This window comes from Solea solea, chromosome 16 (genome assembly GCF_958295425.1).
Source record: "Solea solea chromosome 16, fSolSol10.1, whole genome shotgun sequence".
In the NCBI taxonomy this organism is placed as follows: Eukaryota; Metazoa; Chordata; class Actinopteri; order Pleuronectiformes; family Soleidae; genus Solea; species Solea solea.
This window is the reverse complement of record NC_081149.1, coordinates 24,012,957-24,083,084: the sequence shown is the minus strand read 5'-3', so window position 1 is coordinate 24,083,084 and position 70,128 is coordinate 24,012,957. Positions and strand designations below refer to the sequence as shown.

The following is a 70,128-nucleotide window of genomic DNA, read 5'->3' as shown; positions in this document are numbered from 1 at the left end:
CTGTCCTGCATGACTGCCTGCGCCTCCCTGCTGCTGAACGCAGCGTGCTCCCTGTACGCTGCGTGCGGATACGCGTACTCAGCTTTGCCGACGGGGTACGCGCCGCCGGGTCCCATCCCGTTCAGGTTGTAGTGGTGATGGTACGCGTACGGGTTCATGTGCTGGGCCGCATACGGCTGCTGTGCCGCGTAAAAATCCTGCGCGCCGTGGAGCGCGCTCTGGCCGCTGTAGAAGCCCATGTCTGTGGATGAGGACTCCGGCAGGGTCGGGGAATCCTTGGTAGCCGCCGAGATGGAGGAGTTCATAGCCACGGGGAGCGCGGGCTTCTTGTCCTCGAAGACAGGTGAGGGCTGCCCGTTCATTTTCTCGACTTCTTTCTTTCTTTCTTTCTTTCTTTCTTTCTTTCTTTCCGTCTGTCTGTCTTCCTGTCTGTCTGTCTTTGATGTTTCGTTGATTCGCCTGGAGCTTGCTCTTCAGAGATCCTCACGCAGTGGTGGAGCTGCTGGCTTTCCCAAACTCCCTTGACGCAGCAGCAGCAGCAGCAGCCAGGCTGTCCACGGTGGCGGCGCCCAACCCAACTAGAGCTCCTAATTACAGGGTGCGCCGAGCTGAGCCAAGCCGGGCAGGACTGAGGGGAGTGGATGTCTCCTTCTCATTGGTTCGCCCGCTCTCTCCCTGCCTCTGCCCTGAGGCCAAGACAGCGCTGACTGTCGCCTGTCTGGCTCCCTCTGCTCCCCACACTAACCTCCATGTAAAGCCTCTCCTCATGAACCAGATCGCTCCAACACTTGGAACTCTTGGCAAAGCCATAAAGTGGTCCTGCTAACATCGACTTGGACATAAGTGTTATGTGGAATCCTTTAAATAACTTCCGGGAATCTTCCCCCAAAACAGAGATTTACCCATGAAGCCGCAGAGCTGCGCATAATGGTGTTGTGATAAGCAGTGTTTACGCATCAGCTTTGCGCCCATTCAAATGCAGATGCCAGAGCCAAGTGTTATAGTCAACCCATGTTGAGAGTTATTTACAGTGAATTAAGGATTGTTGGGGCCTCAGGCTTCTCCCACCATGCACCAGGCAAAAGAGGCAGAACCCACTGGAGAGAGACCACAGATAAAGAAAACACTCACTGATGCCCACGGAGGCAAAACTTCCTTGAAGTTTGTTGTTCTGCAGCTTTAGTTTCTGTGAAAACTGTATACGATCTGCTGTTAAAGGTACAGTGTGTTGTTGCAGATGAATATATCATCTCACCACACCCTCACAAGTGTATAGGAGAACCTAATGGTAGCCTTAAAGTTATTATTAAAACTCAAATAGTGTTCAGTTGTTGGTTCAACTTGGTGGCCTCGATAGAGAAGACAGTTCAAAACAGTTCAAACATTCAGGTGACAGTACACGCAACAACAAAAAGCATCTAATAAATACATCATTGTTCCTTTTCGGCCAAATGGAAATAGTTTCACTTAAATCTTTTCACACTGGACATTTAGCCTTTAAAGGCACAGTACGAAATGCTGCGTTCCATTTACCTCGGAAGTCACGGAAGCTGTGTGGGATCATGGGAATTGTTTCCTTCACATTAATATTGCCCACATTGAGTTGGGCAATAGATCTTAAGTGCAGAAATGTCACATGTCTTATCTTTAAACTTATTTTATTATAAACAAGTGCCCATTATTCAAATCTATTGTCAAATGAGTTCACACAATGCTGATTAAGCCTGTCAGGTTCACAGGACTCTCTCTGTTTCTCACTACGGTAGTGTTTACATCTTGTGTCACCTGTCATCCTTCGCACACTGCACACAGGAAGTGATTTGTTTTATGTCAAGGCCAACGGAGGCAGCAGCAACATAGTGGCTGGTAAAGTGAGACGACTGTAAACAGGTCGGAGTGCGACTGAAAACACAGTCTGACAGGATAAACGCCCCTGCACCGTCTGCCTGTGGTGTATACACACAAGTCTGATAATGTTGCTTGAGAGAGATGAAAGATGCGGCATAAAAATAATGCAACATTGTTCCTTTTCACCAAGACTAAACAAAGGCAGAGCAAAAAATCACCACATGCTCGTACCACAGCTTTAACTTTGCATCATAGATTTAGCAGAAAACATCATTAGGTAATGTCGTGGTTAAGCCGTCCGTTCTTGCTCCATAGTTTTCAAACATTTTCACCTCCAGCTGATACTATTAACCTTTTTCTTAATTATCAGTTAATCAATTAGTAGAAAAATTTATTTTATTTCCCAAATCTTATAATCAAGTTGCCCTTGAGTGTCTTATTTTTATTTTACTACAAACCAGTTGACTGTTATTGGGTAACTTGTTCCTCTTTTAAATAAAGAAAAAAAAAACCTTTTAAAAGGTCCAGTGTGTAACATTAAGGAGGGTTTTATTTGCATTTTTTTTTAATATACAATATTACCCATGAGTATATTTGTGTTTACTAGCTTAGGATAAAAAGGTTCTTAATATTTTTAAGAGTTTTAGGCTAGGGACTTATGAAGGCTGCCATCTTCTGTCATGTTCCTACAGAAGTGTGAAATCTTACTATGCAAACAAAATAACATCCTTTCTGGCGTCTGAAGGCCACCACAGTGATTCTCACACGCTTTTAAGATGCTGAAACCAGAGGAATTGTTTTTACAATCATTCTGATTGATAGTCAAAAAAGATTTGCAACCAATCTATAAATGTGTTAAAGATTCTTTAAAAAGCAGCTGTTGTTGTGATGTCGCTTTGGATAAAAGCGTCTGCTAAATGACATGTAATGTCCCACCAGACTCAGCATATGTAGACTTTTCCTTTTTAATCAGTTACTTCAGTTTAAATAAGTTTAATTACTTTAAATCCATTGGACACGCCCTGTAAGTGCAGATGTATCTCTGGTTGGTAATCAAAGATCTAGCATGTGAGCATCTACAGGTAACCGAGTACAAGAGAAACTAAACTTTTTAACTGAGCTGCTTCATGGATGGCTTGAGGCACAGGTTAGGAACAGAGAAGAATTAAAAAACTTGTTTTCAATTCCAGGATCCTTAAATCACAACACTCGCAGATTTAATTTTTTTTTATTAGCGTTTGTTTTTCTCTCTTGTCATATACAGTAAACCCTTGAGTCCTTGCAAAATTAAGTTCCCAAAAATGTACAGCTTGGTTTTCTTCAGTGAAACCCACCCTTCTCAATTCCCAGAACAAGAGTTCTCTCTGCAGTCACACCTCGAGCATCAAAAAGCACTTTGTGTGACTGACCAAGCTCTCGGTGGCAAGATTTATTCTGTTCTTTACTCGTTACAAAAGAGAAAAAGAATGAAAGACAGAGTGAGGGGGCAGTGTGACTATAATCAGGCCTTGGATGATGCTTGGCAACTGTTATGTACAAACAGGAAGTGGGAGGAAAAAAAGAGGGGGAGGGGTGTATGGGAGTCCCCCCGTGTGGTGATGAGTGCCCTCTGCTCATTGTGGCATGGTCCCGAGTGGATAGAGAGCAAATTCCCTGTATGGTCCACAAATCCCAGAATGCCTTATGATTTGGGTGAGACCACAAAGGTCGCCGGAAGGTTGGGATGAGGAGGGGAGGGGAGGGAAGGGGAGGGGTGTGTGGTCGCCTATGTGTGTGCGGGGGAGTCTAGTCTGTCTGTTGATTGATTGATTACTTCACAGCCGCTGAAAACCAGAGACTTTCAAACATTCACATTCAGGCCTGTTGGCACGTTGAACAGAACAATTAAAGAATCAGGTGAGGGACAAATCAACCAAGTGACAGCGGTTCTTCTTTCTTTTCTTCTTTTTTTTTTTTTTACAATATCATGTATGTATAAGTACTGTATATGTATTCTTTATTGTTATTTTACAAGATTCCCTGATGGCCAGTGCAGAAACAGGTGGGGGGGGGGAGGGGAGGGGAAGGTAGTGGTGGTGAAGGGGTTGCTTGTCCAGTTTTACATACAACAGAAACCAGTGGTGGGAGAAGAGAAGAAGGGGCGCAGTGCCAGGATTTGTCCATGGGGGGAGCACTTTGTGCCAGATCAACCCCCAGTCAGATGGGAAGGAGGCGACAGTGACAGGAGGAAGGGAGAGTGGAGGGCTGAGGGAGGAGTGGGAGGAGCTTCGTGTGTTGTCCACCCTGTCACTTTGTTGTCCTGTTGGTTTGTTAGTTCGGTTGGTCAGCTGGTTTATTTGCTTGCTGGATTGTTGAGTGTTTGTAATCTCCACGTTCTCCTACACGCCCACTGTGTCTCCCAGGTTTGAAGTGAAAGATAGACGGAGGTCAGACTGGCCCTCGTCACACTGAACAGGAGGACAGGCGGTTTCACTCTTTCTGCAGGAGAAAGACGGAAGACGGGTTGAAAACTCATCCCCACAGAATTTCTGCTTCCCTAACTCCATCAAGGAGCGTACGTTTTAGGTTTGAACAGCATAGCTCAAAAATACTCTGTAGGTTATGACCCAAGGGAGAAGATTTTGGTGATGATTTACATCAATTTCACTATAAAACAAATGCCAATTGACAAAATATGGGAGTCCAGCCCATCGCATTTACACACACGCACGATCAGTTCTGTGTCCGGCTTACCTTATGTTAGCTTCTTGGCTTTGTTGTAGAGCGAGTCTACCACTTTGCTCATGTTCTGAATGGTCTCCAGAGCTGCCTCGTATGTCTTGTCCACCACTGGCTCCTCAAAAACAATCAGCACGCCTTCACCTTGGTCCAAAATACCTGTCAGTGTGGATAAAGCAAGACAAGGTGAAGGGAAAGCCAAGAGAAGGAGGGTGCAACTTTATCCAATTCATATCATAGACGTCAGAACACAGCATTTGAAGTCTAATGGCACAAAGCAACTACAACTAAACTTCTAAATATAAGTGACATTTCAAGCTAAGTGGAATGCAGTTACTATAGAGCAGAAGAGAAAATGAGATTGTGCAATATATGAAATAACCTGACAGACGGAATATATGTGATCTTTACAATACCCTCGGGTGCTTTGCACAAGTATGGACATTATTCCAGACATGCTGCATTACGACGTCTTCAACTTTCTGACAAACTTGCCCTCACTCTATTCCAGGGAACACTTACACGTCACAATAAAAGCACATCAAATAAACAACATCTTTAATTTAATTAGCATTGGAGTTTGTAATGATGCTGAAGCTGACGCCCACATTTGCTTCCCAGTTGGCAGAAACTTATCTTACAAGGATCGTGCCCCTAACATTGTCAAATAGAATGTCATAGTGTGTCTGAAAATACAGCAACACTTTACATTATAGTCCAATGTGATTGCACGTCCATGAATTGTTTTGGTTCTGGGTGTTGCATGATGGGATTTTGTGGCGTCAGCTACCGGAGCTCTATATTAAATACTATTATTTACAACGAAGAACCCTAACTCTTCATGTAGTGTTTATATGTGCAGTAAAGCTGGCATATTGGTCATATTGAACTGCAGATTACACACCGTGAAACTTCTCATCCAGGATCATCTGTGATAATTTCCTCTCCACGTCTCCCTGCAAGTCAGACACAAGTAAAGTACTGTACTTTACTGCAGAAACTTTTAGGAATGACTAAAACCAGCAGCTCATGTATGATTAAAAAAAAAAGAAAAAAGAAACATGAAATGAAAAGGGCAAAATCTTACCTTAGAAAGTTTAATGAGGGAGGAAATGTGTGCTATCTGTGGGGAAAAAAGACGGACAAGCACAATAATCAAGCCCATAAGTATAATACCAGTATTCTGAGTGTGCACTTATAATTACTGATCCCCATATTTTGAGTAAAGTTTTGTACCAAGTTGATTACAAACAGGTGGGAGGAAGTTTACCTGGACCCTGGAGAAAGGTTCAATGACCCTGATGAGATTCTTCTCCAGCAGGTTGTCATACAGCTTGGTCAGATGGGTGCTGATGATGGGGTCATCCCTCAGCTCAGCTTTGTACTCTGTAAGTGCCTTGAAGATGGTGAAAACAGAACATTACAAGTTAAATTCTGTGCTGCTAAACAACTATATTTTGGCCACAGTCAACAATGTGAGCATAAGGCATCAAATTCCAGACACAAACCTTTTCAAAGTCCGCGAGTGACCGGTTCTTGCTGGCTAGTGCTACACATTTCAGTGAGTCTGTCTGTAGAAGAGAAAAAGGGTTATACCGTATGGCAGTGGATGAACACTTTCATCAAAAGAATCTGAATTTATCAAAACTACCCTTTTATTGTGAGCTCTAGCTCTCAACTCCTATTGCTACAGATTCAATGCTTACACATCATTTCCACATAGCTCACTAGCCAGAAGGGTAATCCATTTCTATGGCAACATCTATGTTCTCCAGGGTGTTAAGAACGCCTTCCCTCCAGTATTTTTGTTTTTTTCAACAACAAAAAAAAAAATCACAAAACAAAAATCTGAGGAAATGAATCATAACAATAAAAAAATAAGAGCAGGCTTCTCATTTCATGCCAGTTTCTTGTCTAAGTGTTTCAAACTTTAACGGTAAAACCCTTAAATACACATTGAATCATTGTACACTTTCTAAAAGACTGAGGCTAAAGTTTAATGCCCACAACAAATTGATGGATTTAATGCCAGAGAAGAGCTGCTCATCCATTCTGACAGAGTCCAGGATCAATTGGGGGAATACTACACAGTGGATGTGGTTGTAATAAACTCTTTTTTTTACACTGTAACATCAATAGTGAGGCTCCTCTGCCTTTAAAGATATGCCAGGTAATTGTAATTATAAGCTTCTTGGAAACACATGTTTATATTTGTCTCACAGTGAAGCAAATAAACTGTTTGCTTGAAATAAGCTAAAACACCTTTTGTTTCATGATTGTCCTATGAAATGACAACAATGTGGACATAATCCAAGATATTCTAACTGGACAACCACAGCCACAAAAAAGTTCAATTTAAAATTCAAATGTAAATTTAAGGAAATGAAGGGTAATAATACCTGTCTTCCAGCATACCGGAGAGCTAACTTTCCACTGATGAGAGCCTGTACATCCTCTGGCCTGAAAAAAAAACAGTTAAAGGGTCATTCATAATGAAATCTTATTTTACCTCAAACTGGCACATTTTTAGAAAGTTTTAAACATCACTATCATTACATTCTGAGAATAAAATGATCATACTGGCAGTGCTGTAGTCATCATACAGATTGTCATGTTTGTGTATACACTCCACTTACGCATTGAGCATGATTTTGCAGAGCAGCATGTATTTTAGGGCTGTAATGGCTCGGGGGCTGTCAATAGAATCGTAGCCCTCAAAGGCCTCATAGAAGTAGGAGTATGCCGTCTTCCAGTCTTTCTCCTCTGCTGCGTGAATGATCCCTGAGGACACAACCAAACACACACACACACGGTAAATGCCAGGCAACATAAATGTCCATTTAATGTAAAATATTTATATTGTACCTGACTGCATGTCTAAAGCTGCTTGTAGTTTGGGCGGGCAGTAGATGGCATTGGCGGTCGTCCTGGCAGAGGTAAGAGCAGCGCGGGCCTTGGGAAGGTTGCTAAGTGCGTGGTATGTCTTACTCTCCAACAGCTGAACCTCAACCAGCAAGGCCTTGTCGTCCATCTTCTTCAGCTCCTGAAGCAATTGGGTACCTAAGAGGGAGAAGGAAGAAAGCAGTTAACATAATAACTTCAGTATGTTTACTGATCTCTCAGTCCTAAAATTCCCATTAGAAAATTTTTTGTAAAAAGAAAAACTACTTCAAGAGATTGAACACTCACCAAGTTGTAGTGCCTCCTGGTAGCACTTTGTGTCAAAATACAACGAAATGAGACGAGCCTGAGGGGAAAGGAAAACAACAAACATATCAGAACCCATAACTTCAACTTGTTTGGACTTGACTTGTTGGCACTGAGAGTATATACAGTAGTCCTAACTTAAAAGTTTGAACCGATTTCAAAGTTGGAAGCCTGGAAACCTATTTACCACAAACTAGAAGGGCTGCAAACTATTACAAAAACCCCTAATAACAGTGAATGTTATAGTTATTCAGTAAATGTTGAGTTGACCATTTGAAGACTGATAGGCTGGAATAAAACCCACAAAAGTGGGAATGTTTGAATTACATTACTGGTTTAACACATAGTCCATGTATAAAAAAAATTGAAGTAGTCCTCCGGTTTCCCACTTCCTACTTGATTTATAAGAGTGAACATTTTTTGAGGAGTTAATGATCTTAATCACTAGTCTGAGGTCTTCTTCAATAGCCCATTATGTCAATTTTGTAAATTATGTTCCCATTCAGAGGAAGATATATGTACGGCACGTGAGTGGACGCCAGTGTGATTGACAGATGGTATCATTTGATACACAATCATACGAGTACACAGTCTCACCTCAAGTGCCTGTCTGAGGAAGGTCCTCTTCTCAGTCTTGGCCCACTCTATGCACTCCAGACAAAGCTCAACCTCCTGACCTGTGGCAGCCTCCATGTCCAGGAAGAGGTCAAGCAGGGAGCGGACCAGCCGAGCTGCCTTGGCCTTGGAGATGGAGTTGAGGAAGGGGCGTACATACTTTAGCAGACCCCCAAGCTCTGAGAAGAGGACAGGAGAAGAAATATTTAATTAATTTAAAAAAAGACTTGTGGTTATTCTGCCACCATGGTTGGTGAAAGCAAAAATCCAGTTTTAGCATGTAGGATTATCAAAGAGTAGTCAAAAGAGGGTCAAGCCTTAATAACCGACACACTCATAACTTTAATCTAAAAGACACCAAGTTTCACCAGCTGCTCTCCATACTTCATCGGTTGTTTTTTCTCTGATAGCCAATCACCATACATCTACTTTCATTGCTTCAGAAATTAACAGCTTAGTTAAAATTATAAACATATAGGGGGAGTGAAATAGAAACTTGATCTAGCACTAACAGCAGGAATGCAGCTGCTGAGGTTTGACACCATCAACCATGAAAACGGTGCAGAATTATCTATCACACCATCACATAAACAGGACAACTGTTGAAAGTGAAACTGAACATGTGCAGCAGGTTTGCTACCAAGAGAAGTATTCAGTTCATGTCATTTCAGACACAAGGTCCATGTCAATAATTTAGATGAAAATAATAACAAAGTAAGATGAACAGTGCAAGTTTACATTGCTGATTGTTTTTTTTTAGACATCTCTTCCTGTTTCCATAAACAAGAAAAACCTTAATTAAGGCAATTATGATCACAAAGACACCTTTGTTAATTGAACATGTTTGTCATTACATAACACTTTTTAAAGTGCATTACAAAAAAAGCTAGCTCAGTCGCTGAACAATACATACTTGGAGTCAGGAGTCGTGATTGGAGTAAAAGCTGCGTAGCTTCAGTCGAGTTTAACAATTACATTTATATAATCAGTATGACAAAAAGCTTTATGTGTGATTTGAGCACATGAACATGTTCTTACCTGCAGCCTGTCCTGTCTTGGCCAGCAGAGCACCCAACTCCAAGATGCTCTGCTCTTTAACACGCACCGCCTCCTCATCACTGTCCTGGATGTCCCGCTTCACTACAGCAAACACACGGGAACGTAAGCTAGTTTGTGCTGACATTAAAAACGCTGATGATACACGCATCCCTTCCGTCTCTGATTCAAGATTCAAGATTCAAGATTCAGACAACTAGCATTACGTCAAATTGTATCACTAACATGCTAGGTAGGATGGCAGGTAGCCAAACTAGCCGTGTAATATATGAAGTGTCAAATTAAACAACAGAAGACAATGACAGCTCCATGTCTATGGATGACTAAAATCAAACACTGTCAAATGATACGTGGGCATGAGCTAACTGCCATGACAAAGAAAGTAACATTAGAGAGCCTATTTAGTGTCACATTAATTTCCTTCTCGCCCTGACTTGTAACAACACGAATACTACATGCTAATAATATTGGCTGCGTGCGAACGTTAACTAGCCAGCTATCAGTCAAGTTCGTGTTAAATGAATGAGCCTGTGAAGCTAACGTTAGCGTGGCTGTCAAGCTAGCCAGTATGATGCTAACCGGCTAGCCACTGCTGCTGACTCACTGTGCAAGCAACGGGGAAAAAGGAGTCGGCCAGCACTGAGCTAGCTAACATAGCTTAGCTGCTAACGGGCTAAAAGCAAAGGTTGCTAACTCAACTGCTCCACGTTTGGGGATGTAAAGCATACATCTCTGGGCCGGTGAGAAATAGTATTCTTTAAATGATCACATTATGTCGACTATATTTACCTATTGAATGAAGGATGTCGATAGAGGCATCCCTGTCTGTTCCAAGAAGAGACTGTGCTCTCTGAAACTCAGCCACTGCCGCGGCTGCCATCTTTCCTCTACCAGCCTCCGTTCCACTCTGGCCGGCTGTTTTCCGGTCAGATTGTTCACATGTTCGGGATAATGCCGACCCCTACAGGTAAATGCGGGTATATGCTTCACAAAGCCTACTACAACAACGACAGCCGATGAAATAAGGCGAACACTACTGTGGGTAACGAGTTTACAGTAACAGATTACTTTTTGTGGTAAGGGTTAGGGTTAGACCACATGCTGTTCTTGCTTGGTTTAGCCGCTGCAGATAAAGGGCGCCTATGACTTTGATGATCTCAGATTGAGACAGAATGTGTGAGTGGCTGTCATTCACATCTGTGTGAAACGCTCACAGCAATATTTTCTCACATCCAACCCTGGGAAAAAAAATTGTACAGCTAAAAAATATACCCACGTTTTCATGGAATCAAAGGGGATCATGTTGAGTTAAAATTAAGTTGGTTCTAGTGACATGTGTTCTGCATTTAAAAACCTAATTATAAAGCATTGCCATCAAAGCTACTCTAAAAATCATTAACAACAAAAATCTAAATCAGCACAACCAAAATAATCTACATTTGAAGTGTAATTTATTTGCACTTCTGTATACAAGCTTTTTTATGTTTCATTGATGAATACGATTGATAATAAACCACATAAACACATTGAATATTTAAAAAATATAGTCTTTATTGCACAAAACAAAACATACAGAGTACAAAATACTCAAAATGAAATCTCACGAGCGGAGTCACTCATGATAGCTGTGTGTGCGTTCACAGGACGATGGACAAATAGTCACAAACCTGAAAACAGAGGAAGTAGATCTGTGAAGACAGTGAAGACATATGGCAACACCAGTACTGCAACTGAAAATGTGCGGAATGCAATTTTATTCATTTATGTCTGAGTGGTACGAAATTAAAAATACACTTTCATTTTTTATTTCAAAATTAGTTCAGTTTGTACAGTGGCTAATATGCAACTTCACCCCTAGATGTCACTAAATCCTACAAACTGGTGCTGTAATTGGGTTCCATCACGTGCCTCCAGAATTTTCTCGAGTCCCCCTCCTGTTTAAAATGACCAGGTTGTGGGTCACGTTAACTCTCCTCCATGTTTGTACTACCTTTAGGTTATATTGTCCACCACCCCGTGAAATCCCCAGGTGACTTGGCAGACTTTGCTGTACCTTGCAGCTGATCATCAGGTTTGAAGAGCTGTCAGTGTTTGCCGCTACAGAGAAAACAGGGTTGTGGAGACAGTCTTCCATGTGCTCCGACACCCGGGACTCTAGCAGATGGCGCAGGACGTCTGGAGTTATGTTACGTTTCTAAACAGAAGATGTACAACAGTGGTGGATTTAAGCTGGGACCATAAATTAGGTGAATGTTATTCTTTCAACACAGTTTACAGACTCTAAGCCGAGTCACTGCATGGTCTTTTATTCTCAACACAAGGCAAGCAAAAATCACGATAGCACATTTTGACTAAGTCATGTCTTTATCATCCGTTTCTGGGATAATCATGCAAGATGGTTTTGAAATATTGGCATGTGTATCATGTGACAAGAATGTGAGTGATAAAAGTCTGTCAGTTAAAGCTCCATGTTTTTTGAAATGATTAGTTATAGGTAGTAGGAATGTCACTTTTTATCCCAAGCTCTGACATCTGTTCAAACCTGGGGAGGAAAAGTTCTAACTTGTGACCTTAAAAAACATGTTCGAGTTCAAAATATATAGCCTACAAGCAAACCAGACCATCTTAAAAAATCCCCCTGGGGTCCAGCAGAGGGTGCTGTGAGTGCAGCTTGGCCTTAGTCATTCAAACTTGCTAGATGGCAATAAATGCATCAGCACATATGTTGTAGTAATAGGAGAGTTGTTTAAAAGAGATAAACAAAATATTAGACTGATATTAAGTATCAAGGTTATGATACTGGCAACCCTTACCATTTACTCAGGATGCACAATATTACACCTTCTGCCAATATCCGATATATATTGGGAGTGCTTGGGCCGATAACTGATACCAATACATAAATGTTTTTTCCCTGTGCCCAACTGCAGAGGTTGTTTTGTCTCTTCTCTAGTGAAATTAACACATTATTTTGCCTGTTCATCCTGCAGCAGATAGATATAGATATACATTTTCTTCATTGAGCAAAATAAATAATCGTTACCAAAAATAATAGTTGTAGAGGGCGCCAAAATAGAAGTCAAGGAGGTAGAGGCCTATTTAGCCTACTGTTGTACTCATGAGTCATATTGGCAGATCTGTGTCTGCCAATATCCGATAATCTATTTTAAAGCCAATATCGTGCATCACTACTGTTTACAGCTATATTTGACTCCATGTCAGCAAATAACAGTTCCTGTTTGTAATGTGATTTTAGCTTAACAGTTACACAACAAAGACATATAAACACACACATAAGTATATACATATTCAAACTACAATTAACATTCAGCAAACCAAATATCAGTCAGTGTCTGATAATGTAATATCAGATGTACATACTCAGCATTATGGCACCTTCACTGTTCCTTTTTATGTACAAAGAAAACTATTTTTTAATCATAAGATGATAGTGTACAAAAACATACCTTAGTGTTGATGTACACTCCACAGGGACAGGAGATAAAATGGCTGTTGATATTTAAATTGTTCCTAAAAAAGACATGAAACACACGTTGAGTCATAAACACTTTTACAACCTTTTAGTTCAGACTTATACATTTGTTTCTTCAACTTAAATAATGTGTACTTAATTCATATATACAAACTTGATAAACTACCTTTGTCAATACATTTTGGAGGAAAATATTTGACTCACGCGCAACACATGGGGCAAATAATATGCATCTCTTCCATCCCTTCCACAACAGACGAGATGTACTGCTGTTCAAACAGCAGGTTTCTCTCATACTCATCAATAATAGACATTTCTAAAGAAAGGGAGAACAATGACATCAAGCTCAAAACACACTTGATCAGTCATCTCGTCAATTCAATTACTAATATATTGACCCCAAATATCAATATTTTAATTAACAATACAGAACTTTAAGCAGATTTCCCAGTGAATCAGACTGTGATACTGGTGGAGCGGGATTAGCACACCTGCACTTTACGATTTATGGGAAGAAACAAATGCATGGTTAAGATTTTTTAAATATATAATTGCAGAATTCTTGCCATCTTGTGATATCATCATCATCCTATGCTATTTCCCAACCCAAATATAATCTTTACAGTTATGTGACCCATGTGGAAAAGCTGAATGATCTCAGTAAAATATCTATTTGCAATTTAAGAATGTGAACCTAACAGTTTTGTATTTAGTACTAAACATGAATGTCTATACTCCAATATGAGTATGGAAGAATTCTTATCCTTGCAGTAAACTTTTACATTTGACATAAAATGTCACGGTGGCATAGTGGCTAGCACTGTTGCCTTGCAGCAAAAAGACCCAGTCCGAAGCTACCCGCAGCCCTCAGGTGGAGGATAAAGCGGTAAACAATTAATTAATTAGTGTTTGAACTGACAGAAATGGAAAAGACAGACATGATTTAGATTACAGAAACATGTTACCTTGAGACATGAGCTCTTGTTGGATTTCTTCAAGGACTGCCAGCTCATCATATTCTTTCATAACACTGAACATCTGTTTTTTCAGAAAAAGAGGAGGACATACAATAAGATGGAACCTCAACCTACAAATGATGACAAGTGTATGTCACTGGAACATTCGTGGACTGTTTGTGTCTAAGCTACTTGAATTGTACTAAAACATTAGACATTTATACAGCGGTGTTGGAGACTGGAGAGAGAGACCGACCTCTGTAAAGCCCTCCGGCCCCCATAGAGAGGGCAGTCCCCGCCTCTCTGACTGAAGGGCGCTCCACTCTTCCTCCATCACCTCCTGGACGATCATAGAGGCCCCGGAGCCGCTGAGCTGCGGACTCTCTCCCGTCTGACGGTACCTCTCCAGCAGCCTGGACCGGCTGTTTTTCAACCTGTCCACGCAGCGCTGGTGAGGCACGTACACAGACACGGGAGAAAGACAGATCACAAACAGCTCAGTGCTAAATATACACAAATGCTTCGGTGGCCCCGACAGGCTCGCTAGCTACTGGGCATGATTACGTTTCATGTCTCACCTTTCGATACGTTTCTTTCCATGGTGGTGTCGTTCCTTTATAAAGTGAACGGTGTTTGTTTATTGCGTCCATTGGTGACACTGCTAACAATTCAAAAGTCGCCTATACACAAATACACGAACCCAAACCCAGGCTAAAGTTGGGAGAAGTTGACAGAACCACAACATTTCATCTTATAACAGCGCGCCCCGGAAGTTAATAAGCACTAACGTGAATTGCATGATGGGTTGTGTAGTTCTTTTTCATTGACCTGCGTAAAAACGTGACAAAGTTAATTTAAACATCAAAGACAGTCATAAATATGTAATGGGCACCAATACAGGTGCAGTTCAGGGTTGTATGAGGTACTGACACTTTATCGATACTGACTTCAGTGACCGTAAACTATCTGGGATCCGTTTGTTTTGTAATTAAACTACAAAGATTTTGTGACTTTTGTGTGGTGCCTCCATATAAGGCAGCTGGTTGAATCTATCTGATGTCCTCTAATTGTAGTAACATGCTGCAAAATCAGGAAGATTAAAGCTGTGATGTTTTGCTTTTAATGACTAATACAGCACATTTATGTCTAAATGTAAACACTGACTGTAAATATGTACTATCATATTGTACTATCAACACCTCACCGATTGTCCATCTCTTCTGAAGATACACACACACAAAAATCACATTACTGACTGTCATCTTTCATTAATTCTATTCTCATCTGAAGAATGTTCCACTTGTAGGTGCACATGTCACACTTAATAGACAGAATATGAAGGAGAATACCATATTTTTATATGAAAAAATACCTTTGTGTGAAAATGTGTAAAATTCCTCTATAAATTAGTCATTGTCCATCTTGATTATCTTCATTATTCTGCTGTCATTGTTCAAAGGTCTAGTGCTGTAGATTTTCAAATGAAAACAGTGAGACAGGACACATTATTCTAAACTTGTCATTAGATTTCATGTTTCTATATGAAAGAAATGTGAGAGTGAACTATGTGTGCTTCTGGATTAAAACATGTCATGAACCCAAGGCTTTGTTGATTATTTGAATTAATTATTCAATTGACTCTGCATGCAGTGATTCCACCATGGCTACTACCTTAACTATCAAATTCTTAAAGTCTTAAGTCCTTCGTTATTTTTGCTATTTTATTTTATTGTGTACCTCAAGCCGGGAGTCTCTGCAAAAATTTCATTATAACCTCATAATGACAATAAAACTTCTTGAAATCTTGAAATTCTGAATCAAATTCAATAAAATAAAATAAAAACATTGAATTTGAAGGCTGTGAACATACAGTATATATGAAGTATACAGACATTCCGCGGCACACTTAATTAAGTTGATATAAATCAATGTTTTGTAAATATATTGATAAAGTTGAACAGGATCAAGTTTCCCATCTCTATTTTCATGTTGCACATTGGTGTTCGTGCTATCGCGGTCCGTGTCACACATTTTCATTATTGTATCGTTCCGACAGTTTTCGCCTCGTACGGTGAACATTCCTCGCTGTTTTGACGCATAACTATGTGCACATATTTACAACAAGACTGTGTGCTACAGCGAGCAACGTTAATAACCGTCTATTTATCATCGAAAGACCATGAAACAAAAGTACTTCTACCGTTACTTCCTGTGAGGTCCGATACAACTTCCGCTACGTAATACCAGCTGTTGTGGCCAAGATGGCGCATAGCCCGACAGAGTTGGAGAGTTCCCTGGACGCCGACCAAGCTGGGGAACAAGTCAGAGGGATTTTGAGGCGCTGCAGAGGACGACCCAGACTCACAGACTCTGACCGGGCTCAGAGACGCCTCGAATCCCGAAAGAAGTACGACGTGCGGAGGGTTTACCTAGGAGAGTCACATAAGCTGTGGAGTGAGCTCCGCAGACGGACCAGCCTGAGTGATGCGGGATTGGCAGAGTATCTGATCCTGCTCAACTCTACATATGGAGACAAATACCAGCAGAAATACAGCGGGTAGGCAGTGGCCACTGTATTATTACATACTCTACTGTACATTATAATGGAACACGTAAATGACAGGATGTGAGGTCCTCTCATAGTCCATTTTGAGTTTTCTGGTGGAGCTAAATGTGCACACGTTTGTGTGTTTTCTGCATTAATTTATAGTTGAAATGTCAACGTTTCTTATCTTATTCTCACCGGTGTCAGCGTGGAGTATATGGAACATTATGCTGCATTGCTTTCTTTGTCTTTTCCCCCTCCTATGCCTATTGTACACATATTTGCCATGATATGGGCAGTCTCCTGTAATGTTATTATTATTAGGGATGACCTTATTTGACATTCAGTATCTGTGTCAGTGCAACATTGGTCAACATCACTGGATTTAATGTTTGAAAGAGTTATAAATGAAAGATCCATTAACCTTAATGTGAGTGAGGGTCTCATATGTCTGAAAAAATGGTGGACAATTAAATTTTTTTAAATGACTGGTTATGCATCAGTGTATCAGACTGATAGCGATCTAAAATTTGTAGTCCTGCATTTGTAGTCAGGGCCTTGAGACTCTGGAAGGTCCAACCCAAGGAGATGGGGTCAGCACACTCAGGGATGCCTTTAAGTCCCTTTTGAATTTATACCTGTATTGGAACGTTTGCCCTAATTTTTATGATTTATCATATCCCTGCCCCCTTCCGCCATATTTATTTTACAAATACTTTTAACCCATTTCTATGAAAACTGATTATTTTATTTACTCAGCTGATTTTAGGACCTGTGTGTTTTATCTGTAGTGCTCTATAAATTACATTTGTCACCATTATTATTGTTGTGACCATCAATGTCATTTGCAATTTTTTCACCAAACTGTATTGTTTTATTGCACTCACATGTTTCCAAATGATATAACTGTGCATTACAGGAAGAAGATTGCTCCTGAGGTCTCAGTGAAACAGAAAAAGGGTGAGTGGAACCATAAACCGATGGCGATATTTCCCAAAAGCATTCACATGTGGCATTTTATAGCTGGCTGTCTGTTAAATCTCTTTTAAGTACTTAAATTGTTAAATTTTTAACAGCCAGACAATATCTGTTGCTCAAAATTAAAAAAGTAAGTAAGCAGTAAGGTGCTTTATATCTATTATATTGTTACACTGAGGGTCAACTATTAATACGATATATAATAATTTGTCTTGTCTCCCAGGCAGGAGGGAGCGAGTGTCAAACCTCCAGAGCCTGGTTTGTTGGTACCAGGATCACTGCCACTCCTGTCCCCACGAGCCACAGCTCAAAGCTCTAGAGCCCCAGCCCAATTTCTCCACTGCTGCTCTCTGGCAATGTGAATCAAACCACTCGTTTGTGCAGTACCTTTTCTCACCTCCAAGGGAGGCAAGTGATTCAGAGCAGGAGGAGGAGGAGGAGGAGGAGGACGAGGGTGTCAACAGCGATGACAATGCTGAAAAGACAGAATTGGTTGCAGCTAAAGGCACAGAGAGCAGGAGGAGAAGAAAAGAGACTCACAAACAATTCAAAGGTGCAGATTAAAAACTTCATAACTTGAACTGACTTATTCTTTGCTTTTGTTATTAATCTCATGTGACATTTAATGTACACCAGCTGCTCGTAATTGACATATTAGTTTCATCATTTGCTTTTCTGTAGATGTGGATGAAAACGTGGATGTTCCTGAGGAACAACAAACAACCACAAGCCCAATCAAAGAAGATGCGGCTCTAAACCTCCAGTCCAGTTCAGAGGCTCCTTCCAGGGATGTTCCACTTATAGGGCAGGCTGTGTGGGAGATGGAGATGGAGATGGAGCAACAACAAGGCTCCCCCTCTTCAGCATTTCACTCCATTCCCTCAGAAGGAGAGGCTGAGGATCTGGGACAAGACAGTGATGCTGGGGAAGAGGAAGAAATAAGGACTACACCAGATAATTATGATTGTGTTACCATGACAACAGCCTTAGCTGACAAACAGGAGAAGACAGATGAGGACCCGGTGCTGTCACAGACCTTGAGTGGCTCTGTGGAGCTGAGTGCTCAGACAGTCCCAGCATCCGTGCAGGAGCAGAGTGAGCTGTTTGACCCCCAGACTGTGCAGACGGTAGTGAGCAACTGTGAGATACCTGAGCAGAGGGCGGCTTTGGAAGGCTCACAGGTCGGTGAAATGAGTATCTTGATTTAAAGCTGTAGTTTGTAACTTTTGGTGATATATGTTGTTGTGACTATTCCACCTCTGTTTGGGCTTCATGAACAGAAACAATGTAACAATGTTTGTATGCGTCCTCATTTGAAAATGGGCTCTATCGTGGAAGACTATCAGACCTGACTCAGGTGAGTTTGTGTCTCAGAGACTGAGATCCTGGCAGTGCAGGGACAGGTGGAGACAAGAAGGTGAACAACTGAGTATACTGAGTAGTAGAATTTACTCCTGGAAACTTTTTGTGGGCCCTTCTTTGTGTTTTCAGTCATACTCCATCCTGTTTGCAGTCGTCTCTTTTAATCTGCACAATGTTGCTGTTCTGTCTTGACATAAAAAAAAATCACTTCCTGTGTGCACAACCCATTTGTTTATATGTAAAAGTTACGTACTAGAGTTGTAAGAGGTGGTATGATATTACCGTCAACAGTAGAACTAGATAAAAGAGGTATAAGTACACAGAACACTTTTTTTCATTTTCTTTCTCAGTTAATTATCATCACCGGCTCCAGTTATGAGGCGCTCGCGTCAGAGGGAATCCAGCTCAATGTGGGTGGTGGAGACATGGAGGAAGTCACATGCACTGTCATCGGGGGCGTCGCCTACAATCAGGTTTGCGCTTGCGACTCAAAAATCAGGACGGCAGAGGATGAAGACTCCATGACAGGTGTGCTACGTTCAGCAGATGTCTATGAAATGCAAAGACACATAGAAATTCAATTGCCTGAAAGGGATTCTAGGCCCCTGTTCTGACCAGGTATTATGGTCTGTCCTGAGCGATCCCATCACAAGTGGACAATGATGAATGTATTTATTAATTCCTATTATTATATTATTAAAATGTATCCTGAATGCACATTCTGTGACCACTGAGAACAGAAACCCACAGACTGTGGGAAGCTGCTCTCATGTGGTCGGAGGAGACACACATGCAGGATGTGTTTTAATGCCAAGTGTCTCTCCTTGAGTCTTGATAATATATAATACGGTTTTTGCTATATTTCTTTTTTACAGGTCTGAGTGACAAACAGCTGCTGCAGCCCACAGATGACGCTCTAGAGCTGAGTAGTGACAGAGAACTGCAGCGGAGCAGGTTTGTTGTGCCCATACTCTATATAATGAAGTCACAGAAGAAGTGACATTCAAATAAATTAAGGATGTGTGAACTCGGAGCTCTGCAGGCATAGTCTTCCCTCTTTCGTCCAACTATTGTCTTTTGTTTTTCCAGTGTCAGGTCAAAGAGGAGCAGACGAGGCCCAGTCATCGAGGCTGACGGGATGCTGAAGATGTTCCACTGCCCGTACGAGGGCTGCAGTCAAGTTTATGTAGCTATTAGCAGCTTTCAGGTACAATAACAGCGTATGTTCATGCTTCAGTTTGTTGATCTGAAGACTGAAATGACATTTTTTTTGTTTCATTCACTTTAGAATCACGTGAACCTAGTTCACAGGAAAGGGAGGACCAAGGTTTGCACTCATCCAGGCTGTGGGAAAAAGTTTTACCTTTCAAATCACCTGCATCGCCATATGATCATCCACTCAGGTGAGCTGTGGTGCCAGTTTCTCACCTCTCTGAATGCAAGTTTTAGGTGATCACCATAGAGCTGTTGCCCCCTAGTGGTTCCTGACAGTACTGCAGGGGGAAAGGTCATATAAAACCATGTTTTTTTTATTAATTATTATTATTAATTTGCTGTAAAGTATGTACGATAGATTTTAAGGAATAAAACCAAGCCATGACGATAAATTAAGTGTCAATGTTCTTATATCTGATCTAATATAATATAGGAATTATTATTTTATTGCAATTTTATGTGTAAGTATCCGGTGTCAGCCGGTCATTTCAGTATTTGCACTCACAATAAATTTGTTGATTTTAATTTGTAAATTGTTGTTTATGTAAACCTTTCAAATATCGCATGGATCCCATGTGCTGGAAGATATGCAAGTTCAGAAAGAAAGTGGACTGATGAATAATCTGCACTGAAAGTTTGGATCCAATATTCATAAAATTTATCTTATTTTACAGGGGTGAGAGATTTCATCTGTGAGACGTGTGGAAAATCGTTTAAGCGTAAGAATCACCTGGAGGTTCACAGGCGGACGCACACGGGGGAAACGCCACTTCAGTACGTCACCATTCAACATTGATCACACAGCACATGCCTACTGTCACACTCGATCATTCAGTTAACACGAATAGGGATTTGTACTTTGACGAATGTTGAATTCAAATAATAACGTTAAACACTTCCTCTTCTCTTCTGTGCTCCTCCATCTTCACCCATGTCGCCTTTTAAGATGTGAAATCTGTGGCTACCAGTGTCGCCAGCGTGCGTCTCTGAACTGGCACATGAAGAAACACACTTCAGAAGCCCACTACAACTTCACCTGTGAGTTCTGTGACAAGAGGTTTGAGAAGCTGGAAAGTGTTAAATTCCACAAGCTGAAGAGCCACCCAGATAAACAGGCCACCTGATTATGCCTGACTCGACTGCTGACCGAAGCTACGGTTTGGCCCTCAGGAACCCGAAGGAAGACTTCCAGTGAAGGGAGAGACTTTCCTACAGCGGGGTTGTCTTGCCTCTCATGTCCAGGACGTCGAGGACTGTCCACCAAACCGTGGACAAGTGCAAGAGTGAGCCACTTTGACAGCTGTGCAGGACACTGCTTAGTCTACTGCACATTAATGATGACCAACTGACCAGTCTGCTGAACTACGCTCGTTCAATCATGGTTAAAAAAAAACAAAACATGTAAAAACATGACCAAGCTCAGCAGCTCTTACAAGTGTTGGATCTTGAAGTGAACAGCTGTAATAAGAGGAACTGGTGCTGAAGTTTATTACCTTCAACTGCATTGTGTCCCCTTTATACCTGATGTTAGATTATGTTTCCTGTGATCAGATCAGTGCTTCAGCACGTGCATTCACATCTGGTATTAACATCCGTCACCAGTGCCCACATCCTTTTGCTATCTGACCACGATCGCCCCACCCTTGCATCACCTCCCACTCTTCTTCAACAGCAGAATACTGCTTCACATCCTGTGCGCTACCATCAGTCAACTTCAACGAGCAGAAAACTGACTGTGGAGTTATGTCGCCACTTTCACGTCAGCTGTGCTCGGAGACGCCAACATAGGAGACGCATCAGAGACTCGCTGCATTTACACTTCTGTTCAATGTGGTCACAATCCATCTCCGACCACCTCCCGAAGTGGTTTGGCAGATCGGATAACAATCCATCCTCAGTGTGTCCTGTACTTACAAGTGGTCAGGTGCTATCAGATTGTATTTGGATCACAGTAAATGCTTTTTAATGCCAGATTTAAAGGAGGCCAATATGTAAAACTGTGCCTGGTTACAGGTTGTGCTTCACTGACCAATCATATCAAAGATGTAATTATATTCCTTGTGAACATTCATCACAACAGCCTTTTTATTTACTATAACTTCACAAATACAACATGATGTTTAAAACTATTAACAATAGTCAGCCACTCTTGTGTGTTTGAGTAAACAGGAGCAAATGTTCATATATCGATATGAGCTAAAATGCAGGGCTGTTTCTTTATTCCTGTGTCTTACACATGGATCATCCTTCGATAAGGAGACTGACCTTTTGTGTGGGTCATGCAGCTTTAGGCCTGGGCCATTCTTTCGTGTCCACTAGAATCTTGAAAGTCTGCCTGATGTAAAGGTCATCATTCCCATTTCCACTGTGGTCTGTGCAGACCAGACCAGTCTCCACAGCATCTTGTTTTGGTCCTAAGAGACCTTGAGAACATTAATGTGAGGAGGTCTGCCAGTGTGCACCTCTGACACAATGACCATGGCCATTTACAGTGTCCTTGTGTTAACTCATGTCAGTGTGAAGAATTAAAATGTTGACCAGGGAATAGTGTGTGAACTTTATTTCAGGCTGTGTTTGAAACCACTCATGTCTGACTTTTCATTCGATGTGACTGTGGCCCTCACGAGCAGAGAGGACCACCTCTACGTGGACTTCTTGCTTCTCATTTGACAAAGAGTTTTGCTACCTGTACTGTTAGAGTTCTGAGATTGATTGATCCGTGCCACAGAGCAAACAGTCAAGACCGCTGAGAGTTATTTATCACACAATCTAGCAGAAGGATGTCAAATGTTGCCTCTTTAATTCACGTCAGTCCAGAGATGAGCATCTGCTGTGTGGGTCTGAAGACCAGTGTTTATCTCTTATGTGTGTTTGTTTTTAACCATTCCAACAGTCCTGACTCACACACAGGCGCTGATGAGAAACGCTGTGAGTTTACAGTGACACTTTTCTCAGGAAGACTTCACTCTTACTCCCCTCTTGTCCTTTTTCTTGTCTTCCTGGCTGTATTTTCGATACACATCCCTCTCATGAATCCCTCAACTATAAGATTGTGACTCGGCTGTTTGCTCTGATTTGCATTTGTGTGACAGAAATGGTTAATAATATGCATATGCAATGGGTTCTTGCCTCTTACTAATGTACTCTGTGGCGTTTGAACACGTTGGGTGTGGGTAAGTGTGGGCGTGCATATAAAGTAAGAGAAGGCATGACACTTACTCATTAAATGACGTCATACACACCATATCCTCTCCGAGTGGCATCAGATAACAGAGCTAAGCTGTCTAAAGTTGATATTTGAAATGATGGGATTGATGTAATCAGTTTGAATTTGTCGGGGGCTTTTTTTTAGAGATTCAACCACCGATTATTTTGATAATCGATTAATCTGTTGATTGTTTTCAATCGTTTGGTCCATAAAATGTCAGAAAATGTTAAAAAAATGTTAATCAGTGTTTGTCAAACCTGGAAATTATGTTCTCAAACCAAAATGATTCAGTTTTGAATGATTTCTTTGTTTATATGGAGCAAAGAAACCAGAAAATATTCACATTTAAGAAGCTGAAAAAATCAGAAATCTTGTTTTAATCGTGAAAAAGCTTCAAATTTTTCATTTAGTCATCGATTACTAATCGATTAATCGAGTAATTGTTTCAGCTCTACTTGTCTTTATTTACATTTCGGACGCACCCATCACAGGGCTTTTCTTATCAGCTGCTGAAAATGTCAGTGTCTACCAGCTGTGACAGATCATCATGTAAATCATCAGCCTTTCTTTATTATTTTGCTGTTAAGTCATTCTGTTTTCCACTCGTCACTCTCAAGGAGTTTATAAATCATACGTAAGAAAAAAAAATGAGGTCACCATCTGAGAAACTGTGAAAATGACCTGTGAAAACACCACCTGACAAAACTCCTCTCGTTACGGAAAATGAAGAAATCCAGTCGAGTGTGTCAGTCGAGGCGTGACAACATTATTTGCATGCGTACAGTGTCAGGCATTTTTATTTAAAAGTAAATCCACTGTGCTTTGCATTAAAAGGGAAAGCAGAAGGACACAAAGGGAACACTATGTCAACGCACGAATATACAACCATTAAGTAGTTGCTGACTATCACGTAGGAGCTGAAATGGCTCTCATGCTTTTGCCAGCAGGCCAAAATAAAGACAATTCTCTCCCAATTCTCTGGATTAACTGTAATGCACTTTATGTGAGTGTCAGTGTGTCCTCTGTTGCCCCATTTGAGCTTTAACTGACTCCATACTTTTTAAGATACAGTTTCTTTTTTGTCTTTAAATCCCTGAATGGCTCTGCCCTGTCCTACCTCTCTGAGCTGCCACACCCTCACACACCGTCCCGCTCACGCAGGTCAGCTGATCAGATGCTCGTGACTTTGCTAAAAACGAAACGCAAGCTCACAGGCGACCAGGCGTTTACTGTTGTGGTCCATAAACAGTGGAATTATCTGCCTTTGCACAATTTTTAAATCTCTTATTAAAACTCATCTCTTTTCAATGGCCTGTTTAAATGATTCACATTATTCCTATTATTTTGTCTCTTTTACTATCTATGCTTTATGTCTGTTGACTTTTTTGTGGTTGATGCCTTTGATTTATTCTGTCTCTTATGATTCTGCACAGCACTTTGGTTCACTGTGGTTGTTTGAAAGTGCTTTAACAAATGAAGTTGGATTGGACTGCATGTAAATGATTAAATTACGATTAATGTAAGATGATCTTGTCACATGGTGACAGCAGAAAGACCGTCAATAAATGATAAACGTGTATTTTCACAGCTATGGAAAATACTGACAATTGCAATTTTCAGTATGAAAATGAAGTAACCAAAATCTATACAGTGTGAACTTGATATATAGGACGAGTTCTTTATATCATTATAAATCACTTTTAACTATATGAAAGGGAACATGTTGGAGTCAAACTACTCAAGAATTAAAATGAGCAAGACCTCATTTCAGCATAGAGAGCATACGCTCTAGAGTTTATTATTAACCCTGTAATTTTGTGTTTTGTTCTATAAGAATAGACCACATTTATTTATTATGATGCCGAGAGAATTAGTGTTCTTACAAGTCCTATATTCAGCATAGCTTATTTAGATCATAATTCATAAACAATAACTCCCCTAAATACTATCAATAAACAGATTATTAATAAATATTAAATATATTAATAAATGTTAAAGGGCTGATATGTTACTTACAATTTGTATGCATAATAGAATGTGGACATTAATCCACTCCTTAAAAAGGATTACAAGCTATTTGAATCTCTGAGTGATAATGTTGAGCTTTGCATGTACACGTGTGCCATCATGGGCATGTTTTAAATGAGCTGCAGCCTCCATATTTGTTAGTGTAATTATCTAAGATTGTCCTGCCTCGCTGCGGTTTGAGCAAACTAGCACACCTTCAACACGTCATCACAGCAAACAACAAATTCTTTTATGTGACCTGCTGCCCTGTAGACGAAACACTGCTGAACCTTCCTCGCTTTAATGGTCATGGTTAGTCTTTGTTCAGCTCGGGGAGAGAGGCCCTTTGTAGTTGTTGTCATTGTAGTCGGAGCCTTTTGTGGCACAAGAGATAAAAAGCTGGATTAATAAATGCTATTGATATGACTATTAAAGCAAATATCAATGTCCAAAATGAGTCAAACTTTCCTCATGGGTAAAAAAAAAAGTAAATTTAATTCAAATAATAAAAGACCAAATAATATTTAATCCCTTGTTAAATGTAAAATAATGTTGATAAATGTTTAGTGGTCCTAAGACTGACCCTTGTGGGACCCCATAAAAGTAGAGGCGGTAAAGAGGGCTGTCAAAATGAGATGTTAAGAATTGAAGTAACAGTTGTCCCTTGTAATGAGCTTTTCCACTATATAGTCCCGGCACGGCTCGCCTCGGCACGGCTCGACTCTACAGTTCGTTTTCCATTACAATATAGTACCTCCTCAACGTGGGCGGAGTCATCATGGCACGACTGCATGAAACTGCTGTGACTTAGTATTATACGCGACACAAAAACTATAGTGACTTGTAAAGTAGTTGTTTTCAGTGTAACTGAATCATTAGAATCAGTTCATTAAAAAGATTTGTTCAGTACTTCCTCCACAGACTCCGTCTGAAACACGGCGGCAGCTAAATACCAAGGCCATGACCCAAGGCATTAACCAACTAAGGGGCTGCTTTGGGCAAACACAAGTGACACTGGTTTGAGGTAAATAACATTTATATTTCAATAACAGTCGAGCACCAGACTACTCTGAGGTGGGAGGGGCCCCCCGAATCAAATTCTGCTTAGTTCCCCATAAAAGCTTGCGTCGGCACTGGTGATTAGATTTAAACTCTGACCTCTTGTTCTTTCCTTAATTGGTTTGTGGGTTTGGATTTGGCCTAAATATTAACAACCTCTGCCAAGAAGGTTATGTTTTTGTCGCTGTTTGAGTGTCTGTGTGTTCTGGGGATGTAGGGTTAGTGTTATGGCCCAGGAAAGGAGTTATTATTAGATTAAAGTCAGATCACCCTGTGTTGCCTGTGCGTTTCATGCTCTCTGAGTGCTTTCTCGAGTCTAGAATTATCTCATTATCATGACATATTTACAAACTATTTTCAAATTAACACCTAAGTGGCACAGTTGCATGTTACAGGTGATTTCGCTCCCTTTCACACTCTTGCTTTCCAGTCTCTTGCTCCCCCAGGAGCGACCGGTACAACTCCATGGTGATATGTGATATCACTCAGTTGCTTTGGTTGACGCCCACCTGCTCCCTCCCCTCCCCTCCCCTCCTTTTCACTACTTATAAACCAGCCAGGACTCCAAAAATAAGAGCAGTGAGCTGAAACAGATCTCTTTTATCTCACAGAGTGACAAAGCCAGAGGAAGTATAGTGTTGGTCAGTTTCAGACGACAGAAGTGGAACACGCCCCTGTGCTCCTGTTATCTCACAGTCAGTCCACTCCCACAGCAACAGCTTCCATCACCACAGTGAAGGTGGAGACTCGAAACAGTTGCCCAGCATCGGAGCGTATCCTTGGATTTCTCCCGTGAAAAGGTAAGAAAAAGACCAACTGACGTGAAACTTGTACTCGAACCTTTTCTTCTTGTGAGTTTGTTTTTTTCTTTGTTTTGTTTTCTTGTGCCGGGAGAGTTTTCTTGTGCAGGGAGAGATCCATCCATCCAACAATGATGCTTTGTCTCTCCTGAGACCTGCCTGCAATTATTCCTCTCAATGGTGTCCTTTGAGATGTGTCCTGCTTGTGATTTGAAGTAGAAGTTAGTCACAGAGAGAATTCACAGAGAGGTTCTGTTCATCTGAGAAACCAACACATGTGTGTTACCTACCAACAAGAGCTTAATCAGATGTTTTCAGTGCACCTGGATCCTTTTTCCAGTCACTGCTCGGTCAGCTTGAGATCTGCATGTGACTCCAGCTTGTTAATACATCACCAGGCTGACTTGTTCGTGTCAGAGTGCAAACATTCACCACAGACAAGTGGGAAAGTGTGTAATGAAAACTCTAAAGAGCGTATGGGGGAGTCAAGGCAATGAACTGTTGTTTCATTCCAGTTTTGAACTATATGATTAACTTGATGATGACAAGCAGCTTTACTGGATCAGTGCAAGCTGACTAAATAAGCTGCTACTTCCTGTTTTGGTGCATTTGACACGTTTGTCAGAGCAGACATTTGAGGAAAGTGAGTGGATGAATAAAAGATACTCTATATGTGGTAGTTGAAGGCAGTATGAAGGGGGGGGGGGGGGGGGTGTATACGGAGACCACCTGTTGCTATGTGGTTCTGCTCAGTCATTGTCACTGGGAATAACAATTTGTTTTGTTTCTTCCAAACAAAGAGCATTGTTCCCCGTCTGGGAGGCACTCAGAGAGAGAGAGAGAAAACAAATGTGTGGAGGTGACAGCTTTGAAGTAACTTTAGAACAATAGTGGCTGTAAAATAGTGATAATACATTTATTTAGTACTCGCAAGGCACTAAAACACTTGAGGTGATAGAAAGGCCTGTTCACCAGGTTAACGGATGTTAAAAATAACACATGAGGACAGTTGATCTGATTAATGATCTGCTGTGGTGATCATTTATCAGAGAGGTGAAGATGGTTTCACAGCAGCCATGATGTGGAGACCACACATGAGCATGAATACCACAAGTATTGCTCAGAGGTTTTAGTTAGTTGGAACATATTAGCAGAGGAAAGAGGACGTTGGCCTCGTACTAGTTCATGAATGTCGGCTGATTACCTTCGACTCACCTGTGGCAGCTGCAAATCACAACAATTAGACAGAAATAATGAGCGTCTCTCTGTTTTGTTTTGTTAATTTAAAAAGAGTGATTGGACGCCCAAGCTTTGGTTGCCATGCAATATGGACATGTTAGAGAGTTGATAAGTCAAGTCAAGTCAAGTCAAATTTGATTTATATAGCACATATACAAACGGCTGAGCCGCAACCAAAGTGCTTCACAGAAAGTGCTTAAGTGCTAAATACAATAAGACTTAAAAAGAAAAGAAAAGAAAGAAAAGAAAAGGGTTAAAGACAAAGACTGATTTAGACAATTTAAAAAGTGATAACAGAGTTGTGTTCATTTGCTATAGAGTTGATGAAAGGAAGGATGGACGAGGTAAATATTGTTGGGTCTAAGACCTGATGAAGGGTGACCTGTTTTTGAAGCACAAGGACACAGAATGAGAAAATGACAAGAGACCACAGCCTAAAAATCAAGATTCCGTGGTCCGTGACACTTAAATAAAGTAGCAAAAAAACTTTAGGAAAACGCTTCCGACAAAAGCCAAACTGGTGTTTGTCTAAAATATTATGTGGTGAGTTAATTGGCACCGACTCTTTCCACATTTTTTGAAATGGATAAGAATTTGTATACAGGCTTGTATTTGTTCCGACGTATGGACAAAGAGTTTTTTGTTTCTTTGTTTTTTGTTTTTTTTCTAGTGGCTGAACAAAGAATGAGAGGAAGCTGCTAAATGACACTGAGTTTAATAGAGGAACAGAGATGAGGAAGGAAATTAGCTTTCTCATTTTTAAGTTTTTATGATGAACGCGCCGCTCTTCAACATTTACACTAGGCAACACTCATTTTCCATTTCATCCCAATGGAACATAAGACACTGTATCCAGTAATAAATGAGACGGAATGATGATCGACTGCACGTCGGCAGGAGTTTGCAACAATGCTCGTTGATCAAATTCTGCAGAAAACTTTCTAGTAGTGGTGTAATTTAAGATGTGAGACCATTTTAGAGTTTTTATCTGTTGTGAAATTCAAGCCATGTGTAAAACCAAGGTCAGCGGTGTGTCCACTCTTATGTGTTTAGCACCAGACACGTGAAGGAAATTGAAAAATGATATGAAGGGAATAAAAAAACATTGAAAACATAATGAAACACAGTATAATTGATGAATGGAGGAGAAACAAGATCTAAAAAAAAGGCCCATGCAGAGAGACCTCCTCCCTGGCCCTTGGGTCTCAAAGTACAGACGTAACAAAACCGGGGACCTGGATCTTTTGCCAAGTCTCACTCAGAAAACACAAGACACACAAAAGCTATAATTGAGGATTTATTCACAATAGTGTCTCTCTGACGGGAACAGAACCATTAACAGACCAGGACCAGGAAGTAAAGTGGATTTGTGAGAAGGTGGAGGGAGAAAATTCAAAGGGAAAAAAGTTTGTGTGACTGTCAGACTGAAAACACAGTTGGTTGTTTTTAAGGGGCAAACTTGGACTTAAAGTAATGTTAAGGTAACATTAGTGGTTAAAGGTTTTAGTAGTTAGCCCTGAGGGATTTAAAATGGCCTAAAATGAAAAAGGGTTTAAATGAAAGTGTTGTGAGGACACTGCTGCATCCCTCTGTACACAGCCTCTGCTTCATTCGATAAACACTCTCTGCAGATATGGTCTGCAGGGCATCACTGCATCGTTCCCTGTCTTATTGAAAACCAGAAGGTGCATATAGTCACTTATTCACACCCTGGACAGTTTGCCAGTCCATCACAGGGCCACATAGAGACAAGCAGCCATTCACTCTCACACCTACAGTCAGTTTAGAGTGTCCAATTCACCTAATGTCCCCATGATGCATGTTGTTGGACTGTGGGAGGAAGAACCTGGAGAAAACCCACGCACACACGGGGAAAACATGCAAACGCCATGCAGAAAGACCCTCGTTCCAACCGGGGCTCCAACCCGGGTCTTCTTCTTCTTATTCTTCTGCTTTAAAAAACAAACAAACCCAGTTGTTCATCAGGTTGATTGGATAAATGCTTCAATGAGGGACACAGTGCACTAATGCTACGTTCACAAATAACAACAGCGACAACATGTTCATGTTATAATGCACCTGTTGTATCTGTAGTAATGGGATCGGCTTTAGCTGACCACAGAGTTTTTATGTAAATGTACTCACTGGACTCTTTGTCTCTTTATATTTCAGTCATACTGTATAACCCACTTTCATTTTTCATTTGGACTGTAGAATTAAATTCTAAGTTTAATTTATTCTTTTTCCATATCAGTAGTTGTCAGTCAGACTCTGTCACTCATTTGCTGGTTTAACTAATGTGACTTTCCAGTAAGCAGCATTACTTCCTCAGTCGTCACGTCGCTGCCTAACAAAGCTCTCACCTTAGTACCTTATTAAAGGTTCAAGTGTGTGTAAACAGTCGACGTCCTCAGATTTGAAATGAAAGGTGCTGAGCACTCGCAATGTTTGAACGAGATAAGTTTAAGGCTTTCAAATGGTAAAAGGTGCAGTGCTGAGAAAAGAGGCAGGTGTTGTTCCTGTTCTTTGACCCCGCCCCCCCCTCCCCCCCCCCCACAGAGACAACACAACAGTCCGGCTGGTCATTTGTCACCTGACTTAGTGCAGAGACAGCAGGATAATGAATGTAACACATGTGTGGAACAGTGTGTTTGTTGTTGGTTTAAAATACAAAGAGAGACAAATGTCACATGTTATAAAGGTATATGAGAAAACCTGTTCCTGTGTTTACTGCCTTTTTTTTTTTTTTCCTCTGCAGGTTCAACAAGACAACGCAAAAATGGGATGTTTTGGATTCCTCAAAGCCATGATGTTTGTTTTCAATGGCATCATATTTGTAAGTTTTAATGCTTCTGATTTCAACATGATCTCGTTCTTGTGACATAGAAATGACTAAGAATGAATCATTTACTGCATTTTCTAAGACTGAGTTTGATTTAAATGACCAGTGTGTAGGATTTAGTGACATAGTTAAGAGAGCACTTTTTTTGTGTCCAATACTGAGATCACAAACTTCAGTATCTAGTCATTTTAGACCAACTATGAAGCTGTTAACAACACATTTGTGCTGAGTCATCCCAAAGACATCATTCTCCAACTGTGAAACTAATATTTTTCTCCCAAAAAGAAGAAATCAACAGCTCAAACATGACTCAGCTAAAATGCCTTGGCTGATTTTTTTATTTATTTATTATTTATTTTTACAGTCTGTGCAGAGTAAAGTAGGATTTTGGGATTGTATCAGATTTGACATTTTTATCTTTACAATATCTGATCCATCCCTAGTTATATAAAATAATTCGTAGTTCTATATGACAGAGGTCAATCTGAGGTCACAAAACCAAAAAACATCATTAGAAATCTTATATTCAGTGTCTGACTTATCACAAACATGCCCATGCAGAATATTTACCATCTGCTCCACGTGACAAGGAAACTAACCTACACGTGAGTCGACTGCTGCTACAACCTTGAAAGGTTCCCTCATCTTTCCGCTTCCCTCTCCTCTGTCCCTCCACACCAGCTGGCAGGCGTTGGGATCCTGGCTGTAGGGATCTGGGTGAAGGTGGACAGTGGCTCAATCCTCGGTTTCCTCGGGGCGATTGAAAACGCGCCGCCAGAGCTCAGTCAGGTGCTCAACGTGGGCTACCTGTTGATTGCACTCGGAGCGCTGCTGGTTGTGATCGGCTTCCTCGGCTGCTGTGGAGCTGTTAAAGAAAGCAGGTGTATGCTGCTGCTGGTAGGTTGTTGACTCTAACACAGAGACACACAGTGTTTTTCATACAGATTAAACAAATGAGACAAGAAAGAGAATAAAGCCCAATCCCATTTCACTCCTCACCACTACCACTATCCTGAACATGCCCAGGAATTTGAGACATTCTCTAATATGTCTCCACTATAGAGAAATAAGAGCAAGGGCTGGGGCCACAAATGAGATATGGGATTGGGCAAGAGTTTACTTTTACACAGAATGTTGGTGGACAGTATTTCTAAGCCTATTTGCAACATTCTATTCTAGTTCACATTTCTGCAAACTGCAGATACATGTGAGCCTGTGTTACTTATTTACATGTGTACACACATTTGCGTGGAAATAAGGAAATGGGGGCGATAACATCCATTTCCTGGTCATGAATGTGGTTGTATTTTGGCCTCAAAGCACCTGGTTATTATCAGGAAGAGATCAATGTTGGTCACAACATGTTGCAGGTTTAAAGGAAGGATGTGCTTTTAACACTTGTGTTAAAACACACCCCAAAAACATGTGACTTTACTTCAATAAATGAGGCTGATAAGATCTTTGTTTGAGTGCACACATGGCTGTAGATTTCATATACTAATATTAATCCAGTTAACTCCAGCTCTCACACATGTGTTTCTTTCATAAACTGTAAAGCGTTGTGATCTGTTCCACAGTTTTTTATCATCGTCCTTCTGGTCTTCATCGCGGAGGTTGCAGGAGCAGTGGTGATCCTGGTGTTCAGACCTTTGGTAAGTTTTCTTCTCTCCAGAACAGGAGCAGCTGAATCATCACTGTAGTAGCTGTTAATCTTTCATTCATGGATGCAAAGGTTTACCACATGCTTGTCATTTCAGGCCAACGAGCTGCTTCAAAAGCTCGGCACAGCAGCAGTTACGAACATCAAGACAGACTATGGGCGCAATCCGGACGTCACAGGACTGTGGGACACGACGATGAACACGGTACACGACTGAAGAGAACAGTTCATCTACACTTCAACAATCGCTCCAGTGCTTTTGTCTAACTTTTGCTCCTTCTGTGTGTTCCACGTTAGTTAAAGTGCTGTGGATTCTACAACCATACAGACTTCACCGACTCGCCATATTATGTCAACAACGCCAACCAGTACCCATCACAGTGCTGTCCAGGCAGAAATTCCACATGTAGTCTGACAGTGGCTGAAAGTTTGCCGGTATGGACTTAACAGTAAAAACAAGAAAAACACCCAGATATGCATGATCCAATAATGTCGTCGTATTTCCCTCAGATCGCCGGCTGCTTCCCAAAGATCTTGGACCTGATTGATAGCAACACGGTGGTCATTGTTGGAGTGGCACTGGGGATTGCAGCTCTGGAGGTATGACCTCGTCTATAATCATGTGAAGTTACGTCGAAGTGCATCAGGGAAAGGGTTCAGTGAAGACTAATGACTTGTTTTTGGGGGTTTGTTCTCCGTAGATCTTTGCCATGATCGTCTCCATGACCCTTTACTGCAGAATAAAATCCACAAGTGCCTAACAACCAAGAGATTCCCCTCATCCTGCAAAGAACGCCTCATCACTGAAGACAGTTACTGTCTCATCATCATGTGCAATCACAGATACTTAATGGCATAACAACTTATATTTTGTACGATATTTAAATCCAGTAGATGACGTATACTATACTTTATACAGTAGACTACACACTGTGTGCTTGAACCACAGTCGACGGTAATAATTAGAAATGACATGATAACTACTGAATGTTCGTGTGTCGGGAGCCACTATTCTGAGTGTTGCTTTAATGCAGCTTTAAAAAAAAAATAGCAACAGACGTGATTTATTGTTTGTATGTATGTTGTACTGTGATCAATTTTAAAATAAAGTTTAAGATATTTCTAGATGCTGCAGAGTTTTGTTTTTTGTTAGCAGCAGGAAGAAGAACGGAGGAATGCAGATGGAATACATTTAAACACGTGGATGATAAAAGAGTCGGATATTTGATACCCACGAGCAGCTGCTTGCCTGAAACTATTATCAGAGATTAATATGAGCTGAATGCATTTTTCCATGACCTTTAGATAAGTAGATGTTTGCTTTATATCATTATGTTTGAATAACTGCAATTAAAAGAGCATTTGCTCGTTCACCACGATGTCCACTGCATATAATCTGGCAAGAATTGTCCTTATGACGGGGGGGACGTGTGTAACCTTCAGAGTGTGATAAAGTAAAGCACGTTTAGTGCCGTGTTTGCTGAAGGCATTTTGTTTTATTTCGTTTCATTTCAATCAAATTATTTCCATCAGTCTTCAATAATTTCACTAATAGAAAACCTGCTGAAAACAGCTGGTCAGTAACAGTTCAAATTAAATAAAACTTACAATTCAGAATACAAAAAATGTCTCAATGTCTGAGTGTTAAAGTAATAAAGGCAAAGTAAGAGAAGGCCTTTAAACCAGCTCGAAACAAACCCGTAGAAGCAGCTAAGGGCGCCACCTGGTGGGACAAAGCTGACAATGAGAGTCAAGAGGTTGCATACTGTATATACAGTATACTGAAAAAGGGGAGTTTACTCAGTGAAAACATCATTAACTGATCACCTACAAAAATGACACCTCACACATTGGTAATGTGCACATGAACAAAGGAGTGAACTGAATACAGACTATAATTATAAAACATGATTATATCTAATGAAACAGTGTTTTGACAGATGATACAATGACAGACAAACACACAGTCCATGCAAACAAATACAAGTTATTTTATATCAAGAACGTTGATCTCAGTACATATTTGGTTCATTATTGTATGATACAAATGAAAAGGCTACGTGAGCTGATAGTCATGATAAATAACATTTACATTCTTAGATTTATAACATAAATATCTACGATGGTGTCTGACTGCAAACACACCAAGAACAGTAGCCAGACGAGGTCATGTGACCTCACTGAGTTCAGTGTATTTGACTTCATGACAGAAAGTCAGAGAATAAGAATACTCACTGCAGTAGAGCACACTGCGCCGCTGTACAAGCTCAAATAGACCAGAGCCATGGTTCTCAAACTGTGGTATGTATACCACCAGTGGTACGTGAGCGTCCTCTGGTGGAGGAAAATTAGAAATACTGTTCTACTGTTTATTCCAAGGTATGTGATCAGCGTGTGTAGAAAAGAATGAATCATTTCACTACTCGGTCTATTTTAACGTTGGAGATAATGATGTTAGTAACACAGCTCAACATTTTCTCAGGTGGTACTTGATATAAAAGGTTTTTTGTATTGTATTAAAATGTGCATTAGAGCAGAATGCTCTTAAATATAATGGAAGAGGTAAAAAAAAAAAGGTTAATGTGAGAATCAGTCAACAGGCCTGAGTTTTCCATGTGGATGTCCTCAGGACAGTTGTAGTGTCACAGTTCAACCACATGGTGTCAGTCCAGTAGTTTAACAGTTACTAGTGCATGTGCAAATAACTGAAGTACACGTTGTGTAAACGATGATATCATCTCCAAAGATCAGATGATATTCACCATGCCTCTGTTTTCCCAGTCGATCCTGCTGATGATCGCGTCTTGAAGGCACCAGGTGAAGAACCTTTGAACCTTTGGTGAGACGTTGTCACCTTGTCTTGCTCTCACTCCACCTTATTTTTTGTCACTGTCCCCATGGAGATTCAGGTTGGAAGTGGCACCAGTGCACAGATCACATATGAGATGATCACATATTGCAGTTGGCTGACAACAAGGACATGGCCGCTTATAGAAAAACCTGACCTGAAGCCTGTCTGCTCTCTTGACAGGTGATGGTCCAATGTGCACATGTTTTTGGAGAAGAACTTGTAACAGGAGGCTGGTTAGTCTGTAGTTCTTTATCTCAGCAGTATCTCCTTTCTTGTGCAGGATGACTACAGAGGAACTCTTCCACCTGCAGGGCACTTTCCCTTCTGTTAGGCATCTGTTAAACAACTCGGTGAGTGTGATGACACCGGGATCTCCTGCAGTTATTCCATCCTCCTCTGTCTTCCTCTTTCCGCGCTATGACGTTATTTCTACCCAATCATCTTTTGGTGGACTTTCAACTCTCTTCGTCATTGTGTCTTATAATTTCCTTTTTCTTACGATGTCTAATAGCCTTACACATCTCTGTATGTAGATAATTATGCTGCAATCTTACATTACACATTTATTTCTCACGCATCTTGCTCTATAAATCCATGTACTGCCAACATTATGGAATATAAATAAAAACATTAAACATGTTTTTGTTGGTTCATTTACTTTAGCAGCAGCAGCTTGTGTAGATACTGTGTCAAACAACCATAAACCAGTTTAATCTCCAATATTGAAACTAAAACTTAATGAATTATTATGTAATATTTACATCAGCACAATATGCTTCATGTCACATGGAGGCAAATATTCACCCGTCTTTGATATTGACAATTTGTGAAAAATACATTTTAGAGCATGCACTGAATAGTATGAATGGAAAAGGACTTTATGACACTGCACATACACACACTAGATGAACTCTTACATACTGTATATGAAGATGCTGAGGTGGAGGCGGAGAAAATAGAAAATGAAATCTTCATTTCGATGTCATTGTGTGACTCGTCACTTTTTTTGCGTGACTTGCGTATTTGCAGTCAGTCTTTACGTATTTGGTCGCACACTGTGTTTGCACTGCGCTTGCGAGGGCTTATTTGGTTTTTGTAGTATTTGCTGTGCGCTTGTGTGCTTTAGTGTTTTCTGAGGGTTCAGTTTTGAAGACCATGGATGAGAGCAACACTAACACTCACAGTGAACCAACAACAAGTGACACATTCCAAATCATGGTGGATGACGTCAACCACTACTCATTACATTATTAAATAGGGTTAAAGCAACTTGTTTTTTGACATCAGTGCATCATTATGACCTAACTGACGTGGTGCCTTATCCTTTAAGTCTTACCTTCACTTTTTTAAAATGACTTTACGATTTACTGTACACTCATAGAAACTGCTTTGTTCTGTGACCTTAAAGCAGAACTATGCTGGATTTTTATCCTAATTTAACAGCCATTGTGATGGTTAAACGTCTTGTTGTGGGGAGATTGGGGGCTGCCACCACTCTCCAGTCTCGAAATTGCTTCACAGCAACTTCACACATTCACACACACGCACAAACAGGTATCAAGTATCAAACCAGGTGCTGGCGATAAGATCAAGGCAGTGATTGTGTTATTTTTCATGTTCATCATTGGTGGAGCTGATGAAAAAGAAGCAGAAAAAAACAGAATGATGTGGGGATGAGGAACTGACTGTCTGATGGAGCGAAGGGGCCACACACCAGTAAATATCAGATAATTGAAAAACCCAGAAGCATACAACATGGAGTCCAACATGGCGCCATGGCCTGGAGAAGGGGAAGTGATGGGGGAGCGTCAGTCGTGAGGTTTTACAACCTCACAGTGTTTAGAGTGGGGTCATAAAAATATGGAACTGTAGGGGGAGAAAAAGACAACAAAAAAGCAACCAGACTTGCAAAGTTCCACTTTAATAATGAAGATGCAGCGGCATCTGAAACACTGTGGACAACAAAACTATGAATGGAGCTTAAAATTAGATTTATACAGAAAAACTGCACAAGCAGAAGTTACATACTGGAGCTTTAACCTTAACACAAATGTAATTGATAGTAGTTATTTATTTTTGTCATATTGGTTGTCAATTTAAATTTAAAATCTATTATTATTATTGTTATTATTATTAGTAATTTTTATTATTATTATTATTATTGTTCACGACAAACTTCTCTGTTATCAGCCCAGTTTCCTCTGACCCTGCTGTGTGATGTGTGCGTGGCACTGGTGACACAGAGGAGGAGTCAGTTGCTGCGTCTCTATTGCGCACACTCACGCTGCTGGATCAAAACTCTCACGAGCGCATGCGGTTTCACGCTGTCACCCGTCACAGGAGCACTTCCCCCTGACTTGAGCACGAGAGGAGAAACCTTGGTCAATTCATGTCAGCTCCAGCTGTGGAAGCTCGGCAGGTGTTGTTGTTGTTGTTGTTGTTTTTTAGTCTACTTTTGTCTTCCTCCTTATCTCGGTGCGCGTCCTGAATGCGTCTTGTTTTTCCGGGAGAACTGCGGAGCTTCCAACAGGTGTTGGGGGCACGAGGATGAACATGTCCAATGGGAAAGGCGCAAATGCAGCAGAAAAGTGAGTTCACACACAACTGGGGATTCTTTGGCTCGAGAAAAGTCTGACTTTGTCGCAGCAGAGGTGGCGGCTTCACTTTTACAGGAAATAATATTAAAAAAACAAAACAAAAAAAACTTCAGTTGCAGCTGGATTAATAATGTGCAATATCATTTGATGTTTTTCTGCGGCAAACATGAAACTGTGGCAGGTGAATAAACGAGGCTTCCTGCAGCAGCTCTTACTGCATGTTGCACAGAGTTTTATAAATAAATGCATAAACAGGGAGTGAGCTGTGCATTAGTTATTTATTCATATTAATTCTTTTAACTAATAATATTATTTTTCTGGGTCAGGTCCTCACCGATGACCCTGAAAGAGAGCCTGGATGAGTGTATGGAGGCGCTGGATCTCTTCCTCAACAACCACTTCAGTGAGAGTCTGGAGAGGCTGCAGCCAAGGTAACACACAGACTGGTCTCCACAGAGGTCTTTGCACACATTCACAGTGGAGCGTGTTTGTGTGTTTTAATATAATGATGTCAGCAGTATTTTGGCCTCTGCTTGTGGTAAGAAAATTGTCTGGTGTGTGAGCTGCGAAGTGTGCGTTTCCTGTCAGCCGAGACACCGGGGTTGAGTCACAGGCAGGCTTTCAGTCCTCCAGGATATTATGTGTTTGCTGAAGCTGACGCCCAAAGGCCGACTGGTTGAACAACCAAGGAAATGGCAGCCCTGCAAAATAAACACTAAGACACAAGACAGTGAGCCGTAAAAGAGGAGATAAGGAGATGAAAGATGAGGTTTTTGGTAATACAGCAGCAGCTCTGCATGACGCTGACGACGTAACTCAATGTTTCCGTCTCAGAGTGAACGAGAGCATGTACCACGCGCTCATCTACGCCACAGTGCTGGAGATGCAGGCCATGATGACCTTCCAGCATGATGACATCACCAATGCGGGGAATACCATGAAGAGTGCCCAGGAGGTCTGTCAGAGGTAAGAGGATCCAGGCCATCTCACCTGAGGAGCAGGGGTGCACAGGAATAGTTTCCTCATTAGAAGGAGAAATAAAACAAGTCACTTAAAGGTCCAGTGTGTAAAGTGTAGATGCAGTTATTTTCCATTTGGCAGAAATTGAAGATAAAAAATAGTCATTTTTATGAGTGTACGATCATCTGATTATGTGAATTGTTATTTTTCATTACTCCAGAATTAGCCCGTTATATTTATGACATTTAGGGAGGCAGCCATTTTGGACCACCATGTGTTGTTACAGTGGACAAACCAAACATCTGTAGAGTTTTGTTGCTAACTGAAGGCTACATAGTTCTCCAACACACCTGAAAGGGAAGGGTGAGGTAATAATGAATAATAATAATAATAATACCTTTTATTTTATAAGCGCCTTTCTGACAAGTCGCTTTACATATTAAATGAGAAGTTACAACAAACACACAGAAGTTCAGATGAAATAAAGCGAACATGATCAACACAGTAGGGGGAGGTTACAAATGAATACAAGAATTTAAAATGCTTGAAAAGATGGTTGAGGTCATGATGGCTAAGCTAATCTGAAAAGGTGAGTTTTCAGTTGGGATTTGAAGGTAGACAGTGATGATATTGTTTGCATATGTTGTGGGAGTGCATTCCAGAGTTGGGGGGGCAGAACGGCTGAATGACCTGAGTCCCATTGTGGACAGACGGGCAGGTGATATGGAGAGGAGGAAGGTGTGTAAGTGTGGAGGTCAGTGAGATATGGAGGAGCTAAATTATGGAGGGCTTTGAATGTTAAAAGAAGGATTTTGGATTCAACTGCAACATGAAACCTCACCAATACATGTTCAAATGTACACACTGTACCTTTAAATGATCTTCCTCATTCATTTTGAACCTTGGCAGCTCCTCTTGACGATGTCTTTGTGCGTGAATGCATTGAGTTGTTGCGATGTGATTGGCTGAGTAGTGAGTGCATGTGTATTATAATTCTGCGCAAATTAGGAAACACAATGTCGGTTGCATGATGTGCGATACATGGTCCACGATACCAATAATATCACGATGCAACCGTTCTGTGATAATCTATAAATTGCAAGACAATCATCAAAGAAACGAAACGTCCATGAAAAGTTTATTTATTTATTTATTTATTTATTTATTCACAACATAGAGAACACAAGAGTACTGAAATATTCTACTCAAGTAAAAGTACCACTATTTTTATCCCATTTTACTCAAGTACAAGTACTGCTCTAAAAATCTACTCAAGTTAAAGTAAAAAAGTATTAGATTAAAGTAGAGTAAATGTTTTTACCAAGGTTCTTTCTTGTGTAGTGGCAAAAAGGACAAGGAGACACAAATCTCACATGAATTGTTTTTAATTAAAAGCAAAACTTTACAAATTAAAGTGCTAATAAAATATGTAAACACATAATGTATCAGTCAACATGGGTCAAAGGTCACACAGGCTTTAACTTTCTTACTCACTCAGGGACCTTGATTACCCAATTCACCTGTCCTCAACATTCAACTGTCCTCATCTTTCACCTGTCTGTCCTCATTATTCACCTAATCATTCACCTGTCTTTCCTCAACATTCACCTGTCCTCATCATTCACCTGTCTGTCCTCATCATTCATCTAATCATTCACCTGTCCTCATCATTCACCTGTCTGTCCTCATCATTCATCTAATCATTCACCTGTCCTCATCATTCACCTAATCATTCACCCGTCTGTCCTCATCATTCACCTGTCCTCATCATTCACCTGTCCTCATCATTCACCTGTCTGTCCTCATCATTCATCTAATCATTCACCTGTCCTCATCATTCACCTAATCATTCACCTGTCTGTCCTCATCATTCACCTGTCCTCATCTTTCACCTGTCTGTCCTCATCATTCACCTGTCTGTCCTCATCATTCACCTGTCCTCATCTTTCACCTGTCTGTCCTCATCATTCACCTGTCCTCATCTTTCACCTGTCTGTCCTCATCTTTCACCTGTCTGTCCTCATTATTCAACTGCCTGTCCTCATCTTTTACCTGTCTGTCCTCATCTTTCACCTGTCTGTCCTCATCATTCAACTGTCTGTCCTCATCTTTCACCTGTCTATCTTCATCATTCACCTGTCCTCACCTTTCACCTGTCTGTCCTCATCATTCACCTGTCTATCTTCATCATTCACCTGTCCTCACCTTTCACCTGTCTGTCCTCATCATTCACCTGTCTGTCCTCATCTTTCACCTGTCTGTCCTCATCATTCACCTGTCTGTCCTCATCATTCACCTGTCTGTCCCCATCATTTCACTCGCTCAGCAAGTGAAACTGGCAGGAACTGTTTCCTTTAGAGCGCCTTCATTTGTTAGTTAAAATATGAATATTTTGACCTTAATGATGAGTATGGATGTATTTGTAAACATCTATAATTTATCAGAGGTGTAAAAGGCTGTAAAAGCTGTAAAAACGACCTCAAATTTGAGCTTGGAACAGGTTGAAGTCTGTGTGGAAATACAGCATTTCTGTGCAGGAGAATTAAAAACGTATATCTTTCTTCTAAACACCTCTCATTTACATCTCTCTTCTCTAATCACACGGCCAATTTGACTGTGTCATCATGACAGAAGTGTCAGTGGAGATAGTGAAAGCAGTGAGCGCTCGGCCTGTAATTTGTGCACGATTATGAAGACGTGGTCACTGAGGCAGAAGATGTGTTGATGCCAAACTGTTGTTTGATGTTCCAGGTTCAGACGGAAAAACAAGTCCGAGGGGGAATCGCTCACCGAAGGTAAAAGATGTTTCATCAAAGCACACACAAACACTCAAATGTGTATCATTCTGGGGACAATTGTTGACAAATCCCTGAAAGAATTCCACTGTCGTTCAGTGAGTTAGTTTTTTGTATCTACTACTGTAAATCTAAACGGGTTAATGGTGATTGTTTGGTGTGGTCAACTCCTTTGTTGACTCACAAGTCGTTCTTCACCTGCTGAGTCAACGTCTCCCGTTTGTACGCAAACACGGCAGCACATAAAACTGTGTGTTGTGTCAGCAATGTGAACATGCCACACCGGAGTAAACTGTGAGGAGGCCAAATACGCGGGGCGGGGAGAAGAGAATGCTTTATTGCAACTGTGTAAAATACAAGAGTATGGAGTTTTACCTTGCTCAGTTTATTTTATAAACACAAAATGAAAATGAAAAATGATAAGTGATATCAAATGATATTAATGTTGGTTTCAGTCAAACTATGTGGTATCGTATAATTATTCTTTGCCGTGTTTGTTTGGACGAGATTGTGTAATATCTGTGTCTCAGAGTTTGAACTTTCTTGCTGTATTCAATTTCTTCTTCTTCTTTTTGCTTGTTTCATGTGTGTGTGTGTGTGTGTGTGTGTGTGTGTGTGTGTATGTATGCCAACCTTGTGCCAGTATGTTGCCATTTTATGTTTCTGCAAATGATGGACATATGTGAGCTCACATTTTCTCAATGCAAAAAGTGTCTACATCAACATGATAGTGGTTCTTAGTTTGTCTTGGTTGGTCTAAGAATGTTTGACAGTTGTGTTAGTATTGAGACTGGTCTGTAATTAGTCCCCTTTCTTGAACAATGGCACTACTTTTGCCACTTTCATTTTGGTGGGAAATGTCCCAGTTTGAAATGACAGGTTGCAGATGTATGCTAGAGGTGAAACGATTCCATCTATTACTTTGTTGATTAGCTTCATGTCGAGGTCATCAACATCCGTGGATGTCTTTGCTACGCATTTGTTGACCAGGTGTCTAATGTCTCTGTCCTTCACTGGGGTGAGAAACATTGTGCTGGGGTTTCTGTCTCTGTCCTCTGTCCTCTGTCCCAGTGGTCCCAGTGAAGGAGTGAGTCAGGAATGTTCTTCGCCAGATTTGGCCCCACATTGACAAAGAATTCATTAAATCTTTCTGCTATGATTTCCATGTTATCTTCCTTCGTGTTATTATCCTTGAAGTAGAGAGGGTAGCTAGGTTTTGTGTTTTTGTTTTTGATTACATCGTTGAGAATATCCCATAGTTTTTTAGTATAGTTCATGTTTTCTTCTAGCAGATTACTGTAGTATACTTTCTTGCGATCATTTAGGATGTTATTTAGTTTGTTCCTACATCGTTTGTATCGACTGTTCCGTCCTTAATCTTATGTATTGTTTTTCTTCTTGCAGGCATTTATCAACGTTTTTGTTAGCCATGGTTTCCCCTCCTTATTCTGATTAGCGTGTCTTTTCTTTACAGAACAGTGTCGATTATACAGCGTTTTAAATATTTGCTAAAAGAAATCGTAAGCGCCATTTACATCTGTTTCTTTGTAGACCTTGTTCCAGTTTTGCCTCAGTAGTTCATTTGTCAGTGTAATCTCATACTCGATGTTATTGTCAATGAACAGGGCCACTCCTCCTCCACCTTTGTTTCTTCTGTTAACATAGACAAGTTTATATCCATCCAGGCAAAAATCTGCGCCTTTGTCTTCATTATTCCATGTTTCCGACACCGCAATGATGTTGAAAGTATTTTTGAAGTGTTGTAGGTCTTCCCTAATGTGGTCGAAGCTATTGAAGTGAATTAAAGACAGTTTCCCATCCATCTCAATGCACTCGTTGAATTGATCTTCAGTGTAGTGCTGGCATTTCTCAGTCATGTTAAAGTAGAGGTGATTGTCTGGGTCAATTCTTTCATTTGGGTCTGTTCAGGTGTGGTTCACATGTTGATTTGTAGTCAGATCCTCTCTGATACTTTCACCATCTTTTTAGTCTGTGTAATGACCCTTGACCTTTGCTGGGCTGTAGTTATGGAGCGTTCGTGAGCCATACCTTAATTGTTGTATTTCTGCAGTTCGTCCTCACTCCTGATTTGCATAGTTTTGACTTCTTCTGGTGTAGCTCCATTTGTTTTAATGTAGATTCTGCAGTTTGGTGTGCAGGTGTGTTGTATCTTGCCCCCTTTCTTCAGCTGACGTGCTTTTCTGGTGATGTCAGCATTCTTTCTGGTGAGATTCTCGTTGATGTAGACGTCCGAGCCTTTGAGCGCCCTGCCCTGCTTCAGCAGTGCCTTCTTGTGTTTTCTGTTCGTGAATCTCAGCACGACAGCTCGTGTTCCAGACTCTTTTCTCCGGGGTAAGAGGTGACATACTTCCACATTGCTGAAATCCACGTTGATGTCTCTGCCGGGCCAGGAACTCAGCCACCTGCTTCTCCACAGATTTGATTTCCGATTAATCAGGCTTCAACGACCGCTTGTCCGCTGCCGCAGCCGCCCTGGCGTAGGTCTGATGCTTAATCTTGAGGCCAGTCACAATCACCTCATTGAGTCTTCCCAGCTGTTCCATCTCCTCCACTCTGTTCCCCAGCGCTCTCTTCCTGGGGCTGTTTGACTTCAACTATCACTCCCTCCATCTTCTTCCTGATTTCGGTCATGCTTTCCTTAATCTCCTCTCTCATCGCCGCCATTCCTTCGTTCATAGCTTCCAACATTGACTCAGTTTTGGCGCTATTGTCCGATCTGGTGCTGGTTTTAGGTTTCCCCATTTTCTTCTCACTGTTTTTTTTCTCTCTCTTTCCCTGTGGTGCCAGTTGTAGTGCAAGTTATCTCAACGTTATCTCAAGGCCAATAGCCCTCCTCACAGAGCTGCTGCTGTTGCGTCCATCCTCTCAGAGCGCTCAGTGTATAACTATGATGGCATGTGTGCAGTTATGAGTAAAGAGATGACGAACGTCTTCATTAGATCAAAAACACACACAGACACACGATGTATCTTCTCTTATGTTCTCGTCTTCCCTGAAGCTGCAGGAGCTGGCGAGAACCATAACACACCATTTCCGGGAGAGCAGGTGTTTGTGAGGGCTCCTAGAGGCATGGCATAGAGTTTGTCTAGAACAAGTGCTACGACTGTGAGAACATACAAAAAGTGTAGATAAGCTCATTGGTGCCCAGTGACACAGTTGTCCTCTAACTGTAGTTTTTTTTTAGATGATCAAGTTGTAACTGTGTGTGTGGATTCTGGGAGAAATTGAATTAGTCTATTATATTTTGGTAAGGTGAGAGAGACCTGACCTTGGCTGAAAATCCTCATGTGTTTTTTGAACTTTTTGAAAGTGGGTACTGAGGTCTTTTAGGTCTGGTATTGATCAGTGTTTCTGACGCTTACACGAAAGAATTAGAAGATTTTGCAATGAAAATGAAATATACTGGCTGTTATCACTCGGGCCAATTTCCTAAATCGATTATTTGATTTCGATTCATAAGGTGTTGAATCGATGAATCGATCCAATCTGCTCTTAAATAATGAAAATGGCTCAACTGTGTTACAAAAAAAAACAACACACATGTGTGATGTATACATCATGGGGAGAACAGTTTCAGGCAGATGTTTACGCTGCGCCTGAGTACGGGCGTAAATCTTTACAAAGAAAAGTTTACGATGGCCTCTGTTATCGTGATTCCCTCAGTTTCTTTTGTTTTGCCCTGGACAGCTTATTGTCGGAAGATAACGTTAGCGTGGTGTGATGTGGTTTCTGAGGTTTGTAGTACTTCTACAATAACTGACCTCCGCTTGGCAGATCTTGCAAACCACTTTGGTTTTATCCAGCTCTGTGTTGTTTTAAATCCGAAATGGTTTCCAGACGTCAGACTTAAGTTGGGACGGCTTGCTGAGTGGAGTTTTACCCAGCTCTAGTCATCAGTGAGGCCAGTATTTCAGTTTCACACGTTCACCCAATCTCTGGTGACAAATTACGGTCATTTTACGTCGTAATATCATATTTTCCGGACATATGTCAGCTATAATCTGCTCATTGAAAGTGAGAGCATCAGGTACAAGACACCAAAGAAAATGTAAATGCATGTTGTGCTTTATCGCTCGCTGATCGTGATCGTTGATCAGCGTTTAGCTGCATAACTGATAAAAGTAAAGGAGGGATTTTGTGGCGATCTTGATACAGAGCAGCTCTTGACACTGTGGGGAAACTGAGCAGCTCTTGCCAGATGGTTGCTCTGAGGTTTAATTAACGTTTGTGTTTGTGTTCTTGCAGTGCAGCTTCACGCTGAAGTGTGTTTCGCTGAATGCCAACTACAAAGAGCTGCTCTCACCTTTCTACAGGTACAGTTTGACACACACACACACACACACACGCACACACACTTTTAAGAAAATATCCTAGGGAATAAAGATAAAGTGTGTTTTTATATTTGGTAACATGTATGTACAGTAAATGGGGTTTTAATTGTCTCGAATAGAGACACAGAGGCTTGTAGACAAGAGCCATGGTTCTCAAACTGTGGTAGGTGTTCCTCTGGTGGTACTTGGAGGAAATCAACAAAATGAATGAATTAAATAATAATAATCAGAATCACCTTTTCCATCTAATGTCTCTATCCCAGTGTGTGAAGTATATGTGAGGAAGAGGAGGATGATGAGAGAGCAAATGATCTCATTGTGAATAAATCTGCCTCCTGTGAAACATCTGTACGTGACTTTGCTAGGAATCAACACTTAAACACATTAAAGTCAATAGATACAACATTTGTCAGCCATTACTCCGCCCTCACTCCCTCCCTCCCTCCCTCCCTCCCTCTGTGTTCTCAGCAAGGTGTGGTTTGACTGGTGCTCAATAAAAGAGTTCCCCCAAACACACAGCCAGAGGCACAACTGAAATAAGATGCCCTACAGAGAGCCAACAATACATAAAGAACTAATTAGTCACAATGTGAAGATGTCATATCAGGATAATTGGGATTAATAAGTAAGAAACATGCTTTAAACTCTTAAAATGAATGGTAAAAAAACAATTTTCTTTGTATCACAGATATGTTTAGTAGGGTAATTAATCAAGGGTCGACTTTAAAGCCTTATTTTATTTATATGGTGTTTAATGTGTCAGAGCTGAATAAGACGGAGAGTCGGTCAGTGTGACTCAGGCAGCTGGTTGTAGACGTGGACAACTGAAAAATCCCTGGAAGCAAAAGACTGAGGATTAAAGTCAAGAAGAGAAATAAATAAATGAAGTTGAGAGATGGTGAGAATTCTTCTCCTTCTCTGCATTCAACATTTCTAAAAAAAAATTACTTAATTTTGAAGTAATCAAATGATTCTAAAAGTCATAAAATAACTTTTCCTTTGTATTTAATTTGATTCCCAATCAAGATGCAATGCAATAAATTGTTCTATTTTCAGTTTTTGAAAAGATTGTTTTGCCTGAATTTTAGACAAATTTTAGAACATTTCAGTGTAAAAAAAAAATCAAAAATCAAAAGCAAACCTCCTGTGACACTAAATTCCAGGTAGATATGTAGCTCGGCAGCATTTTCAGGTTATTCATGTGAAACAGTTCAGATTTCAGTTTGCTGCCTGCAGTGTTTTTGTGACTTATTGGCCTCAGTAACTGTGTGTTTTAAACTAAAGTCACTGTAGCCCTGAAATAACATGATTAGTGCCATTAGTTTCTCTGAAAAGATGTCACAGTGCAGATTGTGTTAGTTTGTCATGTTTACAGCGCTGCTGATCAGAGACCAGGGCCAGTGTTTCACAGGGAGTGACTCAGTAATGCAAATAACGTCGAACATATAACCTTTAAATATGACGGTACAAATTCCAGGAAGGTATGAGCAGTGGATGGAGTAAATGCAGAGAAGGAATTTTCCTAAAAGTCCAATAAAAACCATTCATGTCTGTGCACGTATCACTTCCTCATTTAGTTTTGTATTTGTTTTTCTTGCAGGACGAGAACATGGTGAGTTTCATCAAAGGAGGGATCAAAGTGCGAAACAGCTACTTGATTTACAAGTAAGTCATCATCGAGAAAACAGAGCATGTGTCGCTGCGGTGACATGTAAATGAGCAGTAAAAGAGAATGCATCCGTATCTTTTAGTCAATATTTATCAATGTGATTAGGTTACATGTGGAGACATCGGTCTCTGTTATAAACTGAAATATTGGCTTAAAAAAACCAAACCAACATGGGCATAAAGCACCAGTGTGTAGGATTGAATTGCTCTTTGCAATTTACTGAATATCCTTTGCAAACAAACAGGGTTGGTAAGACATGGCAGACGCATGGAAGAGGACCTGCTCCAGTAATATCTAAAAATGCTCATTTAGATTCTACACACTGGAGGATTATTCGATTAATCCATTGTTAACTATTTTGATAATCAATTAATCGGTTTTAGAGTTGTTTTTTTGTGTTTTTTTTAACAGATAATATAAGCTTTGTGATTTTTCAGCTTCTTAAATGTGAATATTATCTGGTTTCTTTTGCTCCATTTGACAAAAAAATGAAACTGAAAAGACATTTGAGAATGCCAGGATTTCCAGGTTTGTTAAACACTGATCGGCATTTTTCAACATGTTCTTACATTTTATGAACAAAAGAATAAATAATCGATTCTAGTCGAGTGTGTAACAGTTAGAAGGGTTTTATTGGCAGAAATTGAATATATTAGCCGTAAGTATTTTTTAACAGTTGTATGGTTTTCGTAGCTTTAGAAAAAGCCGTTTTTTTATGTACTTGAACATAACAGGCTGGTGTGTGAAGGCCAATGTAGTTCCCTGATGTGCTTTGGAAAGGACACGGTGTGTGGATCAGTCATCCATTTGTTCACATCTTTTTTCTTACAACCTGGGCATTTAAAAGATGCATCATGGGAAATGTAGGATACATCAGAGCAGTTTTTAGGAGCTGTTCACATGCAGCATCTTTTGCATGAACCAAGACACTATTTTCAGGGGAGATGGAAACAAACAAGAGGGACGCAGTTGCAACCTGCTGAAGAAGTAGGTCACAGTCACTGGTCTGTTGAAATGTGCAACGTCTGTTGTGATGCAACAGTTTTTCTGAGTCGCATCAGTATGAAAATATCTCAACTTTCAGCACTTTCCAGTTACTCTGGCTCAAACTATGAAATCAACTCTGAACCTGCCTCATCCAGACAAAGCTACAGAATCAGGTGGTGAAGGGGAGAATCCACATTAGTAGAGTTTAGTTTTTTTCTTTTTTCTCTACACACGTAGAAAAGCTTGGTCAGTAGTTTTTCTCTTGCTGAATTCAGTGAAGCTGCAGCTAATTCATTCATCCCAGCAGCTTCCAGGATTTGTTTCCATAGTAACGACAGGCACGACTGTAGCACAACCTCATTCCGGTCATTTTCAAAAATCAGAAACTTTCCATGGGAATTTATGGGAATTGACCATTGGGAACTTCAATATAGTTGGTAAATAATATACTGTTGCATAATCTTTTAGATATTTGATCTATGGTGTTTAAGTTTAATTAGCAAATATACAATATTTTGAATAATAATATTTTGAATCATTTGAATCCATTTGTATGTCTCTGTGTGTGTCTATGTATACAAATGAATCTGCGTCATGTTTTATAATTGTTTCATTTTGCACACGTGTCTGCTTATGACAATTCCCATGGAAAGTTTCCCATTTGGAATACTTCCCAAATTCCCAAATGGAAAGTTTCTGCTCCTTTTACAATAGAACTGCAACTAACGATTATTTTCATAATCGATTAATCTGTCGAGGATTTTCCAGAAAATGTTGAAAAATGTCTGTCGGTGTTTCGCAAACCTGGAATTGATGATGTTCTCATATGTCTTGTTTTGTCTTGTTTTTAATGATTTATTTGTTATATGGAGCAAAGAACATTCACATTTAACAAGCTGAAAAATCAGAAAAAACTTGTTATTATTGAAAAAATCATCCAAGTTTGGATTTTATTAATTGAATAATTGTATAAGTGCCTTGGTTTTCAAGCCTTTTTAGAATCTGCATGTGAACGGACTGTACTGTACAACAGAGTATAATTTCCACTAGCATAGTAACCTGGTACCAGGTACTTTTTTTAGGCTCCAAGCGTTGTAGCTTAGTAAGTGCCATGCATGACGTCGTCAGACTGCTGGCCACTGATTGGTCAGAGTGTCGTCACAGTAAGAATCAAGCCGAACAATGCTGAACTGTAGATCAGTTAAAAATACTTAACAATCCTAAAAATGTGGTTTAATCTCCCAACACTTACTTACCAGGGAAGTGTGATTTTGGGTTGTTGTATTGACTGAGTGCTTCTTTCATCCAGAGAACTACATGGCTTAGTCAAATCCAACACCTACCTCAAAGGACCCAGCCACGTTCACTTACAGGGAGGAATAGCATTTGGAATAGGGGCTTTTAATCTGGTATGTAACCAAAATATGTGTGTGTGTGTGTGTGTGTGTGTGTGTGTGTGTGAGAGATCCTCTCTTCATTAGATCTCATTTCTCCACAGACGCTTTCTCTGTTTCCTCCGCGGTTACTGCGGTTGTTGGAGTTTGCAGGTTTTTCAGGAGAAAAGGTGAGATGCTTATTCCTTTTTTCTTAAATTGCATAATAACTCGCCCGTGTGCACGTTACCTTCCGTGCATGATGCACTCACGCATGGTTTGTACTCATGTGCTGCTCTTCTAGGAATATGGTCTGTCCCTGCTGCATGACGGCGCCACGGGAATGAACCTGCGCTCCATGCTGTGTGCGCTGCTGCTGCTCTGCTACTACACCTTTCTCACATTCATACTAGGTACAGCTGGACCTCATGTGAGAGTCGTGTGATTCTAATTTGATCAGAAACTGCTGCTAAAGCCACTCGTTATTCATCGCACAGTGTCATCACGTGTCATCTTCTGTCTTACCCTCTCAGGGACGGGCGAGGGAGAGGTCGCAGAAGCGGAGAAGCTGCTGAAACCGTTCCAGCTTCGCTACCCACGGGTCAGTGTCAATAAGGGAAAATGTACTGTATTTATGAGAGTGAATGGTAAACAGATTAGAGTGCATACCTCCACCAAGGGCAAATAATCTTAAAATGCACAACTAGAGACTAGGGATTATGTGTGTTAGGTAATTGTCCACCGCAGGAGCTAAACTTCTGTTTAAAAACAACATTGGAGAAAACATAATTGTATTGATGAAGGAACTACATAACTTTTTTATGTCTGGTAATGAAGGTAATTTGTGTTTTTTGTTTTCCAACAGTGGCCCTAATGACCAATAACCTTTATTTATTAGCTTTAAATATAGAGCGTTATATTAGATATCAATGGAGCCCTGGAGGTGACATAGACGGCACGCTTATCATTATTATCATTATTATTATTATTATTATTATTATTATTGTTTATTAGATAATAAAGCATGCGCGATGCTGTCCCGCTGCTGCCTGACGGCTCAGTTGTGCCAGGTTTTTGTCTGTTCTTCAGTCAATACAATAGTTAAGGTCCTCAGGGTAATCTGTTGATGGTTAGTGTTGATTTTATTTACTCGTGCCAAATTGAGGGAGTTCTGAGGGAGAAGTGGAAGCTCGAGAGTTCAAATTTAAAAAAGATTGTTCAATATTAGCTTTGTGTCTTCCAACGGCCTTTTCCATGACTACAAACTTCTTTGCCTTGAGAGGAAAGACTTACTGACGGGAGCAGGAAAAACAGGTTGATGTTTTTCTACTGTATATAAAAATATTGATGCCATCACATCACATCTCACCGCTCCTGATCGCAAAGTCTTTTGAACTGATCTACACTTCGGCATTGTTCGCTTTGATTCTTGTGCTCGTGACTCGTCCAGTGACGACACGTTATTATCAGCTCATCTCGCTTGGAACCTCACCAGAGCAGGTATTAAAAAAAGTACCAGGTACTATCACGGATGGAAAAGAGTACTGTGTAGTGGAAAAACACTCATTTAGAGTTAAATAGATGATAATTAATGGCACGCGTGAGTGGACACCAGCTGGTGTCTGTTTTTGAAGGTGACAAAAACTGACACGACACCTGACATATTGTGAATTTTAAAGCTTCACAGTGGAGGTTTGTTTTGCAGCGTAAAGACTATGTGCATGTCCATATGCAGTCTATGGGTCTCTCAGTTCCCTTTCTGCACCACGGATCGATTTGTGTACAGTCGCACCCTCGTCATGCTATCGCTCCTGTCACACTTGACTCCTGTTCTTGTACATTCAAAGTGTCCCCTCCGCCTTTTGCCGACATACCGGAGCCCATCCCTGAGAATAAACTCAAAGCTCTGACACAGTGTGTACCCAACTGAAATGGAAGTACAGTATCTTGGTCAAACATGGTCCAGAGTAATTGCTGTGCATGAGTTCTTCTTACAGACCGGTAAGAGCTGAAGACACTAACTTGACATGTACACTGACTTTATGAATGGTGCTTTTTTTTCTGTCCAGGGAGCAATATTCCTCTTCTTTGCCGGCAGGACTGAAGAGATCAAAGGGAACATTGATGAGGTACGTTTGAGAAAATGTGTCTGTAAAATGTTTATGACATTTATCATTTTAAAAACCGCACATATACCTGCTTTAGTTACTGTGATGATATTATTTTCATATAATAATATAATCCTATAATCCAAAAGTAACCATTCTGTATAATGTTGACCAAATGATCACAGTTCTGCTAAGCTGCTGTGTGTCACACTGTAAATCATCCCCTCAGAGGAATGGTTGCTCGCTGTCAAGCAACCCAAAAAATAGTGTCTGACATGGAGCGGGTATGGGCGGAGCTTTCCTCGGGTCACCTGTCGGTGATCACCTGGTGGGAGGGGCTCAGAACAGAGAGCTGCCATCCAAAAATGTTCAAATTTAAGGACCCTGAGAGTGAGACTAGCAATCCTGCCTACTGCAGCTTTAATATGATTCCACCGTGTTTCACCAGGCCGTGGCTCTCTTTGAAGACGGCTGCAAGGCCCAGCAGGCGTGGAAGCAGTTCCACCACATGTGCTACTGGGAGCTGATGTGGTGCTTCACCTATAAGCGTGTGTGGAAGATGGCGTACTTCTACGCTGACCTGCTGAGCCAGGAGAGCAACTGGTCCAAGGTGCACATCTGTCAATATGCAAAACACAGTTTTTTTACACTCTCTAAGTATTTTGGGAAACACAGTGAGTGAATTGTGTGTGTGTTTATCTCCATGTATGTAGGCCATGTATGTGTACATGAAAGCTGCATACCTCAGCATGCTGCCTAAGGATGAGGCGAGGCCTTTTGGGGATGACGAGGTACAACTCTTTAGGTAAATACACACACTGTCATAAAGAGTAACACAATGCTCTATTTACTACTGTATCAACCCGTCTCCAGAAAAGTCAGGACACTGTTAAAAATGGACCAAACACTTGTTGATTGACATATTACAGATTTCATTTTGTTAACCTGTATAGCCGCTAACCGACCTGGTGAGACTTGCTCACGCAGTAATGGTCACAGAAGTTCAGAGGTCACAGAGGTCACAGAGGTCACAGAGGGGTTGGTAATAAATAGCTTAATCCATTTAAGGTGGACCAAAAAATGGGTGATTCCAAGTTCTGACTACAATGATCTCCATGAGACAATGAGACAATAATATAAACATAGACTAGCCGTTAGCACCACGCTAGCTCATCCTGAGGCGAGCTGCTAAAACAACATTATTTCATAAACCAGCGCCACTTGTCAACTTTCAACAGCCTCCGTTTGTTAATTATACCCCAAAAACCAGCCATGCCAAGAGCTATGTGTGTTTTAAATGTGTCCTGACGTAAGTACGTCTGCGGGGGCCGGTCCCTGGGCTACGGGTTTACCGGCGGGACGAGTCACTCACCCTGTGTGGGTTGGGCTAATCCAAAATAGTGAAAACCAGGGGGGTGTTCTCTGAAGACACGCTGTTACCTATGAAACACGGGTGCTCTGAAAACACCCCCACATTAGCACTGATGAAATTAACCATAGACTGTATGAAATTAACATGGCAAAAATCCAATATTCTTATGTTGAAGGTTAAAATTGATGTAACCCGTTGGTTAATAATAATAAATGGGCCAGTTTTTCTCATACCTATTGTTGCTGTTTTAAGTAATATCACGTGATCAAGCCTATTCTAACATTCCACACTACAAAATAAGTCATTAAAGTATGTATGATTCGTGCTGATATTGTATCGGATCAATATCGGTATCGTATCAGAAGCAGAGTCCATGTATGATTTGTTTCCTCTCTTTGTTATTTCCCTGTGTCTTTAGACAAGTACCCGCCTTCAAGCAGAAGATAGCGGGGAAGTCTCCGCCCACTGAGAAGTTTGCGATTCGTAAAGCCAGACGTTACAAGGCCGCCTGCCCGGTCAGGCTACCAGTGCCAGTGCTGGTAAACCTTCACACCCACACACAGCGGTCTGCAGCGGCACATTTGACTCTGGGAGCTGTCGGACATCTTTTTCTGCTGTGTTACAGGAGATGATGTACATGTGGAATGGTTTCAGCATGATCAAGAAACGACCGGAGCTGACGGAAGGCATGATGCAGACTCTGACGGAGGAGGAGCGCGTTCTGCAGGAATCTCCCGGTAATGCGACATTTTCTCTCACGTGGAACCAAGCAAACCTTTCCTTAAAGATATAATATGTAACATTTGGCTTCAGAGTCAATTCTAAGCTCCTTTTACTGGTTTTTAACGGTCTTGGACCTTCTTATGTCTTTGACTTCCTTTTATACCAAAAACTAAAACTCACGTGTTGTTACTATGGCCCACAAAAGTAAATGCACCTATTTAGTCTGACTTTTTGACAAAATTCACCAATTTTCATCAAAATATTTATTGTTATTTTATATTCTCTAATTGATCTGTTTATTTTCTTAATTGAATTTAATCTCTCCAGTTCTAGTGCATCTTTTAACGCCCTCTGCCTTTTTTTTAGCTTTTATTTTTCCCTGATTTTAGTTCCTTTTGTCCAACCTCGTTAATGAGTGTTTCCTTGTGGTTTTGTCTCGTCTCTTTTTATGTCCCTCTGTTGCCTCCATGTCTGTGGACTCACGGTGAGGCAGCTTTTAGTTGACAGACCATGTCTGTGTCTGTGTGTGGCTGCGATGGGTTTGATTTCATCACGTAAAGCTCCTTGTGCTACATTTTCTATTTGTCTGAAAAGTGCTACACGAATAAAGTCTGATTTATTTCATTCATCTAATAAAATGCCATGAAAGTCATATATTGTGGTTTTCCAGCACTCTTTAAATCTGTGATTTAAAGTGGTAGAAAATGAAATGATGGGAGTCGTTCTCTCTCTCTCTCTCCCTCCCTCTCTCTCTCTCTCTCCCTCTCTCTCTCTCTCTCTTTCTCTTCACACAGAGAATGAGTTTTCGGTGGATGACCGGTGTCTGATCCACCTGCTGAAGGGTCTTTGTTTCAGGAACCTGGGTTTGCTCCAGGATGCAGAGGAGAGCTTCAAAAAAGTGTTTGCCAGGTGAGCTCCAGCAGACTCTGCTCAGATGTTATTCTGCAGTAAAGACCGTTAGAGTGAGAAGTCAATTAAATGATACTGTCAAGCAAAAAATGTAGCCTGTTAATTACATGCTGTGCAAGTATATAAACATATTTCAAATCAAATACATTTGTAATCACTGCATAAACAACATAATAGATGAATTATGTTTAATTATGTATGTATGAAGGATTAATGTCGGAAATGTGTGGTTCTGATCATTCAGGGGTTTGATTTTCACAGCACGAGACTGATGAACGTTAAAAGATCAGTTGCAATTAAAACAAAACATGGATGTCAAACTAAACTGACCTGGGTGTTATGATAAGATATTCATGATGTGATATTTCACAGACTTTCAAAGTAAAAGTGCTTGTTTTGATATGGAACAACGTTTCCTTCACAGTAAAAACACGTTTATGACGCAAAATAAATCTTTTAATATAAAAAACTAAGAAATTTATCTTAAATTAAGTAAATAATAATGTGGACAATTGTAATTAAAACCCCAAAGAAGCTTATATATGTGTAATGTAATATATTTAATAGTGTGATAATTACAACAGAAAGTCTTATTATAACTATTATAAATTTAAAATGTAGTCTTATTCTTTCTATGTTCTATCACCCGTTATTAAGAATGCAAATGTATCTTCACTCGACTAAACTGATAAGTTCTATTCATTGTTGTTCATTTCTGAGTTGCAAACACGCGCTGTTGTTACTGCACACGGTGATTAACCATTAAGGAAATGATCCAGTGCTTGTCTAAACGATGTGTTTGTGTAGACAAAGCAGTGAGCCACAGGCTCTCAGGTGAGCTCTGAGGTTCCACTGACAAGTTTTGGCAGCAGTTCAGGAGCTGAATGCTGAATAACACAGTATAGGTGTTAACATGAGTGTGTGCTGCTGTGGCTCTGTCCGGTGTGCTCGTCGTGATCGTTGTGCTCGTCGCCTCGATGAACAGAAGGACTCACAGTGTGATCCAAAATGAAGCAGCACGCCTGAATATTAGAATACAGGTCGAGTTGAAGTTCTGTCAGGAAACACGTTCACTTCAAGTGTGTGTTTACTCGTTTACTCATATTAATCCACTAGTGTTCATCCCTCATTTATTGTGTGCTTGATTATTACTTATTTGTGCAAGTTTGCACATTTGTAGCACTCAGACACTTGATAGGTGCACTGAACATGTTATTTTAAGTCTTTTTGATGACCTGTTTTATGTATTTAATATTTAATTTTTACATAATTCTTTATTTTTAATATATAAATGTGCTCAAGTACAGACTCAAAGGTTCAAGAAATGTTTATTTATGTGAAGCACTTTTGTGCGTCGTTTTCTATTCTTGTAATATTTCATCAGATCGAGAAAGAAAAGCCCAACATATCGGCCAAAAACATCCACAAGAACAGACAAAAATTAGGGATGCACGGTATTATTAGCACATTATCGATATCAGCAGATATTGGCTTTAAAAAAAATGTATTATCAGAAATCAGCAAACACACCGGCTGTGCTGGCAGCACGTGAATGGGTGTGAAAGATGAGTGATAGGAAATGCGCTGTATTCTTTGAGTGGTCATCAACCTTTATTACATTTATTTTGCTTAATGAAAAAAACTACATCTGCTACGACATGAGAAAAAGGCAACATGTTAATTTAACTGCAGAAGAGACTTAATGACCTCTGCTGTTGGGCGCAGGGAAAACACGTATATACTGTACTTCAGGTGTCGGCAGAAAGTCCAATATCATGCTTCCCTAAAAACAACCGCATCATATATTTACCATCAGCTGCCCTGATTGTTATAGATCATTACCAGTCATAGATAAATCACTGTCAGTTAACCTGTACTGTCAATGGAGAGAGACAGAGCTACATTACAGTTAAACATAACATAAAACTAAACCTTTGCCGTTGTGTTTGTGTGTGCACTCAGTGAAAAGAAGATCAAGTTTGACCACTACCTGCTGCCCAACTCTCTGGTGGAGCTCGGTCTGCTCTACATCGATCAAGGCAGAAGAGACGAGGCCATTAAAGCACTGCGCAAGGCCAAGTAAGTGACTCCTATATATATATATATATATATATATATATATATATATGTATATATATATATATATATATATATGTATATATATATATATATATATATATATATATATATATATATATATATACATATACATATACATATGCGTATATATATGTATACACACCTGATAATGAAAATGAAAGTAATAATTAAAGAAAAAACCCTTTCTTTGTCTCACAGAGTCGACTTGTATCCTAACTTATTTATAGCTCATTTATGGACAGCGGATGTTGTTGCTGACAGAAAACTAAGCTCTTATTCAGCTGCTTTCTGACTTAACGAGACCACAGACTGTATTTCACACAGCTCCTGTTTATTATGCCAACACTGACAGTTTGCCCAGGGAACACTAGAGGTCGCTGTCTGCCTGGTAATGTACAGCAGGTCCCTCCATTTATTAGGGTGATGATTGGTGGTTTCATCTTTTTTGACTGCACATTTTCCCACATGAATATATCAGTAGTGTAGGTCACGAATGTCATTTTTTATTAAGTGAAGGTCTGCATCTGAGAATATTCCCCTTTTATTCTTATATATATATATATATATATATATATATATATATATATACACATAAGAATATATAAATGATATATTCTTATCATTTATCCTTGAATGTTTATACACATGTGCATTTATAGCTCTGTAACATAAATGTAAACAGCACATACATCATTTAGTTTTTATTCTCTGGCAGAATACGCCGCCTCCTGGAGAGAGTTTCACATCACATACATGAACATTATTATACATTACTTTTCTCGCATCTGTCTGCTGGTTTGTTTTCATTCAGCACCAGTGCAATGCATGATGGTCTATATTGCTTGACGTTCAATTCACTAAATCAGGAATAAGAAGCTTCTTCACCTCATGAACACGTTGGGTAAATAAAAGCTACAAATGCACCTTTATGAATATATTGTGAAGAGGAGTCTTTTAATGATCGATAAAAAGTGTCACACGAGTGGAGACGAACAATTGTCTGTGGGGTTTTTAGACCGCGCTCCATGAGGGGGCGTAAAGGGGGCTCAGCCCCTTCACTTGTTATGTCCTCCTCTGTTCAAGCTTTATGCATCTAAAACAAAATGATTGTCCCTTTTGTTCTGAGGAGATCTGATGATTGTTTGTTCTTTTGTTGGACTTAAAGCTGCAGTGTATACTGTGTGGATGTTATTCTTCTGCCTCTAGAAATAATGTGACTATCAGATCTGACTGAGGGTGCAATTGTGTGTATACAGCAGCAGAGCAGGGGCGGGTGGGGACATGAAGTATTTGTGGATGAGCTGATACTGGTCAAAATCACTGAATCTTGATATCAGATAATTGTATAAAATCCAAAATATACAATCCAAAAATCCTACATATCGCATGCGTCGCTATGCACAGACTGTAAATATATAAATAAAAATCAGCATTTTATTTCTTCTTTATGGAAGGAGAATATTTTTTTACACTTTGAAATTGAACAGCTTCATAGTTTAAAAGGTCTAAAATGACTGTATGGGACAGATATCGATATACAGTAGGTATTGTATCACAAACAATTGGTGTTGTCTCGTGGAAACAAAATGGCAAACTCACCTTTATAGTGTCTAGTGAGTGGTGAGTGATTTGTGACAGATTAATAATCCATCACGACGCTGGTGTAACTGCCTCTGCTTTGCCTCACAGACACAACTACAAAGATTATTCCATGGAGTCTCGGACACAGTTCAGGGTTCACGCCGCTCTGGCCAAACTCAAGACCGACCCCAGTGAAGACGAGGACTCTCACCTGTAAGAAGACGTCTCTGCGGCCCTGCACAGGCTCTTGTCTCACAGTTGGACTCCTCCATGTCTCACACAGTCAGTGGAGGCTGTTTCTAGCTTGAAACCCAGTCTGTAACTTGTACGCCTTCTTTTTCATGGAGTGAACACTGGGTGTTCCCTCTTGTGTGCCGGTGAAGTGGTAAAACTTTCCCTTCTTTTTTTTTTTATCACACTCTCACACGACAAAGGTACAACCTGCATATTTACAGTGGACGTCGTGTCCACTCTGACTTTAAAGAGAAGAACTGTGGCAGGGAGACATTTTAATTCCAGGCACCTTGAATTTCACCCGTCTTCCGTTAGTCAACACAGACTTGAGTGTATATAGAGGAAACATTGTATTTTATGGATTAAAAATCAGACACTGAATCAATGATTGATTAATGTCATTTTGAAGACTTATTAAATGTATAATTTTACATGACTGTTGCTTCAGCAACTGTTCACTAACGTGTGTATATGATTTTTTTAAAGGTGTTAAGAATGTCCATAGTATTTCAAACACGTCTGCACAAACATTTGATACAAAATTATTATTATTATATTGATATTAAGACACCAAGATAGATGCTGGTGTTAGTTCTTTAATGAGCCTGTGCTCTCTCCGTTAGACCGATTCTGTGAAACATGCAGTGGAAAAACAGCAGCTGTTCCGGAGAAGTGTGTGCACTTTCATTTTATCAAATAAATTCTGTACACAAGTGTCTGGTATGTTTTAACTGCAAATGAGGTAAATGTCTTTTTATTAAATATTTCCATTGTAAAGATAATTGTGAATGGAGAAAATCCTAAATATGTCATTTTTAAGATTGAGAGAAAAAGTGAAAAATCTCCTATAGTGACAGGTTTATTTTGAAGGGCCATAAGAAGGTGTGGGGTGGTGCAGCTTTCCAATTATTTTATGGTGATTCTTGCTTTTTATTTGGATTGGAGCCATTTCAAGATTTCAAAGAATTTTCAAATGATCACAATATCATGAAGCGCAATTATTTTGGTCAGGATAATCATAATATCCAAATCTACAGAGTGAAAATCAGCTTATTTTATTGTTTAATTAAATGTTTTTGAGTGTCCACAACAGCACCAATCTGTACCTTCAACGTTTGTCTTCATTTCAAAACCCACTTAAGACAAAAAGCAATGTTCACAGAGATGAATTTATTTCAGTGACAGACAAATGTGTCAAAAATAAGAAAAACTATTTCAGATAAACCTTTTTACAGAGGAAAAGAAAATGCAAGAGCTCCTCTTGGATCCCGGTCGTTAGACGTCCGACGCCAAACCAGGACCAGACCGTTCTTCATCTTCTCTTAAACGACTGTCCCACTCCGCTGTGTTACGTGGTGCACTTTCCATCTCATTAAACACCATCAGACTGAGGCCCAACTGTTATTTGTGTCTGAAATGACTTGGTGCAAGACTAAGAAGTGGCAGCAGGAGGTGTGACAGGAGCAGCCGCCTGCTCTCCTTTCAGCATGCGTTTCATCAGTTTCTTCTTCTTCTTATCTTCCTTTTCAATCTCGGCGACCATTTCTAAGAACTTGGGGGAGCGGGGGTCCACTGCGAAGCCAAAGCGCTCTCTGGCTACTGCCAGCAGCTTTTCACGACGAGCCTTGTCGTCCTTTTGCTTCTGTTTGGCTTCACGCTTTTCTCTGCGCCAGTCAGCCACCATCTTGGGCATTTTGGCCATGTTTGCTGCTATGAGTCTCTCTCTGCAATGGAAACAGACAAGATGGGAAAAACAGATGTTACTTTGCAGTGCAGTCCACCACTGTGGCTTCTGAGAGACATGTTTTAACAACTATTGGATGAATCGCCATGAAATCTGGCACAGACATTTATGTTCCTACTCAAGATGAACCGTAGTAACTGGTACTTCCATTTCTTTGCCATCTAATGCCACTATGAGGTAAAAAAAAATGTCTAACAGCCAAATAGCCAGTGTGGTCAAACTCTTCACATTTGTTATTCTTTCAGACGCACACACATACTTTGATAAAAAACACTTTCAGTATTTCTCAAACTACAGATTGGTTTAATTGGGATAGTATGGATTTAAGTCTGACATAAGAGAACCAGTTACTTTAATAGCAGTGAAATTAAAAACAAATGTGCTGATGGCAGCTGGGATTGGCACCAGCATCCCTCATGACGTTCATGTGGAGGATAAAGTGGTAGAAGATTAATGAATGAATGCTTTATCATATTTTTGCACTGTTTGACAATGAACTTAGAAAATAAGCCAGGTGAAGATAAAGCAACATTGAGTATTTCTACATTTGACAAACAGGCAAGGTTTTAAATGATTACAGATAGATGTAGTAAGAGTATATTGAGTTATCATTGAGTTAGTTTGTTATTGGAGCAATGACAGCCATTTTTTGCACAAACATTAGACCAGATATGGTGATTTCATTCTTCAAAAGACCACCATATAGTTTGGGTCAAAACTGAAGTATTGACCCCTTTTTAAGAGGGTCACATGACGAGCTGGAACCAACCACAGATGGGCGTTGGGGCAAGTGGCATGTTATCACACCCTGGACAAGAGGTGAAGATAATAGTGATGATGATGATAAATGTCATTAATTTAATGCTCCTGGTCTGATCTATCTTCCTTTCTTTGAAACTGTGATGTTTTGTTTGTAACCCACTGAACCTGTTTCTGTACAAGTGACAGCTACTGCAGGTCAGTGTGTCCTGGGAGAGTGATCCCTCCTCTGATTCTTCCTCTGATTCTTCCCATGGTTTCGCCCATTTTTCCCCTGTAAGGATTTTTGTGGAGTTTTCCCCTCACCTGGTGTGAGAGTCAAGGACAGACTGTAAACCCCTTCGAAGCACATTGTGTTTGTGATGTTGGGCTATGTAAATAAAACTGGCTTGACTTATCCTACAAATGATCTTTAACGTTTGAAATATTTAAATCCTCATAGATATTTACGTAATTTAGGCTTTTTAATGTTTCAAACGAGTGACAGAAGCTGAGGGGGGGAGCAATTGGTTCTAATTGACTGTCCGATAATTAAAGCACTGACGTTAGCCACGTTAGCATGACTTACTTTGCTTGTCGTTTCTCCGTCTCTTCCTTCTCCTTGAGCTCTATATTCTTCAGCATCACCTCTAACGAAGGCTGCCACTCTTTCTCCTCCGTGATGATATTGTCCAGCTGTCCGTGACTCGGCCACAGTCTCGCGGGGTCAAGGCCTGAAGCTGAGCCGTAGCGACCGTACAGCTTCGCGTCGTACTTGGCTGTCTTCTGCCATTCCGGGGTCTTGGTGCTGTCTTTATCCGGTACGTACGGCTCGTTGAGGTTTAGCCGCAAAGGTCTGGGGTTGTACTTGGCTGTCTGCAGCAGAATGGCGCACTGAGAGCCGCTAATGTGTTTAAAATGTCTGTGTAACACTGCTGTCCTCCGGCACAGCACGGACGCAGCCATCTTTCTCCTTCAGCTATTAGAAGAAGGACCCGAAGGAGAGACTCATAGGTGTCTATCGCAGTGCCTGCTCCACACGGCAGCTGAATGAGTGAGTTTACCATGTGCTCTTTTTTGTTATTCTGTGGTGGGGAAAATAACATAAATACTATAAGGCAGTGGTTCTCAAACGTTTTATACCAAGTACCACCTGAGAAAATATTGAAGTTAAAATGGAGCGAGAGATAAGATGACTCTAATTATTATTATTTAATTTATTTATTTGTTTCATTTTCTAAAAGCTCTGGTCAGCTCCACTCTGATCACATACCCTGGTTTATTAGATAAAATAGCATAAAAGAATTAATTAAAGACTGAATTTATTTGTCGATTGATCGTTTCAGTGAGTTTCATGTCACCAAAATAATAATATCACTACTATTTCAAAATTAACTATTTACAAATGAGTGTTTGTACTTTTTAAAGCAAAAGTACCAGACGTCCTCTATTTCCAGCTTTAATCAAACATGTCTGACAAATTACATTTTCATAAAGAATTCAGTTTAATTAAATTTGTGCAGTCAACGATACAGATGCACACGTGAAGTAATATCAAGAGACCAAAAGACCTAAATTAAATACATGAATTGTAAGAAGGAAGATCACAATAAAATAGAAAAGACATACGAGCAAACAAAAAGTAATATGTACAAAAAGTGATCTATGGATTTAGATCCTGTATTACACTTTAAATACACAACCACTATTTTCCAGCTTCTTTAATGTGAGGTATTGATTATTTTCATGGGTTCACATTCTTTGTCCAAAAAAACCTAACTATTTGAAGATGTTGTGCTGGCAACTGAGTTTGTGCAAACAATCATTGATTGAATGGGTCATGCAGAAAAAAGGAAACTAGTTTTAACACATGCTTTTTCTTCTGGTGATAGTTTCAGTGTGAGTTGCGTTTTCATTTATTGTTTGCTGTAATGCGTGTGTTGTGGTGGTCAAAGGTCAAAAATCATTTCAGCCGAGCGCATTAATCCCTTTCAAGGGTACTTGGATGCTTAGTGACTTCCAGAAGATGGATGCAGTAGTTGGGGAGCATGTGTTTGACTTAACGTCCTCATGGACTTGGATGGAGTTGTGAGCAGGTGGGACGTAGCCAGAGTGCCAGAGCAAGGGGGGAGGTGGGGGGGTTGTGTGGGGGAGCTAAGACTCTTTTAACACCTTCTTTGAACATTTAGGGACCACTGGGCACAGGGAATAAACCTTTGAAAGAAAGGATCTTTGTTTTAACCTCCTGAGCTCCACCTCCTCCTTCCTCTTTAAGCAGCCTCCACCCTCCCTCAACTTTTATATTTAATTTCTTTTCAAGCAGCGGAGATAGAACAAATGGGGCTGCTCTGAAGTGCAGCACTTCCAGAGACAGATGTCATCGCTTTTTGTGCCGTGGGAGCGCGCAGAGCTCTCCATCGTCATTAAAGATTTAGGGTTCCCATGGCAGGGGTAGCACCATGCAGACTGGAGGAGGGGGTGGGCATGACAGAGGCTTAATGTGGCTTAGGAGCGATCTGGTGCCAAGCCCGGGGCTTTAGGGATCGCATCAACGTCAGTCACAGGCAAATAGGCTTGTTAGCAGTTAGACGATAAGGGGATGGTGGCAAGATGACAGGTCTATTTCTGAGTAAGTAGGAGGGATGGGTGGTGTGTTAATTTGTGTTGAGGAAAGTTACATGGAACATGTTCACCTGGATTATGACTCCGTTGCAACAACATCTCCGTTCACAGATGCTCGTCATTATTATAGAAGAGTATGTTTGTTTTGAATGTCGGGAGTAGTTGCAGCGCTCAGGTTTAAAGCTGCAGTACGTAACCTTTTGTGTTTTTAAATGTATTGATGTTGCATCCTTCTTTATTTTATTTTATTTTATTTTATTTTATTTTATTTTATTTTATTTTATTTTATTTTTATTCTCATTTCTTAACTGAGCTGTTGTAAATGTGTGTTTCCCCCCCTGGGGGAGGAATAAAGTCATTCAATCTTCAATCTTCATCTGAACAGCCTCTGACAAGCAATACTATCGGACCTAACTGAGGGAGCGTTTGTGTGTATACAGCAGCAGTGCAGGAGCGGGCAGGTGTGAAAGACTGTGTTTTTTGAGCAGTAAAATTCTCTTCTGTAACATTTCTTGGTCACGTTTTTGTGTTTTCAATCAAACTACAACCTGTTTGCAGTCGTCTCACTTTACCAGTGCAATGTTGCCTCCGTCTGTCTTCACTTCCTGTGTGCAGTGTGGGAAAGTCACTGTGAATACTGCAATACTGAGAAACACAGAGTTGTGTGGAGATGGTGGACGTAATCAGAATTCTGTGAACTCATTTGACAGTGGTTTGAATACAAGACACATTTGTTTATTTAAAAGTCACACGAAACATTCATTAGATGATGAGCAACTTTGTTAGTCTGATGTACAAAGCTACATCTGTTCTTGGCAAAACCTTGATACATGATCCATAAAATGAAGTCGTGTTGATATTTAACATCTTGGCTATTTCAGTTTTGGTGTGGTCCATAGAGCAGCGCCTGTCACAATTATTACACAGTCATGTGACTCTGATTATTTGTTCTAACTGCAATCATCCCGGCATAATTGTCACAACTGTTTTTATAAAACTTTGTAAAAACAGCTGGATGAAGCAGAAACATCATGTTTTCCATCACTACTTCCACTCAATTTCCTTTCCCACCATAGTTTTTGGACTGGCGCTCGGTCAGTGATGTCATCATGGCTGCACTACTTCTGATGTGGTTTGTAGCACGAGTGGAGCTTTAGCGCTACTGAGCGTAAAACACAAGATAAATCTTAGGGTGCACAACGTTTCAATGAGAGTGTCAAGAACATTGTGCATGACAAATCCGAGTTAGGCTTAAATAACAACGGTGAAGGAGGGAAGAAAGAAAGAAAGAAAGAAAGAAAGAAAGCTCCATTAGTATGATTAAATCTTGATTAAACTTAATGTGTTATTGCAATGTTCAAAAATATTCAATGGTATTTCAAATTCTAACCCCCAGTGCATGAGAGCTAGTAAATGTAATGCAGGGTCCCCATCGTGTTGAGCTAACAAGAGCAGCTAACGAGATGCATTCAAAGACCCTGGTAAATTTCATCACTTTTGCAAACACACATGAAGTCCACTGAGTAAAAGCCTTTATTAATATACATATTTTTTAAATATATTACGAAGAGTCACAGTAACATGATCGACTTTTCAAGCAAATAATCAAATATTTATGCCCATCCCTAATAAACCTTCCATAAAATGAACAGCAATAATTGCAATTATGTGTTTCAAGATCACTTGTATGAAGGAACCTGCAGCATTTTCTTCTGTGAACTGGGAAAAATCCATCATTAAAGTTTACGTGGATGTTTGTGCTTCATTGCTGTCAGAATGATGGACAGTACAGTTCAGTGCTGAGTTTGACACCGAGTGGCTGTTTTCACACTCGTCTGCTGACAGAGGAAAGTTTGTGCTCCGCGCTCCGGGATAAATCACGTTGAAGACGTTTGTGAATGAGACGTTTCGTCCAAGTTATGGTCAAATATGAAAGTGTCGTGTGAAAACTTGAAACCTCCTGAGAAAGAAGAAAGGATCTCTCAGTGAATTAGGAAACTTCTACTGTCCAGCAATTTCTCATCTGAAACAACACAATAATGATAATAACTGTTAAATCTTCACTTAGGTAAAACATTTTTTTTGCATTTACCATATTTTCAAATACCATTTTTTAAGGTTCTTTCCTTTTTTGTGATCCTTGGATATTAGACTTTTAGAAATTTTAGGATCCTTAAATCTTTATTAATTCTTACATTTCTTGCCACTTCATTCATCTCAAAACTGGGAAGTGTTTGTGTTAAAGCAGTGTGTTTTCAGGCACTGTACAACTCTTAAATTTAATTTAATTTAATTTAATATTAAACTATATAAAGGAAACATAATTTTGTTAAATCAGTTTTTTCCTCCAATTTTTAAAATGAACCATTTTAGTTGATCATTAATTATTATAATTACTATTCATGAAACAATGACAAAAATGTGCCAGTTCAGCTTAATATAAAAAGTCTTTCATGGTGTAAAAGTGTAATCAATCAAAAAAAAATAGATTTTTATCATTGTGCACGTGTGAAACTGTTTCAATATAAATTTAAAAGATAAGAAGAAGAATCATTTATTAGTCCCACCATGCGGAAATGTGCTGCGTTACAATAAAAAAAAACACTAATTAAAGACACAAAAAACCCAGTATCACCAGTGGGCGTCCACACGTGGACCGTCCAATAAAAGTTTAACTGTCTCCACATTCTTATAAACACAGGCAGCATTTGTTTTGCAGGAATTGCAGGAGGTTTGCTCTCATATCAGTGACCTTTCTTTTGCTGCAGCCGTTTAATCCCGTTATCACACTTCATGATTTTACCCCCGTGCAGCCGTGCCTCACATACTTTAGCCACGGATGCCACGTGGAAATCTACTTTAACCTGTTCCTTTTTGTGAACTGCACGTAAACGTCGACGTTAACATACTTTACACCAAAGTGAGTGAAAAATTATCAAGAATAATAGAAGACTCTTACTCTGTCACTCTCTCTCTTACACTCACAGTTCTGTATTTACTCCGCAGCAATTTGCCAAGCCAGTGTTACTATTTGTTGACACAAAGAAGAAATCATAACAAATTGAGTCTAAATGAACCACTCTTTTGTTGGCCCCGAACAATGACGGGGTTTTGCTCAGAATCTGGCACCAAAAATAATATTTGTCAGCATTTCTTTTCCCCCAGAACAAGAGATGAGAACGAAATCCAAATAATAAAAAAAAAAGAGAGAGCTGAGCCCCAGAATATCTCCATTTCCTGGTAATGACAGCGCTGCAGCGCTCTGTGGCTGTATACTCCACCGAGTGAGGGAATGAGGGCTCGAAAGGAGAAGAAAAAAGAGAGGGATATTTGGTGAGACATGTCCCTGCAGTGCTGCTGATAAATGACTGCTTTCCACAGCAACATCACGCAGAAATTAATAATCCTCAAGTAACTAATGTTGTCCTTGGCAACGGCGATGTAAATTGCCCATAGACAACTTAAGCTGCCTCCTCAAAAACACAATCTACACGTCTGTGTTGCATTACTGGTTTCACAATTTGCGGTTTTAAAAAGGACCGTCATGTTCACAACAAAGTAATAAGGATTGTGCAGTGTTTTTTTTTTTAAGTCACGGCTGTGATCACTCTTGCAGTTCTCCACAGGCTGCTTTTTAAACACTCCAACAACCCCCCCACCCCCCCGCTAATGTTAAACTTGGACTTAACCCAATTCAGAACTGCCAGCGTAAGCGGTTTTATGAAGGGGGCTGGAGTGGTGGAGTTTGGTGGTGGTGGTTGGGTTGATGTGTGTGTGTGTGTGTGTGTGTGAGGGGAAAGTGGAGGGCAAAGGAGGATAGCGAGCGTTCAGTGGGGAGCTGCAGAATTGTTTTATTTTTTTCACATTAATAGATGTAGCACATGGAGATCCAGTCCGGGCTGTTGTGTTTGCTTTTTGATGGCAGGGGTGGCTTTTTCCAGGAGATTTGTCCACCTGGGCAGATTGAGTGGTGGTAGAGGGATGCGTGTGTGTGTCTGTGTGTGTGGGGGGGGGCAGCGTAACCACCAGAGAGCTTTTATTTCTGCTCACTTTGCCGCAAAAAGTGCAGTAAAAACGTCGGGCTGGGATTCCCCCGATCTCCCACTGCACTTCCCGCCACATAATGGCTGTAGCATTTGAACAAATTATCTTGCATCACAAATCTTTATATGTCACGCTCATGTAAACACCTGAGGAGAAACACACACACACACACACAGACGTTTGTTTTTACATAAAGCTTTGGCGTTTGTTCCCGGCCTGTAATGGCGATGGATTCCCTCGGTAGTAAACACTGGAGAGTAAACTCCTCTGATACATTAACATTTTTTTTTCCTAAATGATCACACAGCCTTGGGAATTGAACAGATTGCAGTTTATGAAAACTGTGCGTGTGCCCAATTTGACAGATTTGTAAACAATCATGATTACATCCATAAAATGTCAAGTCGCGGCAGCGCTCGTAGTTTCTCCTTTCTCCGTGGAAGTTGTCGGGCCCCGCGGCCCCGGGTTCCTAATGAGATGATGAATGGGAGCACACAGAGTGATGGAGGCTCTCCATCCACCAGTGACTGCTAATTTAGGGGGAGATTCATCAAACCTGGGTCCTGCACCTTCATAAAAACAGTGGCTGGGTCGGGTGAAGATGAATGGAGGTAATTATCTATCAGCTGTACCTGTTCACGGCCACGCTCCTCTTCTCTGTGGGGCCTCCGCGGCTCCTGATCGGTCTGAAAAGATGACACTTAAATCAAATGCCTCTTTTTCGTCGTTGAATGTGAAGTGAAAGATTGTTGACATTCTACTAATGCAGCCGTATTGTTGCCACAGTGAATGCCTCGTTTTGCATGTTGGCACCGGATGATCTAATCAGGGAGCTTTCTCCACACACACACACACACACACACACACAGTTGGAGTATCAGTGTTGCTTCTATCACTTGGTCAACAGAGCCATGACTGTTTTCACTTTCACTCGGTATTACTGTTAAATGTCGTTGGTTTCTATAAAATCACAGTGCCGGGGCGGTGAATATGCTTTCCTGCTGCCAAATCACTGGAGTGTAGTGACCACTAATAGGGCGGTTAGGTACAGTATGACAGAAACATGTGCAAGGCTGGAGTTTCATTTATTTTCCAGAGATTTCCACCTCGGTGGGGGGGGAAGAGAGATTATCTCGGCACATTCTGCCTCGTCCACAGTCACCGAAAGGTGGCAGATCTAATGATGGAATTAACCCTGAAAAACAGAAGTCCCATCAAAATGGGGTTAGCATGTGGCAGGCGTGTCGAGCTCTAGATCTGTGTTGAATGCGGATCTTCATACAGAGCGATCCTCAGCGGGGTATATATGAGTTCAAAGCAATAAAAGCCGGCAAAACAAAATAAATAGGCCGAATTGGCCGAACATGAAAAAAAATAGTGACTAATGCTTAAAACAGGCTGCTTCCTCCTTGACTTATATGCTCGTGCCCTCCCCAAATATTATTTTTTATGTTTATTTATTGGCACAATGAATCAGCTGCGACATGAGTATGTAAAATATCAGGTTCATTTCACCACAGAAGAGACTAAATGACCTCTGCAGGGAAAAATGTGCCCCCCG

The 70,128-nt window shown here is 40.5% G+C and overlaps 7 protein-coding genes across 7 annotated transcripts in view; 3 read left to right on the top strand and 4 right to left on the bottom strand.

Annotated features, from left to right (window-relative positions):
• Positions 1-385, bottom strand: part of LOC131475963 (homeobox protein Dlx3b-like) — a 6,159-nt gene extending 5,774 nt beyond the window's left edge. The window contains exon 1 of the mRNA XM_058654367.1: positions 1-385. This exon is cut by the window's left edge and continues 2 nt beyond it. Within this exon, the coding sequence (XP_058510350.1) occupies positions 1-362 (362 nt within the window). The 5' untranslated portion in view covers positions 363-385.
• Positions 386-3,060: 2,675 nt separating this feature from the next.
• LOC131475101 (26S proteasome non-ATPase regulatory subunit 11A) lies at positions 3,061-10,491 on the bottom strand. The gene is made up of 13 exons (XM_058652966.1): positions 10,234-10,491; positions 9,427-9,528; positions 8,371-8,567; positions 7,756-7,813; positions 7,432-7,626; positions 7,203-7,347; positions 6,966-7,026; positions 6,075-6,137; positions 5,837-5,962; positions 5,654-5,689; positions 5,471-5,522; positions 4,582-4,725; positions 3,061-4,326 (listed from the first exon to the last, which is right to left on the bottom strand). Exons 1-12 carry the CDS (start codon positions 10,322-10,324, stop codon positions 4,583-4,585), a joined length of 1,269 nt encoding a protein of 422 aa, XP_058508949.1. The 5' UTR covers positions 10,325-10,491; the 3' UTR covers positions 3,061-4,326; position 4,582.
• Positions 10,492-10,975: 484 nt separating this feature from the next.
• rpain (RPA interacting protein) lies at positions 10,976-15,032 on the bottom strand. The gene is made up of 7 exons (XM_058652967.1): positions 14,472-15,032; positions 14,150-14,341; positions 13,903-13,975; positions 13,142-13,253; positions 12,912-12,975; positions 11,498-11,638; positions 10,976-11,111 (listed from the first exon to the last, which is right to left on the bottom strand). Exons 1-7 carry the CDS (start codon positions 14,541-14,543, stop codon positions 11,082-11,084), a joined length of 684 nt encoding a protein of 227 aa, XP_058508950.1. The 5' UTR covers positions 14,544-15,032; the 3' UTR covers positions 10,976-11,081.
• Positions 15,033-16,118: 1,086 nt separating this feature from the next.
• Positions 16,119-22,538, top strand: znf653 (zinc finger protein 653). Its single transcript, XM_058652965.1, has 10 exons — positions 16,119-16,450; positions 17,358-17,398; positions 17,640-17,969; positions 18,098-18,597; positions 19,129-19,306; positions 19,654-19,732; positions 19,868-19,985; positions 20,067-20,181; positions 20,668-20,767; positions 20,940-22,538. Exons 1-10 carry the CDS (start codon positions 16,155-16,157, stop codon positions 21,115-21,117), a joined length of 1,935 nt encoding a protein of 644 aa, XP_058508948.1. The 5' UTR covers positions 16,119-16,154; the 3' UTR covers positions 21,118-22,538.
• An 8,353-nt stretch (positions 22,539-30,891) lies between these two features.
• Positions 30,892-33,933, top strand: tspan34b (tetraspanin 34b). The gene is made up of 8 exons (XM_058653662.1): positions 30,892-30,941; positions 31,065-31,142; positions 31,830-32,045; positions 32,726-32,800; positions 32,906-33,013; positions 33,106-33,243; positions 33,319-33,408; positions 33,510-33,933. The coding sequence occupies exons 1-8, from the start codon at positions 30,927-30,929 to the stop codon at positions 33,567-33,569; spliced, it is 780 nt and encodes a 259-aa protein (XP_058509645.1). The 5' UTR covers positions 30,892-30,926; the 3' UTR covers positions 33,570-33,933.
• Positions 33,934-37,965: 4,032 nt separating this feature from the next.
• Positions 37,966-59,881, top strand: zgc:158403 (tetratricopeptide repeat protein 39A). The gene is made up of 18 exons (XM_058654406.1): positions 37,966-38,247; positions 38,583-38,687; positions 39,091-39,222; positions 41,968-42,011; positions 46,278-46,345; positions 47,964-48,028; positions 50,329-50,428; positions 50,518-50,583; positions 50,697-50,805; positions 50,926-50,993; positions 52,462-52,521; positions 52,949-53,110; positions 53,214-53,305; positions 54,291-54,411; positions 54,498-54,609; positions 55,390-55,504; positions 57,467-57,583; positions 59,294-59,881. The coding sequence occupies exons 1-18, from the start codon at positions 38,207-38,209 to the stop codon at positions 59,400-59,402; spliced, it is 1,686 nt and encodes a 561-aa protein (XP_058510389.1). The 5' UTR covers positions 37,966-38,206; the 3' UTR covers positions 59,403-59,881.
• A 688-nt stretch (positions 59,882-60,569) lies between these two features.
• gadd45gip1 (growth arrest and DNA-damage-inducible, gamma interacting protein 1) lies at positions 60,570-62,896 on the bottom strand. The gene is made up of 2 exons (XM_058654407.1): positions 62,491-62,896; positions 60,570-61,143 (listed from the first exon to the last, which is right to left on the bottom strand). The coding sequence occupies exons 1-2, from the start codon at positions 62,865-62,867 to the stop codon at positions 60,852-60,854; spliced, it is 669 nt and encodes a 222-aa protein (XP_058510390.1). The 5' UTR covers positions 62,868-62,896; the 3' UTR covers positions 60,570-60,851.
• Between the last annotated feature and the right edge of the window lie 7,232 nt (positions 62,897-70,128).

Bases quoted from the DNA above. Each gene is read 5' to 3' on its own strand.
- LOC131475101 (XM_058652966.1), bottom strand. From the start codon at position 10,324: ATGGCAGCCGCGGCAGTGGCTGAGTTTCAGAGAGCACAGTCTCTTCTT. The intron at 7,627-7,755 runs GTGAGTGTTCAA...TCTCCCTCTTAG, and splicing joins CCAGGAGGCACTACAACTTG to GTACCCAATTGCTTCAGGAG. The intron at 4,726-5,470 runs GTGTGTAATCTG...CCACACTGACAG, and splicing joins CCTGGATGAGAAGTTTCACG to GTATTTTGGACCAAGGTGAA.
- rpain (XM_058652967.1), bottom strand. From the start codon at position 14,543: ATGGACGCAATAAACAAACACCGTTCACTTTATAAAGGAACGACACCA. The intron at 13,976-14,149 runs GTCGGTCTCTCT...CTGAAAAAACAG, and splicing joins GGCCGGAGGGCTTTACAGAG to ATGTTCAGTGTTATGAAAGA. The intron at 11,112-11,497 runs GTACAGCAAAGT...CTCTGTTTTCAG, and splicing joins ACCTGATGATCAGCTGCAAG to GTTTGTGACTATTTGTCCAT.
- znf653 (XM_058652965.1), top strand. From the start codon at position 16,155: ATGGCGCATAGCCCGACAGAGTTGGAGAGTTCCCTGGACGCCGACCAA. The intron at 19,307-19,653 runs GTGTGCTACGTT...TCTTTTTTACAG, and splicing joins GGATGAAGACTCCATGACAG to GTCTGAGTGACAAACAGCTG. The intron at 20,768-20,939 runs GTACGTCACCAT...TCGCCTTTTAAG, and splicing joins ACGGGGGAAACGCCACTTCA to ATGTGAAATCTGTGGCTACC.
- tspan34b (XM_058653662.1), top strand. The intron at 32,801-32,905 runs GTAAGTTTTCTT...TTGTCATTTCAG, and splicing joins TCCTGGTGTTCAGACCTTTG to GCCAACGAGCTGCTTCAAAA. The intron at 33,409-33,509 runs GTATGACCTCGT...TGTTCTCCGTAG, and splicing joins TGGGGATTGCAGCTCTGGAG to ATCTTTGCCATGATCGTCTC.
- zgc:158403 (XM_058654406.1), top strand. From the start codon at position 38,207: ATGAACATGTCCAATGGGAAAGGCGCAAATGCAGCAGAAAA. The intron at 48,029-50,328 runs GTAAGTCATCAT...TCTTTCATCCAG, and splicing joins AACAGCTACTTGATTTACAA to AGAACTACATGGCTTAGTCA. The intron at 50,429-50,517 runs GTATGTAACCAA...ATTTCTCCACAG, and splicing joins GAATAGGGGCTTTTAATCTG to ACGCTTTCTCTGTTTCCTCC.
- gadd45gip1 (XM_058654407.1), bottom strand. From the start codon at position 62,867: ATGGCTGCGTCCGTGCTGTGCCGGAGGACAGCAGTGTTACACAGACAT. The intron at 61,144-62,490 runs GTAAGTCATGCT...TTTCCATTGCAG, and splicing joins ACGGAGAAACGACAAGCAAA to AGAGAGACTCATAGCAGCAA.